We start from the raw sequence: 72089 nt of genomic DNA on the forward strand, positions 1-72089 counted from the left end.
GTGAGCATCTTTTGAGTGGTTTCAAGTCCCAATTTAATTCAAGATAACTAGATAACAATAAATTTATTTCCCTTGGATTGAGCCTTCAAGGAAATTACAAGATTTTGTGATAGCATAAGCTAGAGGAGTCAGAAGGTGTAGAATTTAGTCTTTTATATAACCTTCTTCTAAGTGCATTTCTTATAGGCTAAGTTTGTGTACTTAATATAATTAACCTTGTGCAGCTTCAAGATCTTGTTAACATGTTGACGGAGCTTTGGAATCTAATGGATACACCAGTTGAAGTACAATAATAGTTTCAACATGTCACGTGTAGTATTTCTGCTTTAGAACATGCATGAGATAACTGACTAGCCCCCAACATGTTGTCAGCAGATTTTATTGAATATATGAGTTGCATGCCTCCTGTCTATTTCTTTTTCCTTGAAATTCCTTACAAATAAATTGGTGGTTTACTAATAGTTGATCTCATCTAAAAATCTATGTACTTGTGCATGTCGTGTACTCTTGGCAGAAGTTTCCAGGATAGAAGAGAAAATAAAGTAAGATGAAAGAGCGTGCCTCAAAGAATAAGGTAGATCTAGATGAAATTTGTCAAAAGATACATGATACATGATTCATGCAACAGATTGTGGAAGAGAACTTCTTATTGAAGCAATTTAAATAGGTAACTTGCTATCAGCATTTAATTACTAGTTTCCATTGTGTGCTTATTTGTTTTCCAACAATGCTTAATTTTCTTTATTGAGGAGCTTTGGACCCTACTTTTTCCCCAGAACAAATGGAACAAAAATTTTCTAAGGTCAAAGAAGAAGTTGTTAGCCGCATTCTATCGTCGGTAGGCTGGTATAACAGACAATTTTCATAAAAAATATTTGATTGTTTTTAACGCTATGCAAGGATTTGGAGGCTTTGGCTACAAAATGTGAACTTAGGGAAAAAGAGAGAGGTTCCTGTATAGTGGTATACTGCTATACGTATATATTCTCCAAAGTCTAAAAGGTTAATGGCTTTTTTTTCCTCTTTGGATTGCAAGTCTGAGCATTTTGTCAAAATTTGAACTTTGTTTTTCTCCCTCTTGGAAGCAGATTAAGAAACCATAATTGTGGCTTTTGACGACTAGACGTGTAACGAGAATAGTCAAGAAGAAAAAAGGTACTTCACCATCCTCTCTTTTTTATCTTAGCTCTCCATATTCACCTATTATTTATATTCATTGCAAAAATTGTAACTTAAGAATTTTGATAATACTGGCAAATGATGTCTTGTCTTCTAAGTGTATAGGTGTCTGGATACTTTTGGTAAGTTCGTTACTCCATAATTAGCTATGAACGTTGGTTGTGATTTTTGTTTGCTTAAATTATTAGGTGGAAAGTATTTTTCAGAAATTGTATTCTCTGTGTTTTTTGGTAGATGGCTTCCTAATGTTAGTAGTTTTGATCTAATATTTTGTTTAGATTCACTTGTTGATGTATTGATTGATGCATATGCTTTAATGTGTTGCAGGATCAAAATATTATGTAGACATCCATGTATGAATACCGAGAAACGGTAAAAAAAAGGCTAACAACTAACACTGCAATATTTCAAGGACGGAAGAAAGATATATTTAAGCTCTTTAAAGATTTCAATTAGTGATTCGGAATTTGTTCCACTACAACTAGTCACGAATGAATTCTAAGTTTCAATTATAATTGTTGTAATAGAAACTCATTACTATGAGATATTGTATATATGCTAGAAATCATTGTCAGTGAATGAAATATTTTATTTTAGTATTTTTGATTTTTTTTAAAAAGAATATGGACAAGTTAAAGCGTCCCCAAATTAGAAAATGTGGACAGGAAAAAGCATCGCCAAAATGCTAGGCAACAAATGTATGAAAATCTGGACATAGAAAGCGTCACTAATCCTAAGATTCTTGAATACAAAAAGCGTCGCCAAAGTTAAGAAAGTGCGCCAACTGTTGCAAGTTGTGACACTTCGTATAACAATTTAGACACAATAAAGCGTCGAGATTCGCAACGCTTTTTTATGTCCAACAAAATTCTCGACTCACTTATTCTCGACGCTTTTTAGAAGCGTTGAGAGAAGATTTTGCGACGCTTTTTAGTGTCGAAAATAAGGCTAAAAAGCATCTAAAAACACGCCTTTTGTAGTATTGATCGCACTGCGAAGAGACTATCGCGTCGCAATAGCTCTATCGCATCGCGATAGAGGCTGTTTTATTTTGAGTTAAATTCTGACTCTTTTCTAAGCGTTCCAGATGTTTTCTCTATAAATAGGGGCATTATTTCCTCGTTTTCAATCATCAACAATCATTTAATTCCATTCCCTTCTCTCTTTAAGCTAGAAGCTTGTTCTTTCTCCCTCTTTCTAAGCCTTCCCTTTTCAAGATACAATACCGCATTCACGAGTCTTAGACGCACCTAACTGTAGGGAATATTTCAAGCATCCCACACTTGAGCCCCACTGTGATCATACACTTAAGCATGGTGGCGTCCAAATGGAAGGAAGCTAGAGTAAAAGAGTCGCCAACAAGTTTTAGGAACTTGTAAACCATTCACAGGGTGAAGGTTACACCCCTTCACGATCCATGAGATCGCTAACTCCATAGTGGTCTGGAACCATGACTGGATATTCAGGGATGAAGGTACAAATCCAACCTAAAAGAGATTGAACCTGCCCTAAAAATAGGTCTCTACTTTATTCTTCTCATATTCATGTGCGCTTTCTAACTAACATACAATCAATAGGTTAACCCTAAACCTGTTTAATCTATGTTGGTTGAATATTAATGCACAAACAAATCTATTATTGGCGATCACTTGAATTATAATCATATTAGCCTAAACAAGATTATTAATTATCTTATTAAACGTGATTACAAGTACAAATTCCCTTTAAACATGCATAAAAGGTGTGATCAAGCAATAAAAATAATAATATATATCAAGCAACAATAATAACAATCATCATTATAACCATGTTCTCAATAAAGCATAATATTAATAGCAAGATCCTAGGCATGATACTAACAAGATTAATAACAAATCCTAGCATGTCACTAAACATTAAGGATCAAAGCTTTATTCATAACATGATACTAACATGATATTAGAAAAAATAGGAAGCAACCTAAACATGATACTAGAAACATACATGATATTAGAAATTTTAGTTATTACCCTAAATATGATACTAGGAAGGAATAAAAACATCCTAATATGATACTAGGAATCAACAAAATAATCAAAGCATGCTTTCTATATCAAAATAATAACAATTAAATTACTTACTTCGATGCCTCATATCTCTTTCTAATAACAAAATACACGCGTTAGTAACTTCAAGGAAAATAATAAACAATTAAATCAAATAATTGAAATAGAGATTTGGGACCAAACCCTAAAAAATTATCAACCTTTCACGTCTAGGGCGAAGGCAACTTCGAACTTGGCTAGGTGTATCTAGAACTTGTGAATGTGGAATTTTGTAAAAGGGGAATTTTAGAAAAAGAATAGAGGGAGAATAAGCTTCTAGCTTTAGAGAGAAAGAAGAGATGATTGTTATGAGTCCTTGAAAACGGGGAGATATGACCCCTATTTGTAGAAAAATAGTCCGAAAACGATAGAAAATACTTCTAATTCTATATGGAATAAAACTGGCATCTGTCGCCAGGCGACAGGATTAGTGCCAGGCGACAGACATTAGCGCCAGGCGACAGACTCTGTCGTTTGGCGCTAACTAAAAGATAAGATGCGCTTTGTACAAAATCCTTTTCCTAATATAATTAAGTAATTAGAATCCACGTTAAACAGTTTTAAGATCAAATTTATCATAAAACACTTATTTTATTCCAAATAAAACTCTTAAAATATAATTATCAATCCTAATCTCATTAGAATTTAAAAGAACCTTCTAGATTATTCTAGAAGATTAAAGTCAATCCTAATAACTTTAGAAATAATAATTAATAGGCCCTCCTCTAGATCTTTGGGCCACATATAAAATTCATTTCGGGCCACTACAACAAATTGACTCTTGTGCCACGAATTATGCCACGGGAATACAAAATTTGTGGCATAATTTGAGCTAGCCACGGGAAAAATAAGTTCAATTATAAACTTGATATGATAACAAATATTATGCCACGGGAACAATTAATTTCATGGCTAATTGAAACTAGTGCCACGACTAAATTTTTTTCCCGTGGCAAATAAACACTTTTGCCACACGTAATTATGTTCCTGTTGCAAATGGACATTGTTGCCATAACAAATATTTTTCTTGTGGCAAACAAACACTTGTGTCACGGATTGATTTTTTTTTTTTTTTTTTACACCGTGACAATCATTCTAACATTTGTGCCACATTAATATTTATTTCCGTGGCAATATGTTAATACCAACGAATCATATTTCTTGTAAGGAAAATAAACTTAGACTAATGTTATCAATCTTTGAATTAGTTGTAACCATGAGATACAAACTACTATGTAAAAATAGAAAATAAACTTAGACTAATGTTATCAATCTTTGAATTAGTTGTAACCATGAGATACAAACTACTATGTAAAAATATTTATTTATAAATTCTTACAAGTAAAATTGAAGGAAACTTGATTATGCACCATTATAAATTTATAATTGTATGACATTTACCCAAATAAAATGCAAATTAATGCATTTTTTTTTTAACAACTTTATTAATTATTAATTTTGGGATTTTTTTTTATTTTTTTGCATCAAGTTATTAAGAAACTATTCTCATATGAACTTTTGTAAATTGCGCTAAGCTGGTAAGTCTTAATAATTAAGGAGTGCAACACATTTTCCTAAAAGATTGTACATGAGCATAATGACCTATAAAACTTCCTATTATAAAATTTTAAGACAGGACTTCGTATAGATTTCTCAAAATACCAATTAAAAAGTATCTTAAAATCAAGAATATCTGAAGAACAATTGCTACCAAGAAAGCCAGATAAAAGGTCCATGTTTTATTTCTTACATGACATACCTGCATTTCTCTCGAGATTTTTTTTTTTTTTTTTTTTTTTTTTTTGGCAAATGAGGTACAGGTACCAAAAGAAACAAAAACAAGAAGGCAACAAACCAACTAAAAAAAACTAGAATGGTACGGCACTAGCAAGGCACTAAGGGGGAACCAGTCATGGAATATCCACGCCTTGGATATCCTCCTTTAGGATCCTAGCTAGTTCTAAAGGAACATCTAACACTAAACTAAAATTATTTGATTGAGCTACACCAACATTAGCAAGCTAGTCCGCCGCGCGATTGCCTTCACGATACCCATGGCATACCAGGACTTCCCAATCTTCCTTTCGTATCAAATCTTTACAGAAATATTGATTAAGTGGGGACATTCACCCACATCATTTTTGCTTGTTTAATTTGAAAGCACTTGGAACACAAGCCTTGTTATTTAACTGCACCACAAGTCTGTCAATACAGAGATACCTAGCTAAGATCTGACCCTTCTTAAGTGCCGGAGTTTCAGCTTGAAAAGCTGAGCAATGCCCAAAGTTGGCAGAACACCCCAAAACTAACTTAATTGTCTCATCCCTAATAATATCCCTTCCCCATCTAGCCCAAGAGCGCCCTTTGCTGCTCCATCCGTGTTAAGCGTGCACCAGCCCACTGGCTCATGGGAAAGGGATGGGCTCTGGCTGCATGCCTTCTGCAGAAGCTCGGTCTGTCCTTTGCAACGAATTGAAATAAAACCAGTGGCAGTTGCAGCAGATGGAAGGTGCCCAACATACTCAATGTCATCAGCACTTCCTGTCTAAGGATTTCATAGCTGGACATAAACGAGGTGCAATATAGCTGTAAGCGCCATGTTCATTGGCTCTTCCTTCCATGTGCCAAAGAAATCCACAAAGTAATATGAGAAGAGGATCAAATTTCCATGTGGAACCATTTTTCGAATATAGCTGTACAATAAATCCACAAAGAAATAAGAAAGGAGGATCAAATTTCTAAGATACAAGTATGAAAGTACGAGACAGCCACTATATGGCACATCTTTTACATACGATTTTAACATGAAACTTAGCTAAGCATCATTTAATTGGGCCAATTATCAGTGTTTGTGCAACTTTAAGTAAGTCAACAAAAAAAACTAAGTCCACAACTCAAGCAACAACACACAATTGCGAAGCCCTGTCTTTTACTAAAGAAACCTAGTTCATTTCACATAATAGTGAACAGGGCACTTTTACATCAAATAAACAGTTCACTTGGATGAGATAAATAATGTAAATTGGACATTTTGCGAGCTGAAATCAACATGCATCATGTATTCATGTAATACCCCCTCCTATTCACCCCGTCAGTTTCACAATACATGTATGTAAAACCGAAGTAGTTATATGCAGCCAGCTACACAGAGTGATGATAGATAACTAGAGCAATTACTTGAAAATAGACCAAGAGCAATACAGGACAATAAAATTAAAAGAAGGGAGTATGCATATATATAAACATCAATCCCAGCAATACCCTTGAACATTTGAAGCAAAGTAATACCCTTGCATATATATATCTATTATTGATGCAACCAGAGCTACTAATAATAGTTCAGAATATATGTCAGACCATTTTTTCTAAATCCAAATGTTTAAAGTCATAGCTATTAAATTGAATATAGAAATAGTACTCGTAATTGGAGATGGTTGAAAGTTTTTAGGTGTACATTGCCATTATTCTAGACACTAATTATGTGTGATAAATCACTAGATTACATGAATATTATCTCTCCTCACCTACTGTAAAACCAACCCAAAACTTCCATTATCCCGTGATCCGCCATTGATCAACCTTTCCTACCTCTCATCTTCTCCAACATCTAAAGATAAATTATTTGTTATTTAAAAAATAATCAATTTTCTCAATTATGTGTTAACAGCCTGATTAAGGTCAAACAGATAGAAACAAAATTCAGGTGCAATTGTTCAATTTCATTCCCCATTTTCTTAGGTCCTAAAACATGATAAAACAATACTCCATAATTATAATGATGATGTACTATGTATATGTTGATTGTTATATTGTACGGAGTAAATAAATAGACTTTACAAATACTTGAAAATTTTCCATGTTTTGGAATTGGATTTAAATTATGAGTATCCAAACGCAACATAAAGCAATTGCAAATTTATACTCTCAAATCAACTGAATGAATTTAAATGATAAAATGAATAAACGAAGGAGTGTTACCGAATAATGCTTTTACAAAGATGATGAATGGATGGCGCAGATATGAGATCTTGTCTAGCTTCAAGAGAACGGACTACTTTGAGCTTGAAATCGGTGATACTATTCGACCGCAACATGCCGGAAAGACGCTATGTGGTGGCGTCAGTGGCGGCGTCATCTGAAAAGAAGAAAAGGAAGAGAGTTGGAGCTCAAGTTTTGTTATTATTTCGGGGATTCGTCTTCGAATTCATTCTAATTCTCCATGTCCACTTGATCTATGGGAAATGGTGATAGATTAAAAAAAATTCACAATCCATGGAAACCCCAAATTGATATCAATTATGTTAAAAAAATTAAACAGATAGAAACCCCAAATTGATTTGAAGAAACCTAATTTTAGAGTAATATTAAATTTTAGATCTTGGAGAGGAAATAATTAACTATGATTTGAGATTTCCTACTTGAGTAGAGAAGAGAGCAGATGATTGTAAGAGAATGGAACATGAAGAGAAGAACTGAAGAACACAGGAGGGAGTAGGCTTTCCTTCCTCTTTTTTTTTTTTTAATAAATTACATGCATTTGGAGGAAGTTTTTCCGCCAAAGACTTCTTTTAGAGGGAAGAATTTCCCTAAAATTTTAACCAGGTTATATGGTTTTATTGATTATGGAGGTAATTTTCCCTCCTAAATTTCACCTGTATTTTTTGTAAAATTGCAATATTGATAAATTTTTTTTTTATTGATTAACAACTTTATTTATAAAACTGTAATTTTGTATACGACTTTCTCGCTATATTTTTTATTTTTATTATTTTTTTTAGTATAAAACAATAACATAGCACTCGATCACTAGGCAAGAATAACTCTAAATTCATTATTTTATAAATATAAATTTAACATGGTATAATTGAGTAGTAGATATATGAGCATAGTTGCAAATCTGCATTACATATATGATGGAAATTTTTATTTAAGTAAACCTAAATTTATTACATTATTAGTTTAGTTGTGTGGTCTTCTAAAATATAAATGATGTAATTTAATATTATTGAAAAACTGCATATGAAGTGAGCTAGCTAGACCAAAGACTAAACTATTACATAGCATGACTAGGTTTACTCTAATAGATCAAGTTTTAATTCGAGATAGTTCATTTCGAATTGAAAACCCTTACGAGTATATGAGTTTGGCTAGATAAAAATATTTGGAATCAAGTTGTTAAAACGTGTTTTAACAACCAGCTATTGTTACTCAGCTCTAATAATGTTGTTAGTCAACTTTTATTAGATTATTTTTTTGGTTTTTAAAGAGCCACAAGGGCGGGATGAGAATCGATCCCAGGATTTCCTGGAGCTGAGAGGGAAGCTCTAACCACTTGAGCTATCCCTCACTCTCACTTTTATTGGATTATTAATATAGTATTTGGAGTATTAACTAGTAAGTTACTCTCTGGCTATTTTTTTATTTGACCTTAGTTAAATAGGTAAAATGATAAAACTGATGTAATAACCTCATTAAATATTCAAATCTTAGTTGTAAGAAAAAATGATAATGTTTTTCATTACTTGACATTATAGCAATGTTTTGTGTTGTTTTCAACACTAATGTTTAAGTGCTTGAATACACGGAATTTCACAAGCAGTTTAGTTATTGACCCGATCCAAACTCATCCCGAATACCCAATTTGCCAAATCTAGTTATTACATGATGATGTGGTAATCTTGTTATTCACCTAAACCATTTTTAGTTTTTGACCCATTAATCAATAATAATTATATATACTACGAATATAGGAAACAACATAGTAGTGTGTGTACTTGTCAGAAATCAACATTATGAATCTTTTATTAATAATCAATTGTTATAATTGAAAGTACTTGATATTTACTCAACTTTTCTTACAAATGATTGGGTTTTATAGACTTGTTCTCTTTAACTTGTTTCAGATAATTATTATTTATTCCTTAATAAATCCAGATCAGAACTTTTAATTATTATCACTTACTTATTGCTAAATATCATTAATTGTGTATTTTGTTTTGATAATTATTAATTCAAATTAAATCAGACTAGACCAGATAATAAAAGTTTAGATCATGTCAGATTAGACACTAAAAACACCATACTATATCTCCTTGTCTTAGGTGACACTGCAACAAATTGACACTTGTGCCACATCAAAATATATAGTTTGGGACATACATAATTTAACCCAAAGTCCAGTAACATTCATTCAAGGAAAAAAAAAACTTTGACTAATTTCGATATATTAGGAAATAATTATTATATTCACGACTAATTACTTTTAATCATGACTCATGAGATACATATTATATAAAGATATATGGATGTGGGTATGAGGTGGGGATGGGGCGGGTACAACTTAAAATCCACCCTCGTCCCATCACCCATGACGGGTATGGTTTTTATCCCCATCTCCTCCCCACCACCCGCCAAACCGAGACCCATCCCCGCCCTACTGGGGCGGGTTTTCTACTTGACCTGCTCCACTGACATCCCTAATCATGAGATACATATTATATAAAATTTTCTATAAAATCTCTGTATGTAGTAGTACCTTTAATAAATATTTCCTCTGTTTTTTTAGATGACACCTTTCTATGACCACGCTTGCCAACACATGTTTTTAACGATTAATATATCTAATTATCAACATTGTAAAATTATAAAAAGTGGATATTAATAAAATATACACTGAAACGATTCAAACAAGATCTCATATGAATATGTTTTATCGTATCTATAAACCACAAAAGTGAGTTAAAGCGTGTTGTGTGAATAGTGTAAAAGACAAACGGTGTCAACTACAAAAGAAAAACGGAGGAAGTATATAAGTATATTAGAATTGATGAGTAGTATGGTACTTAATGTAATATAATTGATGTTCTTTTTTTCAACGAAAACATTGATGGAATATGGTAATGTAATACTATGAGCAAATGATTAAAGTTATTGTAAATTATAATTATAAAGTATAGATTAAAAAGGCTATACATCGTAGTATATATATATTTATTTCGAATACGTTATACTTGTGTAAAGTATCACTTGAGCTTAGTTTGTACGATATTTTATATATGTTACATTATAAGATCATGTTTCCTTCCTTAAATAAAATAAAAAAAGAAGAGTATAACCACTGATTGTTAGATTTTTTTTTTTTTTTTTTTTTTTTTTTTTTTTATAAAAAAAAAAAACCTACTGATTTGCTGATTAGGCAGCTGATTAGCCAAAACAAAAACATCACACAAATCCCAAAATTGATTAGGCGCTTAATTCCCTTTCATTAGCTGCCAACTTATTAAAAAAATTAGCAAAACCACAAAATTCCCCTCAAAAATTAGAATCCTCCCGTAAAAAAAAAAAAAAAAAAGAAAGAAAAGAAATCATAAAACTTGTTTGCTGAACAATCAAAACCGTTCGAACTACCCCTAATTCGAAGATTCGACTAATCCTCGCAAGATCAATTCTTGGACAAAATTTCAAGGTTAGATCTATAACTTGTTCGGTTTTCTCATATGTAGTGTTTTACTATGTGAATCAATGGTGATTTTAATTTATTTTTTCCAATACCTATGTGGTAGCAATTGAAATACTTTGGACTCTAGTTCCTATGCTCGAATAGAATTGTTCTCGAATTTTGATTTTATTTTTGCAATTTCAGCTTCAATTTGGTGTGGCTCAACTGATTTTGCTCTCGCTTTCCTATTTTCATTTAATTAATTCGATTTTTTTTGTAAAAAGTAATTTCTTTGATTATACCTTTTTTTTTTTTTTGTTTTTTTTTTTGTATAATCTGTTCAATCTTCTGATAATTTGTTTGCATGTGCTGCTATTCAGTTTTTTTGGGCTAAAAAATCAATTATAACAATTTTCCGTGAATATGATTATATGACTCAATGTTAATAGATTATCAAATATGTGCAATTCAACTCTTCAATTTACTCTTTGAAAAAGCTCTTTGCCAAGTGTGTGTGCAAGGGAGGGGGAAGGTATGTAGTTAGGGCAAGGGGGCAGTGTGCAGGGAGCACTAGTAGGGAAAATTCATATAGCGTTGTCCGAATATCCAACAACTGAAGACTGAAGAAACAATTAACAGATCACCATTTACTTCTAGACTCTCTTTCTATTCCCATCAAATGATTGAATTGAAAAATGATAACTTATAACTCTTAAAATAATAGATACCAACTCTTACTATAACTTTACTGCAATATGAAAGTTTAAGAAACAAACTACGGAGTAATAATGCATGAAGTATATAAAATAGTAGAATGTAAGAAATAGTACATTTGCAATTATTTTGGCTTCCCTAATTAAAGTCATTCATATTTAGTGGGGGATCATATATGAAGTGGGGTAAGCCATAGAAAACGAAAGATACACAGAGTCACATAATAACAAAACCAATAGTCCAACAAAACAAAAGTAAATGATGATTTAAATAATGTCAGGTCCACTTAGATAAGTAAGACTATTTATCAAACCAAACCCACAAAAATTAGAACAAAAGCTTAATCTTGAACTACTACGGGATAATACTAGCTCTAAGTACAAATCTATTGCAACATAAACTGACATAAGCTCACTAATGCAAGTTACTTATAAAATAGTATAATGTAAGACAGAGAGGATATTTCACTAGATAGTATAGTGTGCAGGAAAGGGGGCGGAAAGAGAGGGGATAAGTGTGTGCGGGAAGGGGGCAGAGAGGTGATGAGTTCAGTGTGCAGGTAGGGGATGAGTGGGATGAGTTCAGTGTGCAAGCAAGGAAGAATTGTGTAGGCTGGAGGAGGGAAGTTGTGCAACAAGGGGAGGGGGTATAGTGTGCAGGAAAGGGGGCGGAAAGAGAGGGGATTAGTGTGTGCGGGAAGGGGGCAGAGAGGTGATGAGTTCAGTGTGTAGGTAGGGGATGAGTGGGATGAGTTCAGTGTGCAAGCAAGGGAGAATTGTGTAGGCTGGGGGAGGGAAGTTGTGCAACAAGGGGAGGGGGTAGGTTTGTAGGCAGGGGAAGCGAAGGTGTACACTCGGGGAGGAAGCAACCATTAAATGAACATGTTGATTATTACTTTACGGAAGGAACATGTTGATTATTACTTCAAAGAAGTAATTGTTGAGTATTTGCTTATAAGGAATTTTTCTATATTGTTTTCCTTTCAAGTTAGAGCACAACTTAATTCATTTTTTTTTTTGAACTTTTTATGTATTTATAGCCCTTCTTTACACATGGATACTTTGGATGTTCAAGAGAGGTTAGAGTGGATGAGGTGTGCTAATAGGATAGATAACTTATACATAAAAGGAGTTCATTCATTTCTTGAGTTTGCTTTTTGTGACTTAGCATCAAATAGTGATATAGGAGAGGAGGATAAGAAGGTACCTTGCCCTTGTAATCGTTGCAACAATGTTCAACATAAAACAAGGGATGAAATATATAGTGACTTGTTGGTGAATGGAATTGTGCAAGGGTATGTTCGCTGGATCTATCATGGAGAATACAAACCCCCACAAAAAAAAAAAGTAGAAATGATTTGGGAGAAAGTGCTAATGATGATATACTAAGGATGATCCATGATAGGTTTAATCCTGGAGTCTCAAATGATGAGATAGATGACATGTGCGATGAGGAGAGTTTGATTATCCTAGATATACTAAGCATACAAATGAGCCAAACATGTTTGAAAATTTGATGAGAGATGCTCAACAAACTTTATACCCTGGTTGTGACAAATTCTCTAAATTGTCATTCATTCTAAAGCTATTCCAAATCAAATGTATGGATGACATGACTAACAAAGCTTTTATTAATATACTTCAATTGTTCAAGAATGCTTTGCCCGAAGGTGCTGATTTGCCTTCAAATTATTATGAAGCACGTAAGATGATTACTGATCTTGGTTTCGACTATAAGAAAATAGAAGCATGTGAAAATGATTGTATGTTATTTTGAAAAGAAAATGCTAACCTTGAAAAGTGTTCCATATGTGATACTAAGCGCAATAGAGCTTCTCCAAAAGTACTACGCTATTTCCCACTAATTCCAAGGTTGCAAAGGTTGTTTATGTCATCTAAAACAGCAAGTGAGATGAGATGGCATTTGATAAACGCGAAGATGATGGAGTCCTTAAACACCCGGTAGACAGTCAAGCTTGGAAGCATTTTGATAAAGAACATCCTTCTTTTTCTGCAGAGATATGTAATGTAAGGCTGGGTTTAGCAAGGGATGGATTCAATCCATTTGGCGGGCTTAGAAGTGACTATAGTATATGGCCAGTAGTTCTTGTTGTGTACAATCATCCTCCATGGATGTGTATGAAACAACCTTACACAATACTATCTTTGTTAATTCCAGGGAAAAGTGGAGCTGGAAATAACATTGATATATACTTGCAACCATTAATTGAGGAGTTAAAAGAATTGTGGGAAACTGGAGCCAAGATTTATGATGCTTCAAAGGATGCGCACTTTCAAATGCGTGCTGCATTATTATGGACCATAAATGATTTTCCAGCATACGCTAACTTATCTGGGTGGTCTACCAAAGGCTATAAAGCATGTCTATATTGTATAAAGGAAACTAGCTCTGCTGGACTACCAAATCAGGGAAAATGTTGTTACATGGATAATCGTCGATTTCTTCCTACAGATCATAAATGGAGAGATAACAAATCTTTTAATGGAAAAGTAGAAATAAGAGGTCCTCCTAAACATTTATCTTCGAATGAGATTTTAGAGCAACTTAGAGATCTTGAAAACATGAAATTAGGAAAAACAATGAAATTGCCAAAGAGAGATGATAATTGGAAGAAGAAAAGTATTTTTTTTGAATTGCCTTATTGGAGTACCCTTTTGCTTCGACACAATCTTGATGTCATGCATATTGAAAAAAATGTACTTGATAATATTCTTGGTACTTTGCTGGATATTGATGGGAAGTCAAAAGATAATTTAAAGGCTAGACATGATCTAAAGTATTTGAAGGTTATGAAACATCTAGCTCCCGTATTAAAAAATGGAAAGTGGCATATTCCTCCAGCACTTTACACCTTGTCTAAGGCACATAAAGAAAAGGTGTGCAAGTTTTTAGAGACTTTAAAGGTTCCTGATGGATATTCTTCTAACATTTCAAAATGCATAAACCTTGACAAGCGTAAAATATATGGTCTTCAAACTCATGATTGCCATGTGCTTATGGAACAATTATTGCCACTTGCTATTCATGGGGTATCCTTACCCAAAGTGTATGATGTGGTAGTGAAGTTGAGTACATTTTTCAAGGACTTGTGCTCTAAAACATTAAAAGTGAAAGATTTAGAAAATCTTGAACATGAAATTATGCTCACTTTGTGTGAAATGGAGAAGATTTTTCTTCCATCTTTTTTCACTATCATGGTTCACTTATGTGTCCATCTAGCTACAGAAGCAAAATTGGTGGACCTGTACAATATCGTTGGATGTATCCAATAGAAAGGTATTCCTTATATATGAATTTTTTTGTTATGTTTCTTTATTTAACTATTTCAACATATTTTTAAATATTTATTATTTTGTAGGCTCCTACGTAGGTTTAAATGTTATGTTCGAAATAAGAGTAGGCCAGATGGTTCCATCGCAGAAGGTTACATCATTGAGGAGTGCATGTACTTTTGTTCAAAGTACTTGCATGAAATTGAGACCAAAGTTAATCAACCCGAGAGGAATGATGATGCGGGAAATAATGACTACAAAGGTCTATCGATTTTTGCATCATCGGGTATTCCTTTGGGTAAGGCTAAAAGTAGGTCTCTCAATGAAGAAGAGTTAGCTAAAGTTCGAGAATATGTACTTAAGAATTGTGATGAAGCACAACCTTATTTAGAGTATCAGATCTTACTTTTATTTTTAATAAACTACTAAATATACTTTCTCATGAATATCGTATAATATATATTTATTTGAATTCAGTGAATATGAAGAGAGAACATCTGACAAAAATTTAGTGGATTGGTTTCGTGATCGGGTATTTTATATAATCAAAAGTACCTTTATTTTTTTTTTATTATCAGTTCATGTTAGTCTCATTTTTTTTTTTTTTTTTTTTTTTTTTTTTTTTTTTATCTTTTTTATTTTTCATATTTAGGTTATGGATCTGCCTAATGAAGGCAATGATCAAGTGGAGAAAGATTTGAAAACTTTGGCTTTAGGTCCTTTAAAAGGTGTGTTATGTTTTATGGGATTCATGCAAATGGATTTAGATTTCACACAAGGGATATTGAAATGAAAAGGGTACATCAAAATAGTGGTGTTATGGTCAAGGGCATTGTTGGGAATACAGAAAAATATTACTATGGGATTTTCACTGATATACTTGAGATACAATATGTGGATGGAAAACGTGTGGTGTTGTTTCGTTGTGATTGGTGGGATGTTCATTGGGTTGGAAGAGGTGTTAAGGTTGACAAACATGGCAATTTGAGTGTCAATAGTCATTGTTCCTTGCATACCAAAGAAGCCTTTGTGCTCATGTCTCAAGCTCAACAAGTATTCTATGTTGGTGACGGACTTGACCCTGATTGGCTTGTTATTGTGAAGACCCATCCAAGGCATCACTACAATGTTCAAGAAAAGGAAGTGATTGAAAGTGATGAGGATGCATTACAACAACTACAACCCAATATCGATGAAGGCGCTCATGTCTTTAGCACAACTAATTTGGAGGAGACTCATGATCCACCTGTTGATACAAGAGACGATGTGGGCGAAATCTTCATAGATGCCACCGAGGAAAATCAGCCCAAAGATTTCAGTGTTGATGAATATGAACAGTTTCATGATGACGATTTACTAGAGGATGATGAGGATGATTGTGAGACTGACCAAGAGAGTGATGATGATGATATTGATCTTGCTTGATTTAATTTTTTTTTTGTATTTTTTAAATAGGAATTGCACGTATTAATACATATAGTTAAGGATTCTGAATTAACTTTTATTCTTATGTTTGCTTCTTTATTATTTTTTTGAATAAATATAAGTAAGAATGCCTTTGTTTTTGTAAATCGTGACTGATAAATGGCTTTAATTGACTAAGAATAGCTTTGCAGTAGCTTATAACACTTTTGTAGTTTTGGCAGCATCTTTACAGCAACTATACAGTAGCTGGCAGCATCTCTACCACATGGATGCGTGGCTGGCAGTAGAATAGTTTAGGCCTTACTACTACTTGTATTTGTTGGCGATTTCTGATTTTTATTGTTTATGTAAATACAGATGAATGATTACGAAAAAAAGAGGTTGCTTACAATCGAAGCCGACAAAAAAGGCTCAATTTGTTGGGCGTAAAACAAATTGCTTCCTCTTTGACAAGTTTGGTTGAAAGTTCCAAAAAGAAGAAAAGAAAAGAAAAAACCAAATCTAGCAAGGAAGATGATGAATATGTTCCCTGTAATGATGAGCTTGAGATGCAAGAACTTGAAAATGTTCCTGAAATTAGAGTTACAAAAAAGGTATGTTGGGCGTACAATGATTTAAGTAGTCTTTCCATTCATGTCAATAGTTCTTGTAATTTGTTTGTTATTTTGTATCAGGCAAACATAAGAAAGCTGAGAGCAGGGAACAAAAAAAGCAATTTCATTCCACCAATGTCAGTGGCGAAGTTTCTAAAGACGAACAAGAGAACAAAAGAAGCTATGGCCATGGACATTTTAGAAAAAGGTGTCTGTATACTTTAATCTTTTTAATTTTTTATTTGTGTAGCTTTTATTAGGGAGGGCAATGTGTTGTAAATATATAGAGTGATGTTTCGTAGCATGCTAGGAGGGTGTAGTACAGGTAGGGGGCATGCATAGAGGGGTACATGTGCAAGGAGGGGGTGCAAGGGATAAGTGTAGTTGTGTAGGCAGGGGGTGCAGGGAAGTGGGGGAAAGTGCAGGCAGGGGTTTAGGGGATCGGTAGGGGCAGAGAGGTAGGGGTAGGTTTAGGGGTTGGGAAATGGGTTGTAAATGAGGGATGCAGTGCAGGGAGGGGGCATAAGAGATGGGAGAGGGATTGTAAAGGGAGAGGGTAGGGATAGGGATAGGGAGGCAGGAGGCAGGATGGGGGTACAGGGGGTCAAACACATTTAGACAAATATTGCCATAAATAGATGTATGTGTACAAAAACTAAATCAACACCTTAAACTTGGCATGTAAGTTGTTTTTCTCTTCCTCTATGGCATTTATCTTCACTTCAACTTTCATTTGAACAAATGGAGTTAATAAGAGACCAATTGCAATCACAGTTTATAATAAAAGCTCATAAGTTGTTGTCTTATATGCTATCTTTGCTTTAACTCTCATATTGAACAAATGGAGTTAATAAGGAACATACACTCTACAAAAGTTCCTTTCTACTTTCAGAAATAGGACTCATGTTAATGATGATGGTCGTGCTTTTGTGTTGTTTAAGTGCAATCAAATTGTATGACCGATTTTTTTTTTCCCCGCATCCATATGCACAGAAAATGATGAAACTGGAGAGACAAGGGATAATAGTAACACAGAGGGATGCCATGATTTGCAATTACAGATTGGTCAAGACCTTGAACGTGAAGATGCGTGTTCGTATAGTGAACCATTGAACGGTGACACACTCATGAATGTAGCAGAGGAAGAGGAACTTGACATTTCCATAGGTATTATTTATCCCTTTATACATATATGATGCACAATAGATATCCAATTCTATGCCTACTGAGCTTTTGCATGATCTAGGTAAAGTTGGAAAAAAAAGAGGGACAGTTTATTGCAGAAAGCTTACCCTATTACCTCCTGGTGAAAAACTAAATGTGGAGTTTGATGAGGATGGTGTTGCCATTGGTGACAATGCCTCATTATTTTCTTTCTTCTTGGGTCAACAAGTTCGTAATAAATCTGTTTGTCCAATACAAGTCAAAGGTCGGCATGAGTATACATCTGAAGTCTTAGACCATTTGTGGGCATGCATCCAGAATATCGTATCATAATACACATGTTCATGAGGTTTTTTTTATTTCTCTTACTAAATAAGTAAGCATTAGAATGTCAGTTAATTAGTTCAATTTATTAAAAAGCAATTACTCTGATTATATTTTTTGTGTATAATTGTTCGATTTTCTGGTAGTAATTTTGCATGCGCTGCTAATTACTTTTTTTGGTGGCATAATTCATAATTACTGTTGTGTTTGATTATGTATTAGTTTGACTCACTATGGTATCTGATGTCTGTTGGATGGAGATTTTTAGAAAGCTTTTTCTAGATTGATTCAGTGTCTGATGTGGTAAAATGGAGGAGGAAAGTTGTGAAGCTAGGGGAGGGCATTGTGTGTAGGCAAGGAGCACGAAGGGAAGCAGTGTGCAGGGAAGGGGGCAGGGAGGGGAACAATGTGCTAGCTGGGGAAGGGGCAGTGTGCTGGGCAAGGGGAAGGTCGGGGAGAAGTGAGCAGGGAAGGGGAAGGGATGGAGGGGATCAGTGTGCAGGGTGGGGAGTAGTGAGCAGGGAAAGGGAAGGGAGGGGATCTGTTCTTTGGGTTCATTAGGCTCTCGGCTCTCACTGTAATCCACTACTAAGTAGGTTAAATGATGAATTAAATCCTGGTAGTTAAAGATAAGTACAGATTATATAATTTTTTCTATGGTATTGAAGTATTAGTAGAAAAAACCTCATTAGTAACTGGCTTAAATTACGTAAGTTACCACAAGGATATTAGTAATTGGTATAATTAGTGCAAGTTATAAATAAATTAGCTTAGTAACTGACATAATCAAGGCTAGTTACAAGTATCAGGTCAAAGATAGGCTTTTCAAACATTATTAATGGGCATAAAAGAGTATTTACAAATAGCTTGTCAAGATTGTATTAGAAAAAAAGTATGATTTTGGTCATTTTTCTCTTTTCTGAACTGCTTTGTTCATGTGGGAAAATACCATTATTCATTATATTTTTATAAAAACCTGGCCCTACGATTATGATAATAAATATAGTTAAGCTTTAGAGGTATTAATGAACTTATTTTTTGTATATTTCAGAAGAAGTGGTCATTTGATGACCCTGAACAAAGGAGGGAGTGTGTCCTGAAACACGCACAGCGTATAAATTGAAAAGGGAGTACTTTAGTAAGCTAAACACAAAAGAAGAACGTGTCAAAAATAAGCCAAGTCACATGACTAAAGTTGAATGGAAGTTCTTGGTCGACTATTGGAGTAGTGACCCAGTTATGGTAATATACTCCGATACTACATATATTTATTTTTACATAAATTACATATGTAAATGTTTAAATTCTTATTATTGTAGGAGAAGAGCAAAAAAGCAAGTGAAAGTAGGGCTCATCAAAAGATGCCTCACTACAATGGTACTAAAAGCTTCGGTCGCACTACACAAGAAATTGTACGTAAATAAATGCATTACTTATTATTGATACATGATAGAGTACATTTAATGAGTATAATATGAATTTAAAATCTCTGCGATGTAGAGGAAGAAGAATGGTGGGAAGTGTTCTCGAGTTGATCTACTACTTGCATCTCGTAAAAGAAAGTCTCAGAAATCTGTGAATGCAACAACTTTAGAAAATAACACCCTTGCAGTAGTAAGTAGTAAGTTATGAATTGTTGATTTCATATAACATTTTTTAAATCTTAGCTTCTGACTTGACAACTTTCTGGATGTATAGAATGAGATAAACAAACTGAAGGAGCAAAGAGATCAAGGTCTCAATGAGAAAACGGATGAGCAAATCACTCGAGATGTGCTTGGCAAAGATACACATGGATACTTGAAAGCTTATGGACCTGGTAGAAGCACTACACAACATTTCAAAGTAAAGCCTTCTAGATTAGATCTTTCTAAAGAGGTGAATGAAGTTAAAAAGCAAGCAAATCAAGCAGTTGAAGAAGCAAGAAAAGATGCTGAAAATGCTAGAGCAGAAGCAGAACAAGCTAAAATAGAAGCTGTGCAAGCCAAAAAAGAAGCTGAAGCCGTTAGGAATGACGTGGACAAAAAAATTGCAGAGAACAATGCAGTTTGGGAGAAGAAATTTAGTCAACTTCTGGATTTTCTTGGAGCTTGAGATTCTTTGAATAATGATGATTCAGGAAGTGAAGATCCATTCGAATGAAGTACAACTTGATCTCTCTAAATTACTGTTTCTCTCCCTTTATCTGTAATTTGCTTTGATTTGAGAGTTGGTCTTTCTTGCTATAATTAACTTAGACAAAAATCTGTTGTCTAACCTTGACATAATAATGAGCAATGTATTCAGGTAATTCTGAATTGTTGTGTTTGTGATAAAATCAAAATGATAAATTTTATAAAGTAACAAGATAAAGCTCAAAAGTCGTGACTTTGACATTGTAGGGAATATTTCAAGCATTACCCCTAAGCTTGAACCCTACTGTGATCATACACTTAAGTATGGTGGCGTCCAAAGGGAAGGAAGTTAGAGCAAAAGAGTCGCCAACAAGTTTTAGGAACTTGTAAACCGTTCACCGGGGTGAAGGTTACACCCCTTAACGATCCATGAGATCGTCAACTCCAAAAGGTCTTGAACCCAATAGGGTTCGGGGATGAAGGTACAAATCCAACCTAAAAGAGATTGAACCTGCCCTAAAAATAAGCCTCTACTTCATTCTTCTAGTATTCATGTGCACTTTCTGACTAACATGCAATCAATAGGTTTACCCTAAACCTGTTTAATCTATGTTGTTTGAATTTAATGCACAACCAAAACTATTATTGGCGATCACTTGAATTATAACCATATTATCCCTAAACAAGATTATTAATTATCTTATTAAGCGTGATTACAAGTACAAATTCCCTTTAAACATGCATAAAAGGCGTGATCAAGCAATAACAGTAATAATCAATATCAAGCAACATAATAATAATCATCATAATTAAAATAATCATATTAAAAATAAAACATAATAATAGCAAGATCCTAGGCATGATACTAACAAGATTAATAACAAACCCTAACATGTCATTAAACAATAAAAATCAAAGCTTTAGCCCTAACATGATACTAACATACTATTAGGAAAGAAAATAGGAAGCATCCTAGAAATCATAATGGATATAAGCAAATCACCCTAAATATCATACTAAGGTAAGCATCCTAACATGATACTACTAACCAAAATAACAATCTTAACATGATTTCTATATCATAAGACCAATTAAACAATTAAAGTACTTATTTCGATGCCTCGTATTTCTTTCTAATAACAAAATACACACGTTAGTAACTTCAAGGAAAAGTATAAAACAAACAATTAAATTAAATAATTGAAAGAGAGATTTGGGACCAAACCCTCGGAAATTATAACCTTTCACGTCTAGGGCGAAGACAACTTCGAACTTGGCTAGGTGTGTCTAGTGCTAATGTATGAGGAATTGTGTTAGAGGGAAGGTTAAGAAAAAGAATAGAGAGAAGGAAAGCTTCTAGCTTTAGAGAGAGAAAGATGATTGTTGTAGATTGTAGATGAGAATTGATGATTGATTGTGGATTGTAGATGAATAAAAACGGAGGTTCAGGACCCTATTTATAAGAAAACAGTCCGGAAATAGGTAGAATTTGATAAGGAATAAAACTCCACTCTGTCGCTGCAAAACCGACCTTGTCGCGTGGCGACAGGCCTGTCGTTTGGCGATAGCCTGGATTCCTACGCGCTTTCAAACACGGAGTCCACTTATCAATCAAAATTGACTCGTAAAGTCCGTATGAAAACTGAAATCGTATTTTTCATAAAATAATATTTTATTTCAAGTAAAACTTATCAAAATATCTAATTATTAATTCTAATTCTATTAGGATTTAAAAGAACCTTCTAGAGAATTCTAGAAGACCGTAATTAATTCTAATAACTTTAGGAATAATAATTAACATTGGGCCCTCCCCTAGATCATTGGGCCACATGTAAATATCAAACCGGACCCAGTTTTGTATTTTGGCCATAACTTCCTCATTATTCATCGGAATTGGGCTTATAATATATCGTTGGAAAGGTCTTTGCAAGCCCCATCCAACTACACTATTATTGGACCCATATCATGGACCAAACTAAACTGGATTGACTATTTTCATAAAATAGAGTTGTTTTTCGAAAACAGAAAGAAAGAATTTTTAATAAAAACTAACCGCAACATCTGACCTTTCACACCTTCACCTCGTTCGATTATCATTCGACGCAAAAGGTATTCAGCACTGGGTTTGGTTTTGGGGAGACACATTTGGGTGTCTACAGACATACTGTGAGAAACTCAACACTCAAGCACAGAAATTCATATTACAAGCAATAAAACAGAACGCAAGAAAAGAAACAACAGCCAAGGAGGATCTTTAGATTAATTGATAGGGTAGTATCTTGAGATATATACAAATCAAATACAAAAAGTATTATTATTTAATTGTGGACCTGTCAAACAACTCAACAACCTGTTGTTGATTTTTTGGGTTTTGTGCTGGAATTTGGTGTTGCTTGCCCAATTTGTTGAATTGTCATTTTTTTTACCAGTTGATTTTGCTATCTGTTGTTGAAATTTGCAATCATTTTTGATGGTCATTGATTGGGTAAAAGGGGGTAAGAAGTAGTATATGGAAATGGTAGATTTAGTCTTGTGAGATGAAATTTTTTGTAGAAGAATTAGTACAATTGTGGTGGGATTTTAGAAGATGAAAATAGTCTTCTTATGTTGCATATGGTTTAAATATAGCTGCTACCTTAGGTATAATGAAAGCAACATCCTAAAAAAAGGGGGGTTTTACCCTTTAGGTAAGCTATCACTATTGGAAGAATTTGAGTTGTGCTTGAGCTAATGCAGTTTGGAACAGTAGTATCTGCATTGTGACAGAAGAATGGTTTCGTGGCATGGATTTTACATATTTGATCAAATTTCATATTATACCTGATGTATACATTAACTGAGAACTTGAAGCAAATAAGCAAAGATTAATCTTTGGCATGATTGGGAAGTAAACTTCAAATAGGGGGGTTAGCTATAATAATCTATTAAATATCTTAAAAATGAAATTTTATCAAATACGAAGTATTTATTAGGAATGTATGGAGTATCTTTTATATATCTTGGCTGTGCTGGTGGGTTGCAGATATAGTGTTGTTTTTAGGGGTGCAGGCATAGTGATGCAGGAATTTAAAAACTGAAGAGGTGAAGCCGTAATTGAAACTTAATTATGATGTTCTCCAATAGTTAACCAACTGGTGATGGGTTTCCATTAGTAGTCTTTTTGTTTCTTGGCCACCAAAAATTGGGTTGAGTAAACCCTTTCCCCCTTTTTTAACTCCTTAAGTAGAGCACTTTTCTCAAAATGAAAGCTTTGGAAACAAGACTTGTCAGTTTCTTGTGAACCCAAGAATGGGTTGGTTGAAGTAGAACGTTTTTAGGGTAAATAAAGAATATGCCAACAGTTTTTTTGGTTGCACGGCTTGCACCTATACAAATGCACACTCTATTATGACTGTCTTCGGTGATGTGATCTTGTTGGGCCGATAAAAGTGCTAATATATGTACCTTGTTTGCAGTGACATCACATAAAATAGTTGGGCCAATAACATTACCCTGCTTATTTCTTGTACCCTGAATCATTACAATAATATATCGGTCCTTTATGCGTAAAAAAAACATATATAGAAGTATATAATCAACTTCTAAAGAAAGCTGCAAGGAAAGCATAGAGGTTTCTTTCACGTGTTGGTTAAATTGTTTATAATCTATAGTTTATTAGGCTTTTATAATGACTTTTATAACTAATTCTTTTTGTTTTTTTTATTCTTGTAGGTAAACAGGAGAATGCAAAGCACAAGATTTACTACTATGTATTTTTATCAAATTACCTATAATGTAGTAAATTTATTTTTCTTTAGCAGAAGGTTCTAGGGAACGACTTTTTTATTCCTCTTTTTCGTGTGTGTATGTGAATAGTGATGAATCATACTAATTTCAAGTATTTTTGTTTGTATGAATATTGAACATCAATTTGATATTTTGTTTCTCCAAATTTATTATGTGTTATGAAATTTATATTTTTGTCTAAAAAAAATACCAAATGTGACTTATTTGATAGAAAAATGTCAATTAAAACCTTAAGCCACGTGCTGATCAAGCAACGAGCCCAAGACAAAGATCATCGATAGTAAATTTGGTAGCCACGGTAAAAATTCGTGACAATCAACTTGTTTAACCACGATAGTATTTGTGGCAGTGGATATTATTTGCCACGGTAGTATTTGTGGCAAACAAACATTTTAGCAACGGTAATATTTGTGACTACCAAGTTTATTAGCCACGTTATAATTTGTGGCAAATTGGTTGTTAGCCTCGTTAGTATTTGTGGCAAAATAATTTGTTTGCCACGTGAATACCCATGGCATAAAATTCAAAATTTGCCTTGACATCCTTTTTCCCGTGGCAAATTTCTTGCCACGACCTCTTGTGCCTCGGGAGTAAATTTTAAATTCTCGTGGCTAAAATGCATAGCCACGGGAATTTTAAACTTGTGCCACAATTTTTCCCGTAGCACAAAGGTCAATTTGTTGTAGTGCGCCCAATTTAGTATTTTGGCCATAACTTCCTCATTATTCATCGGAATTGGGCTTATAATATATCGTTGGAAAGCTCTTTTCGAGCCCAATCCAACTACACTATTATTGGACCTTTATAATGGACCAAACTAAATTGGACTGGCTATTTTCATAAATAGAGTAAGAAAAGGAATATTTTTGAAAACAGAAAGAGATATATTTTAATAAAAAACATCCACATCACTAGACTTTCCACGCTTTCACTTCGTTCGATAATCAAATGACGTGAAAGGTATTCATCACTGGATTTGGTTTTAGGGAGACACATTTGGGTGTCTATACTAACCAAACTCGAAGTTGCCTTCGCCCTAGACAGGAAAGGTGGATAATTTCTGAGGGTTTGGTCCCAAATCTCTATTTCAATTATTTAAATTAATTGTTTGATTTAATATTTTTCTTGAAGTTCCTAACGCGTGTATTGTTTTGATAGAAAGAGATACGAGGCAACAAAGTAAGTTGTTTTATTGCTCTATTTCTTTAGAAAGCATGTTTAGATTATTTTAATTTCTAGTGTCATGTTAGGATGTCTTTTATTGCTTTACAGTATCATGCTTAGGTTGCTTTCTATTTCTTCTATCATGCTAGTATCATGTTAGGGTTAAAGCTTTGATCTTTAGTGTTTAGTAACATGCTAGGATTTGTTATTAATCTTGTTAGTATCATGCCTAGGATCTTGCTAATATTATTATGCTTTATTGAGATTATGGCGATGATGATTTGTCAATATTATTATGTTGCTTGATATTATTGTTATTGCTTGATCACGCTCTCTCTTGCAGGATTAGAGGGAATTTGTACTTGAAATCACGCTTATTAAGATAATTTATAATTTTGTTTAGGCGAATGTGATTTTAATTCAAGTGATCGCAAATAATAGTTTTGTTAGTGCATTAATATTCAACCAACATAGATTAAACATGTTTAAGGTTAATATATTGATTGTATGTTAGTCAGAAAGCGCACATGAATATGAGATGAATAAAGTAGAGGCCTATCTTTAGGGCAGGTTAAATTTTTTTTAGGTTGGATTTGTACCTTCATCCCCGAATATCCAGTCATGGTTCCAGACCACTATGGAGTTAGCGATCTCATGGATTGTGAAGGGGGTGTAACCTTTACCCTGTGAACGGTTTACAAGTTCCTAAAACTTGTTGGCGACTCTTTTGCTCTAGCTTCCTTCCCTTTGGACGCTACCATACTTAAGTGTATGATCACCGTGGGGCTCAACTGTGGGATGCTTTAAATATTCCCTACAGTTTTTTGGCGACTCCACTGGGGAGGATTTCTATTTTAATTCCTAAAATTTATTTTGGCAATAATTTAGAATAAGTGGATGAGACTTGAAAAGTTCTAGGTATTCATGTGCGTAATTTTGATTGACATTATTGGCATAAGCATAAAAAAGGTCCGCATTGGATAAGACCATCCGTAATGCGTCAAAAACATAGGCTTTTTACACGAAGGATATTTGGGAAATATCTTTCACAACTAGAATTGAAAAAACGCTGCGAAAACTGGAAAATTCTAATAACAAAGAGAGTTGCTAAGGCATGTAGGAATTGGCGCTAAGAAAACAGTGCCCATCGCAGCGCGATGGCTTTGTCGCGGTGCGATAGCAATATCGTGGCGCGATAGGGCTATCGTCTCGCGATGGTCCCTGTTGTCTCGAGCTAAGTTCTTCCAATACCAAGCCAGAAATCTGCGTTCTTGCTTTGACCGATTCTAGTATTGTTTGCTCGGTTTTAATTCCTGATTGAGTTTTTCTCACTTTTCTGAACCCATATGTGTTCTACATATGGCCATAATCCTCTGGGAATTCACGCTCCATTTACCCAATCGAACGCTCTTTGCAACGAAGGGTACATCCGAGTTTGTGAATTCACCAAACCATGGAAACAAGTTTAACTTGTGGCGTCCCATCCATACGCGCCAACCCTTCCAAAGGTAAGGCTTCCGCGCGATGCATCCGGACTCATAACTATGGACCCTCTTTGACTAACCCTTATCCTTGAACTTTAATGAACTAGAGCCATGGTTAGGTTGCAAACTCATTGCATCATATTGTGCTTACTTGACTATTTGTGCATTCTTCCTTATGCATAATCTATATGTGTTTACACTAACCGTTCGTTTGACTTATGTATAAGTCTAAATAAACTAATTAATGAATATATAAGACTTTGCTTAATTAATTAATTAAAACGGTTAATTAAAGCCTAATAAATTGACTAAATCTGACTTAGTATGACTATAGGCTTGTCCTTTTAAGGTAGAATACTAGAAACAGGTTAAGACTGTCGTTTCAGTAATGACGCGAAGGTTTGACCTGTGGCGCGACACGAAAGTGTCCATCGCGACGCGATAACATCATCACGCCACGATGGCCCTGGCGTATCGCGACAGTTCCGTTGCTTCGTCGATGGTTCAGTTTTCTACCTGAGTCCTCACGCCGATGCTAATTAATCAGTTTATTAATAAATAAAGCTTTATTTAGTCCTTATTTATGTCTAGGCGCATACTCCCATGGTCTTACACAAGTGTCAAAGCATGCCACTTTCACTCACTTTTTAAGCACACACTTTGTATATATGTTCACCATGACCATGTCTAGAGATTCTTGTGTGCGCGTGTTTTCCGTCATTTTTTTAGGGGGGTAAGTCGGATATCAATCCTCCCAACATAACCATGTTGTTCGAACCCATACACGATTCCCAAACCCAATGACCCTATTTTTGCTTTTGCTTTTCAAACCCAATAAGTCAAAGTCAATTTGAGTCAAGTCATTAAGTCAAAGTGGTTTAATATTTACAGCACTTGGTCAAGAAAGGAAGGGAGACTAATCAAAGACAACACTTTCGTCCAAGTCTTACTTTTTGACAAACCGTTTTGACAGAGAAGAAACGCTAAGAAGAAAATGGCAACCTAGGAAGAAGTTAATGAGCTAAGACAGAACATGGCTAGTTTGACCGAGATGTTCAACACTCTCGCTCTCCAAGTCAATGACCCTGCGAAACAACAACAACTTGAGCGAAAGGAAGAGAGCTTAAGCAAAATCTCCAATGACTACAAGTTCCAAAGGATTAGCTCACAAGGGGTCTCTGTGGACAAGGAACTTCTTCCGCAAAAGTTCAATGCCAACAACATCCCTAAGTTCAAGCCAACTGATAACCCTTACACTAGTAGAAAAAAGAAGATTGGCACCGGTTCAAAACCCCTCAATGCCACCAGTTTTGAACCGTTGAGCATTTAAGGGATGCCAATACTTCTATGGATAGCCACCAGTTCAAAACCGGTGGCAATAACACACATTAGCACCGGTTAACCGGTGCTAATAATAGGCATCCACTTTTAAAAAAATAATAATTCATTACTTTTGGCATCGGTTAACCGGTGCCAATAGTGCCCAAAAAATCAAAAACAAATTTTTTTTTTTTTTTTTTTTTTACTTTTTTCACTTAAAATTAGTAGACAATGATATATATATTTTTTTTGATGGAAAGTTAAGAAATTTTATTAAGCAGCAACATCACTTACATCAGCCATAACAGAAGCAATTACATCAACTAGAAAATCCTCCATCCAAAACATAATACAAGTATATTTAATAATCACATATGTATATTCATCAAATAAATTATTATTTTACAATTTCAAAAAAAAAAAGAAAAAAAAGAAACTGCAACATCGAATTAAAACACCAAAATCATATTCTAAAATCAACATCTTGAATCCTTTTGCTATGTGAAGTGTAAAATCTGCATCAAATTTGGACACCAAAATTAATAAAAACCCACAATAAACTAACATTCTGAAATCCAAAAACATTATAGAACAAAAAAAAATCTAGTAATATAGAACAAAAAAAACAAGCAGCAACAAATAAAAAACTGTTCGAATTCCTAAAAAGAAAAAACCCAGTTTGAAATTACAGATCTTGATATTTAATCTTGATATTTGTTAAAAAAAAATAATCTTGATATTTAATCCTTAAAACTCAAAACAAAGAAAAAAAAAACCTAAATTAGATCTACAAGACAAGCAACAATTTTGAAATTACAGATCTAATTTGGAACAACCCACCACAACCACCAGCAATAAAATTAAACCGCATAGACCACCAGCAACCAAATTAAACCACAACCACCAGCAACCAAATTAAACCACAACCACCAGCAACCAAATTAAAGTAAAAGTTTCAAAACTACATATCTAATATGAATAATTGAACCAAAACGCAAAGCTAAAGAACCCAGAAACACTAACCTTAAAAGGGCTTGATTAACAAACAACGACGAGGAAGGATGACCGATGACGAGGAACAACGATCGGCCGACGACGAGGAAAAACAACTGACGACGCTTCAATGGAGATAACGGATCTACGCTTCAATGGAGAGAGAATGAAGGCCGAGGGAGAAGAAGGAAATGGCGATGGAGAAGAAAGGAGTTCGAGGGAGAAGAAAGGGCTGAGGGTTAGGGTTTGGTTGAGGAGAGAGAGGGGAGAGAGTAGGAGAGACGTACATATGAGGAGAGAGAATGAAAATGATAAAAGAAAAGGAAAGAGAATGAATAGGGGAAAGAGGAAACAAAGGGCCGGATTTGTTTTAAATGCCACCGGTTTAAACTGGTGCCCTTTAAGGAATTTGGCACCGGTTTGTTTTGAACAGGTGCCAATTTCCTTTAACCCAATCCCGCCAATTTTTTTCCCCACCGGTTTTTAAAAACCGGTGGGCATTACTCGGTGCCTAATTCTTATTTTCTACTAGTGTTACTTTCATTTAAGAGCTTTTGAGACAATAATGAACATTAAGGGGATTGATAAGAAAGCTTTCCATTCGTTGTTCTAATTATCTTTAGAAACCGTTTCTCAACAATGGTTCTTCTCCCTTGATAAGGAAAAAATCTCCTCTTGAGATTCTCTAACAAACGCTTTCATTGATAGATACAAATGCAACGTTCAAGTTGAAACTGACCATAGAGAACTTGAGATGTTGAAACAAAGAGAGAACGAAGGATTCACTTCCTTTTTCAATAAATGGAGGGAAACTTCTGCTAAAATGGTAGATGTTCCTAGTGAAAAGGAATCTGTGAGGTTGTTTATCAAGAATCTCCAAGAAAAGTATTCAAAGCATCTAAAATACCAAAGCAACTTGAGTACTTTCAAGGCCGTCTATGACATAGGAATTGATATTGAAGACGACCTTGTGAAATAAAAAACTGCTAGCAACTCTAACAGTGGCTGGAAAGGAAAGAAGAACGACAATCCTCCTTCTTCCAAAACCACCCACTCAAACAATGTTAGCATCGTTATCTTAAACGAGGTCCTAGCCATGAACAATCAAGGACAAAAGAAGCCATTTAGGAGAAACTTCACACCTATTGGCATGAGTTATGACACAACATTCAACCGTCTTCACGCTAAAGGTCTCATAACTCCTATTGGACCATTCAGAGATCCACCAGTCGAAAAGAGGACGGCTAGTTGGAACCCCAACGCAAATTGCAAGTACCATGAAGGCAAGGGCCATCTCATTGAGAACTGTTGGAAGTTGAAAGAACCTATTCAAGATTTAATTGATAGCAATAAAATCCCATTGCCTCCTGCAAGTAAGAAGCCAAGTATTAATAGTGCTCCACTTTCAGACTCCTTGGCGATTTCTAATGAGGAAGGCCATGCTGATTTATCCCTCCTCATTAAACCGGTTGAAGATACTCATGCCATCGAAGAAGAGGAAGAAACCTTTTTCGATGCCATGAGCAATTTTCCCACAAGAGAACAACCGGCCACTAAAGTGGAGGTATGGCTTCTCATAAACACATGAGGGAAGCAATAGACATATGTCGCGAGGCCCTCGACCATGCAACGTTGGTACAAAGTAAGCGTGCCACTAAAAAAATGATGCCTACAAAGACTACTGAGAGAAAACCATTTACTCTCAAAGTAGTTGAAACACCCAAAAGGAGTTACAAGGTATATACACATATTGAGACTTCTTATGCGAACATGTTTCAAATGCTCTTCGAGAATGGGAAGATCAAACCTCTTGTGCCAAGACCATTTGAATCGTTGAAAAGGACAGATAGGTTCCATTGTCCGTACCATCAATCAGGAGGACATACCATAGAGCACTGTTTTAAATTCAAGGACCTAGTCCAAGGATTAATTAACAATAAGAAATTGGTTCAAATTCAACCAGAAAAAGATGTTAGCATCAATGGAGTGTGGGACAGTGATGATGAGGACGTCTACCTCAAAGACATAAAAGAAACTCCACTCTCCTCAATTTATCCAGTTGATGATATTTGGGATGAAGAGGATTCCCCTATCGATGTCCTTACAAGATTAGGGAGAATGCAACCTCCCATCACAACGCAACCTATTCCTACCACTCAACAAGTTCCCATACCAATCATAGAAGACAACGATGTTGTCAAAAAACTAAAAAAGACTAAGGTCGAGATGAACGTATGGAAACTATTAGCTACATCCCACGAACATAGGCTCGTAGTAATGGATGCTTTAGCTAACGTATGAATAGACTCAGAAACCACTCCTTAGGGGTTGGCTAATATCCTTACAAGTGATCTTCCTAGCCCTATCAATCTAATCACCTTTTCTAACAAGGATTTACCTCCTAAAGGTGATAAACATAATAAAGCCTTGAATCTCACAGTAGTGTGCAAACGAATGAACGTTCCAATGACCCTTATAGATAACGGATCGACAATTAATGTTTGCCCACTTAGAACTGCGAGGATGCTAGGAATAAGGGATAAAGACTTGTCTCCATCAACACAAGGCATAATAGCATATGACAGCACTCGTCGCCAAGCTCTTGGAACTATTACTATGAATGTCACGACGGGGGTTATTGAGCTTCAAGTGGTAGATATTAAAGCCTCCTTCAACCTATTATTGGGACGCCCTTGGCTTCACGACCTTAAGGCCATCCTTTCATCCCTCCATCAGCAAGTTAAGGCAATAGTTGGAGGACTTCCTGTCATAATCGACGCTTCTCCTATGAGGATCAAGGAAATTGATAAGCCTCTCATAAATGTGGAGCATGATGAGAACGATGAAGACTTATGGGGCTTCAATGATGAAGAGGTCTCTTTCATCGAGGAAGATGAGAAGACCCCTCTTCACTACGACCTCCTTCGAACATGATAGTCAATGGAATTCTCAGAAATTAAAGGCACTTTCCTATAATGACTATAGGAAAGAAGAAGGGAGTAGCAACACAAATGGGATTGCCTGGCCTTCCTAAATTAGATACTTTTGGACTTGGTTTTGAACCAACTCCAAAGGACTATAAGCAAGCTCGAGAAAAGATCAAAGCGTGGAGAAATGCTCGTATCCAAAAGAAAGAAATCCTAATGGATCATTACCCTCTCACTCTAAACGGACAATTCTTAAAAGAGGGTGAAGATTATCCGTGCTATGAATTTCCCGAACCCTTTGTCAAGGATGGGGTAAGACAACCACGATTCGAAATCTTTTTGGGTTGCAACTTCCTAGATGAAATCCCAACTCCCATTCACAAGGAGAAAACACCTCCATACTTTGACTTTAATGTCATGGGACTACTCTTTGGATACGAGAAGAATGAGCCTAAGCGCATCGACGATGATTCTACGCTTATCCAAACGGTCTGACAAAGCGAAAACTTTGATCCTATAAAGCTCATTACCCCGTCAGAAGGATTAGTTCGAGGATGGAGAAAGACTGTGAAGGTGACTACACCAAGTGGAAGAAAGATCTCCATAACAACAAGACAAGGACCAATGTTCGATGAGTCTGAGTCGTCTGGATCTGAGTCTGAGTCTGAGTCTGAATTCAAGTCTTCTGCAGTCAAGTCTTCTAAACCTCCATAGTTGCTTCTCCTTCTGTCCTTTCTAGTTTAAAATCTACTCCTAGGATAGTTAGTAGTCAGGTCCCAACGGACATTTCTTTATTTGATGTAATGGTTTCCGAGTTCAATAACATGTCTTCATTTGCTTACTCCTTGTGTCATTTTCTTACTCACGATGACGAGCATTGCTTAACCAACAATAAAAGTGACAAGGAAATAATAAAGTAGTAGAAACGATTGAAAATAAAACACCAGTAATTGAAGACACCGAAACGGTTGATATCTCAAAAGATCCCACTATTAAAAGAGAGGTTAAAATTAGTTTAACTCTTAATAAAGAAGAAAGAACCAATTTAATTAATCTACCAAAAGAATTCATTGATGTGTTTGCTTGGTCATACGAAGATATGCCATGAATAAATAGAGAAATAGCCCAACATACAATAACAATATTAGGAAGCAATTGCTAATATTGTCATTCATAACATCTTGTAAAATGGTAAGACACTTTACAATCAATCATACATTTCGGCATATTGTAATATTATCAATGCAATATCCTTTTGAGTTCTCATAAAGTCCTTTAATAGATATCATGTATTCATAATCTTTTTGGTGAACATGCTAGTCACTGGACAGTATGACATGGCAGAGGGTCTTCCGCGATGGGCCGGTGCCCATAACATAGAGCAGGTGCTCAACATAGTTGGGCTGGTGCCCCATGGGTACATGCATTGCATGACCGAAACAGACTAGGTCTTTCACTTTCATTTATCATGTTTTGTAACTTTTAATAAGTTACTCATAGATTATTAACATACTTTTGTGAGATCCAAAGATCAATAAAACATTGTATATTCATAAAATCATTCGTACAAATTCTCATGACTGAAGTACATCAATAACCACATTATCATCCCGCAAATCATTTAAAATATATTCAAAGATATAAAAGAGCATATCATGTTATTTGCACATAACATGCTTTTAAATCAATAAATGCCCAGCATATCATACGAGCATACATATGATACAATAACATGACATTAAAATTACACATGTGCACTCATAATTACCAGACTTAGTTGTCACATGTACGGGTCTAAACACAGTTGCTAGACATAATAGTTACAAAAACGGGAATAAGCACAATTGCTAGACATAAGGATTATCTCATACGGAACACATTTACTATACATAATAGTTACTCATACGGAATAAAACACATTTGCTACACATACAAGAATAAACATAATTGCTGGACATAATAATTACCTCATTAGATCATCCTTAATCATCTCACTTAGCTTATTCTCCCATAGTCATCATCCAAACTCTCAACCTCTGTCATTAGTTTCTCATTGTCATGACTCATTCGATCATACCCATTATAATAAATACTCATTAGTAACTTCTTAATTCAAAACCTTTGATAAAGTAAAGTATAAAATTATTTTTATATAATGAAACAAGTATTAGCTCATGTAAGCACTACTTTGAAAATAGATACTACTATTATTCATACTAGTAGAAAAAGAATAAAACCAGGCCATATACCTTAGTTATTATTATTTAGCATTGAATTTATATATATATATGATGAAACTTGCTAAAGTGATAAGCATGGGTATTGAGGAACCAATTATAAAGGAGCAAAAATTAGACTTTGTAACATGAATTTCTTAACCGTGAAGAATAACGAAGAGGTGTAATTTGTCTTTTTGTTGGAAGGGGATAAGCTCATGGTTAGGCTAAGGGCCTTTTCATATTTACTGAATTGAACTGATTGGAGCTGAACTGAACTAAACTGAATTGATTGGAGCTGAACTGAACTGAACTGAATTGAACTGAGCTGAAATGAATATTTTATGAGAGAGGGAAATTAAGAGCTGAACTGAACTGAAATGAACTAAACTGATTGGAGCTGAACTGAACTGAACTGAAATAAAGTAAATGTGAACAGACCCTAAGTTTCATGAATCAAACTTTTATTTTGTTTGAGCATGTAAAATTAAGCAATAAGTAAAAGAATCAAGCTAAACCGATTCGGCTTTCAATACTTAGCCATGAAGCAGAATAGGTAAATGGAAGAGGTGGGTTTTGTTTCTTATGGTTAATGAATTGAACAAATGAAAGAAAAGAAAATGGATTTCAATCCCCATTTCTTAACCGTGAAGGAGGAGAAGAAATAAGAGGGGGTATTTGTCCTTTTTTATGAATAAGGGTATTTTGGTCATTTTACAATCTCGGGTAAACATACAGATTTTTAATGAAAGTCACTGGAAAAAAAATATTACTTGACCCGAACTACATTTTAAAATAAATAACTTTCCTTCGTAAAATTAGCATCCGAAATGAACTAATCTTATAATAAAATTTAAGACTAAAACATTCGTATTGAATAAATAGAGATTAAAAATCAATTAAGCTAATAATATAAAATTAGAGTATAATAAATTAAGTTTTAAAATCTCGAGTATTACACGCCACCTGAACCCAACCAGCCTACGACCGACGGGGAGGTCCACACGGACCAAGATTCAAATAACGATTGTGAGGTCGAAACTTATGTGGCCCCTAATAGGTCACTCATCTCAAAGCGCCTCCGTCCTAGAGATAGGCTAGAACGGGGCAACAACGAAGCTGGTACCAGCAGGTCTGCTAGACCACCGCCTGAGAACACCCAAGCGGCGCAGGGTCAGGCTCCAGTCACCCGAGACAAACTCATGGAAGTCATGACAAGTTTCAAGGGTGAAATCAAGGACCTGATCAACAAGAGGACTGCTAGCTCTAGCAAGGGTCAGTCAGCCAAAAAGTCTCCTCAAGCTGAGAGGAGAAAGTCAGTCTGAGACAGGCAGCCTACTCCACACCCAAAGGAGAATACTATGCCTGCCATTAACTGGTCCAAGATCCTTCTGCCCCAGACGGGAAAAAGGAAGGTCATCCGTGCTGTTCAGCCGGATGGCAGCGAGAAAACCTTCTCCGATGCTCGACACATCATCGAGCACAACCGGAGCCAGCAGTTGTCTGAGTCAGCCTCTACATTAAGCTTTCTAGACAGCTTCAAAAATACATCCGCAAGGAATTTTCAATCCTTTCATGAGAGCCATACAGGCAGCAAGTCCGTCCATACTGGCCCTCAGATGATTGGGGCAGTCCTGTATATGCCTCAAATGCCATACGGGCAGTATGTCCCACCATTCATGCAGCCGGCCCTCTTCGGAGGTCAGGCGACACACAATGTCTAGCCCCTGGACTAGCAGCTCCATCTGCTCAGACTTGGTGAACAAACCTCTGTGTTCACCAAGGAAATAACCGAGGCGGCACAGCCAGCCAAGGTTAAGAATGTCTTGGTTGGTGCTTATGATGGTACCACCAACCCTGAGGACCACCTCATGGCCTGCACCAACCATATGCACATGCAAGGGTTGGAGGACGCTATGTGGTGCCAATTCTTCCTGGCTATCTTGAAAGTCATAGCCCAACAATGGTTTGGCAACCTGCCAGCCAGATGCATTGATAGCTTCAAGAGGCCTGCCTTCCTGTTTGCCTCCAATTTCTCAATGAACATCCCTGCCAAGAAAACAAGTCTCGACTTGAGCACCATACGACAGGGAGAGAAAGAAGGACTCCGCTACTATGTCAGGCGGTTCAATCTGGTGAGAATCCAGATTCAAGGGTTGTTTGACGAGGTATCCTACATAGACTTCTTTAAGGGTCTGAAGGATGGGTCAACCTTTAAGTCTAACCTCGTCCGAAAGAGTGTCTTCACCCTCCAAGAGGCGTTGATAGAGGCGGAGAGCTTTATTCAAGCCACCGACCTCTGCTCGTCTAGCCATCAGTCAGACTCCAAGAAGTCAGACAAACAAAAAGAGAGCCAGTCTGCTCAGCCGGCTCAGAAAGCTGAAGAGAGCAAAAAGAGAAAAGAAGTTTGGGCGGTTGATGAATCTGATCAGCCGACCCAGAAGAAAAAGGAAGAATTCAAACCGTACGTCCCAAAGTACGAGTTTAATAAAGACTGCAACTCCATTCTCATGGAGATAAGGAACCAGATGACCATTGAGAAGCTAAACCCCATGAAGAGTTCCGTCCAGTCGCGGAACAAAAATAAATACTGCCACTTCCATGAGGAAGTTGGCCATGACACCAACGACTGCTATAGCCTCAAGCGGACGTTGGACCGTCTGGCTGACAATGGGTGTTGAAATCTTACATCTTGAAGCCCAAAGTGACTGTCAAGACGAATCCTGGACAGTCGTCCAAGACTGCCCGGTCTGCTAGTAGCTCGAACACTGACAAAGAGCCGGTCTACACCATAGCAGGAGGCTTCGCAAGCGGTGGTCCGGCCATTCAGGGCACCAAGGATCATCGGAAAAAGATGATTTATGCTGTTGATGAGGGGTAGGCATCCGCCAGCGGAACCTTCCCAGACGTCCTCATTACTGAGAAGGATCGGGGCAATGTCCGTCGGCCGCATGACGACCCGGTCATCATTGAATGTAAGGTCGCCAACCAACTGGTTGGTCAGATCCTTATAGACACCGATAGCTCCTCTGACCTCATCAGCTACAAGTGCATGTCCAAGCTAAAGTACAAGTTGGACAACCTACGCGAGGAGAGAAGTCAGGCGGAAGCTACCGAGGTCAAAAAGCTGTTAGACGCTGGGTTCATTTAGCTATGTAACTTCCCTGATTGGGTTGCATACGTTGTACTTGTAAAGAAGCCGAATGGTACCTGGTGCATGTGTGTAGATTACACTAACTTGAACAAGGCATGTCCAAAGGATAGTTACCCGCTTACAAAGATCGACAGCCTGGTCGACTCTACAGCCGAGTATGCCTTGATGAGTTTTATGGATGCCTACTCGGGCTTCCACTAGATACCCCTGTGGAAAAAAGATCAAGAGAAGACGGCTTTCGTCACTGATCAGGGGTTCTTCTGCTATATTGTGATGCCATTTGGCTGAAGAATGCGCCCGCTACTTTCCAACGGATGATTAATATTGTCTTCATTTATCATATTGGGAGAAATGTATAGGCGTACATTAATGACATGATAGTCAAATCCAAGCAACAGACAGATCATCTTGTTGACCTCCGAGAAACCTTCACCACACTCAGGTGGCACAAGGTCATGCTCAATCCCAAGAAATGTGTCTTTGGTGTTGAGCCTGGAAAGTTTCTCGGATTCCTAATTGATCAAAGGGGGATAGAGGCCAACCCGGAGAAGATACAGGCGGTGATAGACATGAAGTCACCTCGTACTATAAAGGAAGTCCATAAACTTACCGGTTGTCTGGCGGCTTTGGGGAGATTCCTCAACCGGTCAGGTGACAAGTGCATCTATTTCTTCCAAGAAATCAGAAAGAAGACAAGGTTTGAATAGGGGGATGATGCTGAGGCGGCCTTTCAAAAATTGAAAGAACATTTACACTCTTTGTCAAGGCTTGTTAGCCCTCTGCCCAAAGAAAAGCTTTACATGTACTTAGCCGTCTCAAATCATGCCCTCAGTCCCATTCTCCTTGCTGAGAGAGACGGCATTCAGCTCCTGGTCTATTACATAAGCCATGTACTCAGAAATGCTGAACTGCGGTACCCCATGGTTGAAAAATTTGGCCTTGCTCTTTACATGGCTGTCAAGAAGTTGAAACCTTACTTCTTGGCACATCCGGTTGTGGTCTACACAGACCAACCTCTTAAGAGACCAATGACAACCTTGGAGTCATCCGGTAGAATGCTCAAATGGGCTATTGAAATGCAAAGTCTTGAAATCACTTTCGAACCAAGAAAGACAGTGAAGGTTTAGGAGTTTAACGACTTCATTGTCGAAATGACAAGGCCGGTTTCTCTGGACAATTTTGATCAGGTTTGGAAGGTGTATGTAGACGGGAGCTTTACTATGAACGGCTGTGGTGCAGGCATAATTTATCAGTCTCCTAAGGGGGACAAATATGAGTATGCATACGGTTCAAGTTCCAGGCCTCAAACAACGAGGCAGAATATGAAGCCCTACTAGCCGGTACCCGCATGTGTAAGGCGGCAGGGGCAACAAAAATTGACGCCTACTCTGATTCACAGTTGGTCATAAGCCAATACCATGGTGACTATGAAGCCACCCACCCGGCTATGATCAAGTATCTTCAGGCAGTCAAAGCTGAAGATGGGACACTTGAAGAATTCCATTTGAGTCAAGTGCCCAAGTCTCAAAACAATCGGGCGGATGCACTGTCAAAATTGGCATCCTCCGCCTCCTGTGATACGCCTCGGTCAGTCTTCTGGGAAGTTATGGAAAAACAAAGTATTACTGAAGAAGAGCCCATTGGAGTACTTGACCAAAGCTCTACCTGGATGGATGGCATCCGGGCTTACCTTCAAGACGGCACGCTGCCTGACTCACCACAGGAAGCGGCTGTCTTGAAAAAACGAGCTGCAAACTTTGAGATTAAAAACGGAGAACTTTTCAAGGCAGGTTTCTTAAAGAGCCTGTTGAAGTGTGTTACCCGGGAAAAAGGGCAGGAAGTTCTCGAAGAGTTGCATGCGGGATACTGCGCCTCTCACATAGGAGGCAGATCCTTGGCTGTCAAGGCCAAGCAGTAGGGTTACTTCTGGCCCACTCTTGAGTCAGACGCCATGGAGATGGTCAAAAAATGTGACAAGTGCCAAAGGTTTGGAAAGCTCATCCATCAGCCGGCCACTGACCTGACAACAATCCATAGCCTAGTCCCGTTTGCTAAATGGGGCATGGACATCTTGGGATCGTATACGCCTGCACCAGGAGGAAAACAGTACATACTGGTGGCTTTGGATTATTTCACCAAGTGGATTGAGGCAGAGGCGATCAAGAACATCAAGACAAAGGATGTCATCTCTTTCATTTGGAAAAACATCATCACCCGGTTTGGGGTACCTATGTCTATGGTGTTGTATAATGGCCCTTAGTTTGAAACGCCTCAGCTCAAGACTTGGTTGGGAGATCAAAGGATCTCACATTGTTTTGCATCAGTCGGCCGACCCCAAGCAAACGGCCAAGTTGAAATCTTCAACAAACTCATCTCAAACGGCATCAAAAAGAAAATAAAAGAGCCGGGGGTTTATGGACTGAAGAATTAATACACGTCCTATGGGCCATCCGGACAACTGAAAAAGGGGCAATCAGTGAAACCCTATTCCTCATGGTATACGGTGCTGAAGTCGTCTTGCCTATCGAACATTATGAACCGACTCTACGAGTGATGTTATATGATGAAGAGGCAAACTGGGAGGCCATGCGGCTAGCATTGGAATCACTCCCAGAACGCAGGGGCAATGAGCCTTGCGTCATGAGATTTACCGTCTCAGAATGAACGGAGCATACAACAAGAAAGTACACAAACGGCCCTTGAAAGTTGGGGACTTTGCGCTACAAAAAATGGAAGCAACTGGTAGGGCCAATAAGCAAGGAAAGTTGACTCCCAATTGGGAAGGCCCCTACCGGATCTATGAAGAAGTAAAAGACGGAACCTACCGCTTGGAAAATTCAGACGGTAGGCGGCTGCCCAGAACTTGGAATGTAGACAACTTAAAAAAGTACTACTTCTAAGAATTGTAAATTTTTGTAAATGAAACAATGAAAAAGTTGCTTTTTGTTTTCAATACTGTTATAAAAAAAAACATTCTTTAATATACATGTGCATTGTTTTAAGCACCCGCTGTACAATGTATAGACAGTCAACCTTCACGTACCGAAGTTAAACTAAGTTAAAAACTTAGTAGCTAGACAGACGTCTAAGAGGCGTGATCATACACTTAAGCCCCACTGTGATCATACACTTAAGCATGGTGGAGTCCAAAGGAAAGGAAGCTAGAGTAAAAGAGTCGCCAACAAGTTTTAGGAACTTGTAAACCGTTCACAGGGTGAAGGTTACACCCCTTAACGATCCAGGAGATCGTTAACTCCAATAGGTCTGGAACCATGACTGGAAGTTCGGGGATGAAGGTACAAATCCAACCTAAAGGAGATTGAACCTGCCCTAAAAAATAGGCCTCTACTTTATTCTTCTCGTATTCATGTGCGCTTTCTGACTAACATACAATCAATAGGTTAACCCTAAACCTGTTTAATCTATGTTGGTTGAATATTAATGCACAAACAAACCTATTATTAGCTATCACTTGAATTATAATCATATTAACCCTAAACAAGATTATTAATTATCTTATTAAGCGTGATTACAAGTACAAATTCCCTTTAGTCCTACAAGAGAGGGTGTGATCAAGCAATAAAAATAAATATCAAGCAACATAATAACAATCATCATCATCAATAATAATATTATCAATAAAGCTTAATAATAATAGCAAGATCCTAGGCATGATACTAACAAGATTAATAACAAACCCTAGCATGTCACTAAACAATAAAGATCAAAGCTTTATTCCTAGCATGATACTAACATGATATTAGAAGGAAATAGGAAGCATCATAACAACCATACATGATATTAGAAATCAATAAAAGCATCCTAAACATGATACTAGGAAATAATAAGACATCCTAACATGATACTAGGAAATAACTAAAGCATGATGTCTATATTAAAGCAATTAAAGCAAGTAAAGTACTTACTTCGATGCCTCGTATCTCTTTCTAATAACAAAATACACGCGTTAGTAACTTCAAGGAAAATATTAAAACAAATTGAGCGTCCGATGCCTCGTATCTCTTTTCCACGCGTAATTACCTTCAACATCGGTTGCAGGTAATTAAGCGTCCGAGCAGTTTTCAAAATCAGTTTTAATATATTTTATTCTAAATAAAACATCCTTTTTAAAATAATAGTTAATAGGCCCTCCTCTAGATCATTAGGCCACATTTGAAAATCATTGGGCTTAATCTAATTTAATCCATAACTTCCTCGTAAGTCATCGGAATTGGGCCTATAATATATCATTGGAAAGCTCTTTTCGAGCCCAATCCAATTACACTATTAGTGGACCTTTATTATGGACCAAACCAAATTGGACTGGCTATTTTCCATAAAATAGGAGTAAGAAAAGAAATATTTTTAGAAAACAAAAAGAGAAATATTTTAATAAAAACATCCTCATCATTAAACTTTCCACACCTTCACCTCGTTCGATAATCAAATAATGCGAAAGGTATTCATCACTGGGTTTGGTTTTGGGAAGACACATTTGGGTGTCTACAGCCAGCGTTACTTCATCAGATGGTACCTCCAATGTACCGTCTCTTCTTCGCCGTCTAGTGGTTGTTTGTTTGGTCCGAGCCATTGTGTCCTGCACGGACACAAAGACAATCGGTTTTGGGGATGTACAAGGCTGCTCCATACACCTAGAGCCGACACCCCTAGTGCTAGACTCAGCCGTACCAGGAGACCGGCTGACTACTGCTTTAGGCTGTGCCGTGTGTGATGGTGATGAATTCATTTATTTGAATGTAAATGTACAAACGGAAAAATCAAGAATGAGTTGAAGGGGGTAGAGACGGTACCTTAAAATCTGACTCTGAAGAGGGTCAGGCGTTGACCAGCTGCAGCAAGCAGGTTGTGAGTGATTCTGCTTGTAGATAACACAAGAGGATGTAACCGGCTGGGAAGGCGGACGAAAAAGGGGATTGTTTGTGTATAACACAGCGGGTCTCAAACTCTCTCTCTCTAAAAGCTTGACTTTCTCTCTCTAGACTTTTTTTTGAAACATCCAAAATGAGAGGGATAAAACTTGTATTTATAGAGGGGTAATTTCAGGGGCATCCCCGTAATTTCACCCGAATGTGAAAAGTTAAATTTCACAGTTAAAATCATTCAACCAGTGGTAGAGTGACATGTGTCACAGATGCCACGTGGTATGCCACGTCACATCTATGATGGGGCAAATGTTTTGGGTAAAAATTACCCATTTCGCGTGGACCAGCCAGAAGACAACACGTGTCAACCCAAGATAGGGACAAAGTGGGCCTATCCCTATTTGACACGTGGCGTTCCCAGAATTCAGGAGAAAAGACGGCCTTCAGGGCCCAAATCCCGATAAAGCCGTAATTCGACGCTGCCCATCAGAATTAGATCAGACTGACCTAATCAGGGGCACATTTACCAATGACCCTATAAATAGGGAGATTACCCCCATTTTGGGGACATCTATAGTTCATCTATTACAACCAACCCTACATTCTCTCACATCAGAGAAACACCTGATCTCGGAATCCGAGAAGATCTCACTTTTACCTTTCTGCACTTTTTACATTCTCCAACACGTTCTAACTTGATCGTCAGAGGCGGAGCTCCTACCAACCTGAGTCTCCGTGTTTTGCAGGTACAGAGCGCGTCGGACCAATCTTCAAGCTGTAACTCTCCCAAGGGTCAAAAACACCCAAAATAAATACAAATTAGAAATTCCTAAATTCCTTGCGAAAGGACGAAAGAAGATTCTTAGTGTATGAAGATGAATATTATTATAAAATTTAGAAGTTGCAAAATTCATATTTGTAAGAATGTCTCATGAATTGTACTTATTAAACCCCTTCCATGACCAAAGTATGAGAGTCATACTAAGGTGCTTGGATTGAGGCAAGTTATATAATTTAAGTTGTATATGTTTTGAGAAAACGTATCACATAAGTAATACTTTAACTTGCAGAATTATGTTTATCAATTGAAACAAAGTTTCAATCTTATTTAATCATGGTTATGATATTAAATAAAATGTTCAAAATAATTATGGATTGATGGGCTCATCAGGTTGATGACCTGGTGAATGAAACCCCACAGTTGAATAAAATCCATATATTATTTAAGTTCCAAGTTCAAAATCATTAAAATGGACATAAATGATTTCAATAAATGGACAGCATGTAAGATTGATTGGATAGCGCAGTTTCATGGGTTATAGGGGCATAGTGATGATGCTCGGTCACATGGATATGCATGAATGATTCATATCGAACTGTAGACCTACTTCAAAGTTCAAGTATAGAGCTTCCGGATATATTAGTGGATTCCTTTGACAAGAGTGGAACATTGATTCCATTCAATGATTGATTTAAATGTGGTACATTCAAACGTCTGCCCGTAACTGTAAATTATAAAGGATGTTTCCTGGTTGCTTCAAGAGTTGAGTGGGAGCTTTGGTTGCCACAAGATTGGATTGAGTTTACCTATTTAATTAGGAATGTGTCTTGGCCCCTTGAAGAGGGAGAATTCAGAAAATTCATGGTCGTGCTTAAATGGATTACATAGTAATCATTTGTTTTGTAATTCTAACTCAGATTTCAAGAACAGATTTGTAGATTAATATGATCATGACATGAGATGCAATCATATTATCAAATCGACGCACATTGACTTAAGGAATTTGAATGTTGCGCACTTGTCTCAGACAAGTGGGAGTTTGAAGGAATTATGTCTTCGATAAGTGCAATTACTAGATATATCAAGGATCACTATTATGGAGATAATAAGTTCATTCTTTTGGGTCATCATTGTTTGGTGCTAGATATGACAAATAATCTTTAGGCTAGTTAAGTAGTCCAAAGCCCAATAGAATGGATCTTATGAGGTCACACAACAAGGGTATTGGGTTAAACAATTGCAAGTAAGAGGCCCATTAATGGACCTCATGAGATCATGACATACCACATGGAGTGTTGGGCTAGAGTAGTTTCATTAGGGTTAGGACTTTAGGCTTGACATGGACTCTTATTTAGAGATATTATCTATAAATAAGATCCATGCCTAGGGTTGAATTAAGTCACAATGAACAGTCAGTGAATTGTGAAACAAGGCAACTAGTTTTCCCAAAACCCTAAACTCCCTTTTCTCTCTCCTCACTCATTGCCCTCCCCTCTCTCCTTACGTTCGTACGGCCGGCGCACCCTCGTGGCGGCTCGTGGTGTTTGTTGTGGTGGTTCATGGTTAGTTCGTGTCTCTCTTCTCCGTTGAAGGTTGATTGAAGCGTTCAATCACGACTAACTAGCATTAGTGGAGGTTTAACTTGTGCTCGTGGACCAAGTAGATGAATCACGCTTGGTGTTCTTTATCTCCCATTGTTCTTGCTCGATCGCACGTGGAATCACGCTTCAAAGGTACAATTATATGTTCTTTATGTGTTGTGCAATTATCTTTGTTATTAGATGCTTATGAATACGATTCATGAAATTCCGCTTAGAGTATCTAAAGTCCTACATAAACGAGGCTAAAGCCATCCTCCACCCCGAATCAGAAAACCTTCACTAGAATTGAGACAATATATTATCTATGTGAGAGTAAATAGAATCCGGTAGACTGGCAAAATATGATTAAAAGAAGCAATCAACACCGAGTTGATAACAATAAGCATTGCCGCCACAGAAAGATGCAATGTTGAAAAAACAGCCAGCTTGAACGCCACCTTATCCAGAAGAAACCCAAACTCTGCACATTTACTGCGTCCCAAATATAATGGAAGTCTCAAATATGAACTCAAACGGGATTGGGACTTAAGATTCAAACAACGAACTAGATAGTCCCAATAATCCTCTGATAGAGAGTATTAGGGTTGAACTTAACATTGAATTCCTAGAAATTGTTCATTTAGCTTGAGATATCACAAAACTCGAAAACCTCCTATATCACATGATCACAGGATGAATGAGAGACCTGAAAGGATAACAGAGTGTTATCTGCAAAAAAAAAGAGTGAGAAATAGCTGGAGCACGCCGAGCAATCTTGATTCCTTTGAAAAGACCGGAACTCTCACCCCGTAGAAGCATAGCTGAAAAGAGCTCCATACATGAGATGAACAAGTAAGGGGAAAGAGGGTTTCCCTGCTTGAGACCACATTGTGGTTGGAAAGAATTGGTAGGCGAACCATTAACTAGCACCTGATAAGAGACAGTAGAAATAAATTGCATGATCAAATGGACCCAATAGGGAGGAAAACCAACCACCTCAAGAACCTTGGTCAAGAAATCCCAACGAACTCTGTCATAAGCTTTATTCATATCAAGCTTAAGAGTTGTATAAATTCGTTTTCGAGCACTAGAGGCATTCATGAAAGAAAGCAATTCATGTGCCATTAAACAGTTATCCGACATCAATAGACACAGAATAAAGGCATTCTGGAAATCCAAGACCAAAACCGGCAAAACACAACTGTAGGGAATATTTCAAGCATCCCACACTTGAGCCCCACTGTGATAATACATTTAAGTATGGTGGCGTCCAAAGGGAAGGAAGTTAGAGCAAAAGAGTCGCCAACAAGTTTTAGGAACTTGTAAACCGTTCATAGGGTGAAGATTACACCCCTTCACGATCATTGAGATCGCTAACTTCATAGTGGTCTGGAACCATGACTGGATATTCGGGGATGAAGGTGCAAATCCAACCTGAACGAGATTGAACCTGCCCTAAATAGGCCTCTACTTTATTCTTCTCATATTCATATGCGCTTTTTGACTAACATGCAATCAATATATTAATCCTAAACCTGTTTAATCTATGTTGGTTGAATATTAATGCAAAAACAAAGCTTTTATTGGTGATCACTTGAATTAAAATCATATTAGCCTAAATAAAATTATTAATTATCTTATTAAGCGTGATTTTAAGTACAAATTCCCTTTAAACCTGCAAGAGAGGACGTGATCAAGTAATAACAATAAAAATATATCAAGCATCATGTGATAATATTGATAAAACAAATCATCATCATAATAACAATATTCTCAAAGCATAATAATATTAGCAAGATCCTAGACATGATACTAATATGATTAATAACAAATCCTAGCATGTCACTAAACAATAAAGATCAAAGCTTTAGCCCTAACATGATACTAACATAATATAAGAAATAGGAAGCAACCTAATCATGATACTAGAAAGCAATAAAGAACATCCTAGCATGATACTAGGAATTAAAGTAATCTAAGCATGCTTTCTAAAAGAATAGAGCAATTAAATTACTCACTTTGTTGCCTCGTATCTTTTTCCATCAAAACAATACACATGTTAGTAAGTTCAATAAAAATATTAAATCAAACAATTAAATTAAATAATTGAAATAGATATTTGGATTGTTTTTTTGGGAGACACAATCAGGTGTCTACAACAGTGAAGACGATTAGCAAAGCATTTAGCTATGCATTTGCAAATAACATTGCAAAGACCAATAGGATGGTATGGTATTGCGACACCTATTTCGGATGATCCACTTTTGGGAAGTAAAACCAAAAAAGTCCTATTCCAATCCTTTAACAAATAAACATGCATAAAGAAGAACTGAACTGCCCGAATAACATGATCTCCCACTATAGGCCAATGAGTTTTAAAGAAAGCTGCCAAAATTCCATCCAGACCAGGAGACTTATCATCATCCATGCTAAACATAGCATGTTTAATATCCTCTAGAGAAAAAGGGAGCAACAAAATTTTACGATTACACTCCGAAAGAGAAGGAAGGGAAAGAGAATCCCCAGAAGCATAAGAAATCAAAGGACTATCCATAGGACTACTATACAAAGACTTATAGAAATCCAAGATAAGAGATCAAACACCCCCATCATAAAAAATCCAAGAACCATGATCATCCTTTAAACTTAGAATAGTATTTTGACGCTTACTAGCCTATACCAACGAAAAAAGGAAGACAAGTATGAGAATTACCACAAGCATCCCGTTTTGTTTTAGCCCGTTGCTTCCAGAAAACAAGGGTCACCTGAGCCTTAGCTATCCTCTCATGCTGAAAAGTAGTGAATAAGCAGTGGTTGCCCCGAGTCTGAAGATTAGATGAGGCCTGGGAGATATCCATTATCAAACCCTTCCAATCAATACCCTAAGTCTGTTTATGAGAAACTCATCAGGCAAGTATCCTATGCCGAAGCACACACAATTTCCTTAATAGGCCAAACATAAGAGAACCCGCAACATTCGAGCCAAAAATAGAACTAACTAAAGCCGCAACCTCTGAGGACTACAAACAACAATTCTCAACTCTATAATGTCGTTTAAGAGAACCAGAATTAGCAGTCACAAAGGATTATAGCAGCATGATCCGGGAAAAGGATCAGGTTGATGTTGAACACAAGTTGTTGGTTGATCAGTAATCCGAGGAGATGTAACATATGCCCTAGACATTCAAAAGCGGGGTCCAAAACAGTTCTACCATTAGTCCAAATGAAAGATGGTCTAGAAAATGGGACTTCAAGTAACCCATTATTCAATCTCCATAGCATGAATACGACCAGGCACATTAGAATCGCCACCAACTTTATCATTCAAAAACTCAACCGGATTAAGGTCACTAATCCAACAAAAGATTCAGATACTCTTGAAGAATATCACTAATTTCCAACCAAAAAGCAAAACGGTCAGAGACGTGAGGCGCACGATACACAAAGAAAACATGTTAATAACTTGATTGTCCGCTATTTTACACAAAATTACATGGGAAGTAACCAAAAGAGGAAAAACCTCTACAGGGGAAAACCATAACAACAAAAAAGATAAATAAAATAAAATAAAGTCCACCACTATGCCCCAAAGAGTCTGTACCCACAGAACCAGGAAAAGGTAAGGAAGACAACTTATTCACTACTATATTCACGAAAACCATAGTTTCGGCTAAGAAAATAATATTTACACCCCAAAAGCTAACTTATTAAGAGGTGATATATGGAACTTCAGGGGAGTCCGCTTGACCCAAGCCCCTACGGTTCCAAGAAACAACCTTCATCTACCCCCTGGTGGCTCGGAACAGGGAGCCACCGAACCCTCAGAAGTTAAACTAGATCGAGAACCAAAAATAGGTGAAGAAAGACTAACTCCTTTATGTTTCTTGAATGGAGGACAGGGAAAACAGTAAGAAGACACAAATAAAAGGTGAACAAATTTAAAATTATGTTCATCTTATTTTTGACGAACTAAAATATTTTTGCTTAAATTATATTTTTAACTTATTTTTACTGATCCTTTATTATATTTCTCTTTAAAGAAACTGATTTATAATGATGTAAACTTATTTTTACTGATTGTTTTTATTAAGTATTATTTGAATCAGGTGAATAGAACAAGGTTTTTAGTCTACAAAATGAAAATGGGCCATATTTACTAGAAACTAGTGGAAGCTAGGAAAATATTTTCATAATCAATTCAATAAACACCAATATTTTAATTTCTTATAAAAGATTGAAATATAAACCGATCTTAGACTTCAATAATCACCTTATTTTTTTGTTGAGTTGATCATTTAACTTAGTATCAGACACAAAGATCACGAGTTCAAATCTCATCCACCCTTCCTTTCAAAGCGGAGCTTACTTAGCACTGGTTCAAATCTCAGGCTTCAACAAATAGTAACAGTTTTTTCCAGGTGGACTTATTAATATGCCTATATGTACTATTTAAATGTTTGCTTTGGAAATATCTTAGTTTTTTTCTAATTTACATGTCTATTGGAAGAAAAGGTTGTTTAGTCCACAACCTAGGGACCCTAAGAATCCTACAAGCTTCAAGTAAGGAGAGAAGAGCTTGGATATCTTGAATCAACCAACATAAAGAAACATCCCTCTGTTGTCGGCAGCCTAGAATCAAGCACAAGGTTTCACAGTCCAAGTAAATAAGGATCCTACGTTAACCCCTACCATAGGCACTAGGCAAACCCCAAAACTGGGCCTGGAAATCAAAATGTAAAGCGGGCGACGAAAGAGAAGCGTAAGTGCCCCCACCAAGCACCATATGGGAAGCACCCAATCACGAAAAATCTAACCAACTCCCGCCTAGTTGTCGGAATACCAAGAGCCATCACAAAGCAAACAAATATCCAAAATCAAAAGAGGGTCTCCACAAAGGCAGGCAGAAAAGGCCGAGACACATGGCCTAGGTCAAAGAGACAAACCAGAGGACTTGAGGTGAAAGGCTTGAACTTGGAAACCCCGATCACACCACTAGGAAGCAAGACTCAACACATCAACAGGAGAAACATCTAAATGCCAAAACTGGACATTATTACGAGAAAACTAAATCGCCCACAAAAAAGAGAAGAAGCTGACAAGACCTACCTAGTCCTTAGTAACACCCAGTAGAGAAACCATAGTAGAAAACCACTTAAGGAACAAAAGGCGATGAAGATCGGACCTATGAAAACCCAAAGAATTACCACCCTAGAGAAGGCTAACAAAATCACTATCCCAAAGCAAATGGGCAACCATCTCCGGCTCACGACGACAAAAACAACAAACAAGATCAACTTAAAGCCCTCACACAGAGCTGAAGCAGTGGCGGGGCTGGGCAGTGCAAGGTGGGCGATGACTCAGGGCCCCTAAAGAAAAGGGCCTCGTAAATTAGTATATATATTATTTGTTTCACTAATAATCACATCAAACACTAGTTGGATCAGTGGTAATGTAGTATTTATGATAATCTGAAAACAAGGGTTCGAAACCCATTAGAGTGTATTTTTTTTTTTTTTTTGCCACCAAGAAGGGGATGGGCCCCATAAGAGAAGCCAAAGAGTCCTGCTGAAGAAAAGGCAAATAAGCTGACTTTCTGAAAAATGACCCATCCCTGGTAAATTTCCAATAAATAAAGTCGTCCACTACATCCTACGGACAATCTAGACTAAGAATCTGACTGGCAGTCAGACCTTCAAAAAGCCGATGGACCCTCAAGGAGTCCCACGCGTTTGAACGCGGATCAATAATAGAAGACACATGAGTTGGGAGCTCTGACTCAGATAAACCATCCCTGCAAGAAACTAAGCCCCTTGGAGCCCAATCATCAGCTGTAATATGAACATTCGAACCACTACCCACCTTCGAACGGACTCCTTTAGCCGTAGACGACATGGCCAACTGCAAACCACAACAACCCCACGAGAGACGGGTTATCCGAGTCGCCGGCGAAGCAAAAAGAATGGGGTACTTAAAACCATGAGCTTAGATACAAGCAACTGAAAATTATGCATCATCCTCCACCCAGTACCTGCGAGGAGAGCGAAATTAAAATAGCCAATATTATGAAGACCATGACTTTCTAGCCCCTTTGGTAAATGAATGAGAGAAGCCGATCGCAGAGCTATGATCCTTTCGTGGAACCTAAAGATCTCCACCAAAAATTGTTAAGCATACTATTAAGATAAGAAGCAACAGATGAAGGAATCTTGAAAAAGGACAAGATATGATCAAAACAAGTCACCAACACCAAGTTAATAACAACCAGTTTTGCCGCCATAGAAAACTGTTGAGAGGCAAACGCAGATAAGCGGTTGGCAACTTTGTCAATCAGAAACTTGAAATCCGAAACTTGAAAATTTATGTTGTATGAATTGAAAATGATTTTTGTGAGTGTTATATATATATATATATATATAGAGCGCATTATTCTAGAGGCATAAGTAGATGTTGGCTATCCTAACCGTCTTAGCTTTTCTCAAACATTAAAAATAATAGCGTTTAAGAGTAGTAGGTAGCGTTTGTTAAGTTTTGGTTAATATTTTTTACAACAATTTAAATTATTATTAATATATTTAAGTAATGCAACTGCTACTTTTGCCAAATACACTACAGATAACCTTTACCCACTACTATTGACAGCTAGTCGCTACCTTAACAGCTACCCGCTACTCGACCGCTAAAAGCTACCCACTACCGCTAACTTTGCTAAACAAGTCCCTTAAGAGGGGTGAGAAAAATTTCAGAGCATCATGAAAATCGGTTAATTGACCATATTGGTATAAAAGTAAGCACCTTGGTGACATATTGGTATAAAAATTAGCATCGGCGACAAATTGGTATAAAAGTTAACAAACAATGACATATTGGTATAAAAATGAACAAGATGCGACATTTAAACCTTTTAGTTTTAATTTTTGAAAAAAAATTCATTGTTGTTACTCCCTCTGTCCCACTTTACTTGCAACATTTTGACTGGACACACTTGTCGATGCACAAGAGTGACCGTCAATATCTTTTATTATATACTTATATAAGCTTTAAAAAGTTTATATTAAGAAAATATACATTAATATAGATTCAATAATATCTTACATGATTACATTGGTTTTCATATTATAGCTAAAAAAGATGGTCAAAGTGAGATTTGTGAATAGTGCAAAAAATCAAAGGGTTGCAAATAATTTGGGACGGAGGGAGTAATACTCATTATTAACGACAAATAATTCTCTCCTCCACGTCCATGCACCTAAAATTATTGGCAAATTAAAACAAAAAAATTTGTAAAATTAAACAAAAATCTCAAAAACTAATTTAATGCCTCAAAAGTTGAAACTCACATGTAAGTTTAATGATTAAGAAGTTGGGAGAAAATTATTTATATAATGTTGAATATTGCAAAAAATTGAAAGCTCAACGTAATCTCGAATACATGTAATAAAAACTTAATCTTGTAAATTTTCTCGATTAATTTCTATGCATAATCTTAATTATTCCTCTATTCTTATATTTCCTCCCCTTTTTCCTTTTTTCTTTTTTTATTCTTTGGCTTTTTTTTTGCTTATAATATTGTTTAAAAATAATTCAATGAATATTTAAAGCAAGAAAATTACAAAAAAATCATAGTATAAAGTTACAAGAATAAGATTAAATCATGTGTACAATTGTGCTTATTATTCTGGTTAGAAAAAAGATTAAACGTCGTCACTGGCTATCTTTTATATCAATAGTTTGTCATTTGCTAATTTTAATACCAATGTGGTTAATTGGCCCATGAAAATCTCTTTGTCAAGACTTAATATGTGAAGTAGAAGTATTAGAATGAGTTCATTGATCTGCAAAATTGTGAACAAAGAAAGGAAATAATGAGAGATTGTTATATACACCTGAGTGCACGGTGCACTGAGTCATACATGAGTACTTTGTTCTAAATTTGATGATTGTTTTTAATTTAATCACCAAGTGGACCAAAAACTTACCTTGTGTTGGTTAGTTGGGTGCACATGCACCCAAGTGTATATAATAAATTTCCGAGAAGGATGGGTGAGAGGGGGAAAAAGAATAAAATTCAAGTTTATAACAAAGATGTACATTTAGGGTATTGTTTACGTTGTGGGGATATATGTAATAACATTTATCCAGCAAACGTCCGTTTATAGCAGATGGACAAAAAAATGTTTATAGGACTCGTTTGTGTAGGTGTCATTCGAAACGCGCCTACGTAAGCATGTTGTGAATATGCTTGGCGCTCATAGGAAGTGGGAATTGACATATACGATTAGGGATAACGATTAGGGACATAAAAGTAAGGATCCACCAACAAGTTTTTAGGGAACTTGTAAACCGCTCATGGATCATTTATAAGACTACCACGATAAGGGACAACGATAGGTAACAATGATTGACCCGTGAAGGTTACACCTCATTCATAATCCATGAGATTACTAACTCCATACGGTTCGGAACCACGAAAGGAGGATCAGGGATGATGGTACAAAATGAGTCATGGAGTCACATTCGTCCGTATTGGCCTCTACTCGATTCTTATTGCGAAAATTATTTCCTACGATCTCAAATGCATACAAACAAAGATTCAATTTGCTCCAAACTAATATTAAGCTAAATTGGTTGAATATTAATGCAAATATAATTCTAATTATTAGTGATCACTTGATTAAACAACAAGATTAAAAAAGGAACTTAAACCGGTCGTCTAAATTATCTTATTAGGCGTTATGTTCAATTACATATTCACTTTAAACATGTAATATGGTGATCAATAATAAGAATAGAATAAACATCAACGTTGGAAGCAATTTAACCATAATAACGTTAGTTAAATCAAATCATAATAATAACCATAATCATGATACTAGCAACAAGAATAGAATAAACATCAACGTTCCGCACTTCTTTAAATTGCTACATCATGAATAAATTATTAGTAATTTCAATAAATATAAATCAAATTGAAACAATTAAATTGAACGAAAAGTAAAGTTGATGTGGTCCAAGCCCTCAGTTAATTCTACCTTTTTTGCGTTGATTTAAGTATAGAACTTCGGGTCAAGTATGGACTTGTTAAAGTGCCTAGGGGAAGTATTGTGGGAGAATAGCAAAGCTAGTATTTAGGCTAAAGAGAGAGAAGAAAATGATTGTTGGTGCCTGAAACCGAGGAAATCAGCCTCGTATTTATAGAGAAAAAGAGTAGGGTGAAGCACAAAACCCTAAAAGTGAAAAGCACCGCGGAGAAAACCCTTGAAAAATACCGTTTCATGGAATATTTATCGTGCCACGCTGGCATTTGTAGTGTCACGGCAAAAATTGTCGTGGCGCGGCAAATTCCAAATTTTACGCATTTTTAAAACTTTGATAATATTTTATCCGTAACTCGGAATAAGGCATATAATATGTCGTTAGAAAGAATTTCAAGTCTACTCTCCAACCCAATTAGAATCAGGTAAAAATCTTTTATAGATTTAAGATATGCCCGTTTCAGTTAAAGGGTGTCGATTTTAGGTCGCGTTTAGTGTTTTGCTCATACCTTCTTCATTTTAAATCGGAATTGGGCTTAGAGAAACTCCAATGGTTGTAGCTAGGGACTTGCTTGCAATTACAATAATTTCCTAGCTATTAGCTTGACCATTGGAGCTAGAAAACTCAATTAGCTTGGCTAAGCAAATTAGCTTTGCCAAGCTAATTTGCTTGAGAATTAAACTTGCCAAAATGAAAATGCTCATTGCACCAATTAAGCTCTTTTTATGTATTTTCTATCCAACAACTACTAGTCTACTACTAAGCTAAAAGCTAGCCATTGGAGCAAAAAGTAGCTCAAAGGATAATTATCTTAAAAGCTTATGTGGCATGACTAGGTAATTGTCAAATTAGCTTGCCATTGAAGTTGCTCTTATGATATACCGTTGGAAAGCTTATTTCAAGGCCTATCCAACCAAATAATATTTGGATCAAAATTATAGGACTACAAAATCAGATAAGCTCGATTTTGTAATGTGGACACGAAAAGAGGAAGATTAGTTATGGCTTGGGGAAATGGGCTAAAAATTGGGTTGGTTTATGAAATGTATTGGATTGAATATGGATTTAAACACTCCAAACATTAAATACTCAACTCAAACAATAATGGCAGTAAGGTTTTTCATCATCGGGTTTGGCTTTGGAGAGACATTTTTAGGTGTCTACAGTTTGGTATCGTTGTGGTTTTGATTTTTTTTTTTTTTTTTTTTTTTGAAATTATATAATATGTCATAGAATGAATTAAAAATTAGTCAAACTTATTAAAATCATACTTCCTCCGTTCTATTAATAACAAGGATGAAATTGAAACATTCCAAAGCACATTTTATATGCTAAATATCTATAATTGTGTAAGAGTAAAAATTGTAAAAAGTTGATATTGAAAAGTATTTATGAGACGAATCTAACAAGATCTCACATGACTATATTTTGTTTAATGTATGAATCATATTACATATATGGTCAAACAAGAATGATGAATAGTGCAAAAAGTCCATTGTTGCAATATTAATAAAACGGAGGAAGTAATACTTTTGAAAACTGACAACTAAAAATTAAAAACACATTTTTCTTGTTTCCTACTTTTATTGTTTTGCTTTTTAAAATCAGAAAACTAAAATCAATAAACAATACCAAACAAGATAGTGTTATCATTCGAAGTCATGGAGCTATGGTATTTATGTATCAACCTTTGTTCAAAAAACTTCCACCTAAGCAAAATCTGAAAGACTTTCGCAAACAGTAGCCAAACGGTAGCAAACATTGAATAATCTAATTCCTACATACTCGATACTCCCTCCGTCCCTTTATTACATGCCTATTTCTTATTTTGCACGGGAATTAAGAAAGTTAAAAATTCCTTAAAACTAATAATTGGGAGTATAAATATGCATGTGGGGTTAGAGAGATATAGAGAGAAAGAAAAGGTGGTTGGGAATTAGGAGAGAGAAAGTATTGGGAATTGATGTTAAAGTACAAAAAAGAAAAAAAAAAGGATGACAAATCATCAAAAAAAGAACAATATTGTAGAAAAGTATAACCTATAAATAGAGACAGGCACTTAATTTTGGTCACCCCAAAAAGGAATACAGGCATGTAATAAAGGGACGAAGGGTATACTATTTTCTTAAACAACGTATCGTCGCAAACTTTTTGCTGGACTCGCGACAAGCCATAGCAGGCTAGTCCCATTAAACAAAAATAAACAATTACTAAAAAAAAATTTAAAAAAACAAAATTACTATAAAAAAAATGAATATTTAATAATTGAACATTGCAATATATAGAAAATGAACATTTATAGTATTAAGAGTAAAATAAAGAGACTATGAAACTGAAAGGAAAAAAAAAAGTTGTACATCTAATATTATATAACTGAACATTTCAGTAGCAAATAAAAATGAACATATTATGTTGTTGCTTATTCATCAATATTTTTTAAGCTTCAAATAAAACCTTGATTTGTTCAATTCTCTTGAATAAATATCTTGCAATTTGCTGAAATATATAACACCAATAAAATTAAATCAACAATATGTTTTTTAATGATGAACAAAATGCTAACCTCAACACTATTAATGCTAATGTTAATTGAACATCCTTTACTATAAAAACGAACATTTTATACAACTGAAAAAACACAAAAATTTGTATAAATTATAAAAAAAATGAACATTTATTTTAGAAGAATGAACATCATACTGCATGAAAATAAACATTTTACTTAATAAAAATGAACATCATACTACTTGAAAATGAACATTTAATTATTGAAAAATGCAAAATTATTGTAAAATATGCTCAGTTAGAAAATGTTCATTTTTGTTATAGTAAATGCTCATTTCTCAATGAGGGACAAGCCATAGTGAACAAAAGAATATAACAGAGTAGCAGTTTTTTTGCCCAAAAAAATAAAAAAAGAATATAATAGTTTTCATTTGATGTACTTGATCAATATATTTAAAATCTTTTTCTTAAGATGAAAATTAATTTATCTAGTTTGGCTTATACTTCTAGGTGCTTTTATTTCTCTTAAACATCCTAATTAATTAGAAAACTCCAAATTACAAAATTGCACCTGAATTGGATTAATGAAAATGTATTATCATCACTCATTAATGGAGGGAGTCATTTTACATTAGTTGTTCTTTCTTTAACCAAAAAAAAAATATAATATATAGATAAAACTTAAAAAATAAATAAAATAAAAAATAAAAAAAAAAACTACAACAAAAACCCTTACATCTTAATATTTGTAACCTAGCAAAAAAGGATGCACCTGGAGAGTATGATATCTCAGAATATATCTTTCCAGGGACCATGATATTACTCTTCAACATGAACCTCATCCTTAACTTTCTTCACTTTCTTGGATTTTTTCTTCTTGGCCTCACTTTTTTCTTTGGAAGCCTTTTTCCTCTTTACTGGCAGTGCATCTTCTTCATTTTGATATTGCTGCTCATTGCTAACTTGAATCTCATCTTTATGTGGATCTGTAGCAATTGTCGTTTCTGTCCAAATATTGATCATTCCATCAATACTAGTTTATTTCAACAAATACAAACTACTAATTAAGTTCTTTCACACACACACACACACACACACACTACAATTACAGATGAAGAAGTATGTAAGTTTGTGAGAGAAATAATGTGAACATCAGTATTTCAACTTTGCTCTGGAATAATTGTGTTTTTCTTCTTGAATTTCCCAAAGCATACCAAAACCTTCAAATGTGTCATGGACTAGAGATGACATTTATGAGATACACAAAATTGAAATTGTATTACCAATTTACCATAGACTTTGCCAAGAGGTTTTCTTTAGAAGCCTTTTTTCTCTTTATTGTCTATCAAACAGACCATTATTGCACATAAAATAATCCTTTCACTTCATTACTAATCGGCTTACCAATATTGAAAATAGAATTAAAGGAATTTTTTAGTTGAGGCAATAGCAAATTAGCAATGCAAGAAATGGAATAATTTATGCATCCTTATGTGAATCAAATCACTACCTCAGTATCTAGAATTGTACACGTACAATTCTGTTATAAAACTACATAATAGAATAGATCTCTTCTCTAATAGGTCAGGGAATTCGGACTAGGACTAGGATTAAGACTGAGACTGGTTCATGACTCTTATGAAAACACTGGCTCTGACAACTGTAAAACGGTTCAAAGATTCATAGCAAAGGGAGAAAGAAATGCACTGTAACTGGTTTAAGTGAATACTGTGTCAAAGTTGCATTGAAAATCTATGTAATGAGTGTATGACCATTAAAAATTTAATTGATATCCCATGCACAGTTGAAGGTCAAAGAATAGAAGAACAACAGGTAAGAAAGACATAATAATAAATATGGAAAAATAGAGAAAGTAACCTTGTAACATTTTCTTTATTTATTTATTTATATATATATATATATATATATATATATATATATATATATATATATATATATATATATATATATATATATATATATATATATATATTTTTTTTTTTTTTGTGAATAACATTTTCTTTATTTAGATGTTGAAATCAATCCTCCCATAGAAAAAATCAAGGTAGCAACAAAAATAACAATCGCTTAAATACATGTAAAATAATCATATCACTTTCATAGTTTCATGTAACGAGTTTCTCTCAAGTTCATGAAAATTTCTATAATATATACTAATCCATATTGAGAGGCATCAAAAGGTGCCATTGAAGAAATGAACTAACCTTCATCGGAAAAATTTGAATCAAACACCACATTTGTCAAATGTTGCTTTAAAAACACCTGCACCAGCATTACAAATGAAAAACAATGTTTCAGATATGTGGCAAATATAGAAGTTAAAAAAGAATCATCGCAATGCAATACAATCAACCTGGTAAAGGTGCTAGATAAGTACTTTCTCCATTTCCCAATTTACTAGGACACGATGTGCAGTATAGCGCAGAGAAACAACTGCATAGCTAGAAACAATCATAATTGCAACTGATATATTTACACTTTCTTGAAAGCTAAACATTCTGATGGAGGACACTTGTGTAATGTTTGCTACGTAATTATTTTCATAAGAGGCAGCAAGAGTTGCAAATTATGCAAAGAACAAGCACCAGCTTATGAATCCACTTATGAACTTGATAAACAAATATACTAGTCTTCTTTACATCATCACAACAAAAATTAAGAAGCCCATTTGAACATTTAAGGTGCAATTATATTAGAATTTTGATGCCAAAACTGAACTACAGTTTATAATAGGAAACATTTGATCACCATGATAAGATAGTCATACTTTTTCAGTCACAAATCAATCCAACCAACCAACTTATGAATCCACTTATGAACTATATACACTCTACTACAGTACAAGTGGAAAATAATGCTATTCTGATGTTGCATTTTAATTGACCACAACAAGAATATCAATTTTTAATCTCTGCTTATATAAGTACAAACTAAGACAATCCATACAGGCACAAAGTAAACAGAAATTGGTTTTCTTAACTGCTCAAGTTGCAGTTGATCTAAAACAAGAAGCCTCTTCAGCATATTAGCACAGTCCTTTCAGAAGAACCAAATCAAGTTACAGCTTCAGAGGGCCCCCAGCCAATTTGTTTTTACACAACTATTTCCCCAGAAATCACATGAATGACCAACATTTTCATTGTATCCTTGTATATATTAGGCTACACAAGATGAAAAAAACATAATTTAACTTCAATAATAAGAGCATCTTTAATGCAAAACTGCTTGAGTAGCTAAAAAGCAGCCGTTGTGCAAGTAAATACAAATCTAATGAGCAAAAACATCAACACTTATACTTTGAGCTTAGTTCCCCAATTTTCCCTCCAAAACACAACACATCACAAATCTTGCATTTTTGTAGGGAGACATCAACTTGTATGCATAGATTCAGGGAAATCAGATTGGAATACGAAGAACATTTAATAATTTAATGAACCCATTGGGAGCAATAGTTAGAAACGTCATACAGTGTTGAAAATCTGTGATGTGTGAAATTAGTCACAGAAGCTCCTAAAGACAATCATTTAATTGGCAACAAAGAATTACCGCAGAAAGAAGCTGCCTAGAATTAATATCCCAAAAGCGCACGTAACTGTCCAACCCTGATTCAGAAAGGAAAGTATTAATATAAGAGTTCTACAAACAGCAATCAAAGGTCATCTTAGATCCGAAATGAGAAGGCACCTCATCCTTCGCTTTTAGCTAATTTGTAGTTATATATACATGAAAAGAAAAACAGTTAACCCCACCTCTTTCACATCTAAAAGAAAATTATTAATGATAAAAAAATATAGCTAGATAAGACATAATTTGATCAATAAATGAACAAAAATAATTCATCAAGTAATTACCACATGATGCTATGACAGAGTGCTCAGGGTGTCTGGTTATGGAACGAATACTACCAGAACACTTTCCCAAGAAGCATCCCAGTAACTTCCCTGTTACAATTCAACATAAAAAATACATAATTAAATAAAGGAAACAGTTTAGTCTCCAATGAAAGCCTGTTACACTGACCAAATTTCATGGTAGTAAGAAATTAGCATCAGCGTCAAAAATTTGAAGTCATAGACTCATAGATTCAAAACAAAAAACAAAAAAGTTAAAGGAAAATCATATACTTCAATTGAATACAATTAACACTACTTTTTCCCCTAGAATAAGAACTAGATAAAAGGGAAACAAAGCAAGAAGACTGCACATCTTAAGGAGAAACTTCAATACATAAAGCTCAGAAATGACATTCTTTTCCCATCATGTATCCCTACAATCCAGATTCCTAGTATTTTTAAGTGATTTGATAAATTTCATATCCCAGAAGTTTGTGGCTGGCTTAAGGTTAGAAGGGTATGTAAACACAACATTGCTACTTACTAGAGTCTACTGTGGGTAAGGTTTGAAGACAAGAAGCTTTGGAGCATTAAAAGTGCTTAGATAACTGCAACAGTGTAAAAAATTTGAGGGTCAGAGAACAGAGCTTTTGAAATCAAACTCTATGTCATCCAAGGAATTGGTAAGTGTATCCATGCTGTGATGGAAGTGAGTAAGGCTTCTTGTCCTGTTAACTATCAAGTATGCTGTATCTTGGATGGAGACACTACAGGGTGGGTGTTCTGTTTGGTCTTCATATATATGAAAACAAAACCTATACTGGGGAGCTGTTCCACCCTGAACCCCCCCCCCCCCCTCTTCCTTCTCTTAAGAAGATGCCTTTCTTTTCACTTGAAGCTTATTTATGTAGAAGCTGCTCAACACACTATCACTAGAACCCCCTTCTGCTCGATGTCTATTCCACATAAGTTGGGAGTTCACTCATATCAGAACCATGCCATTTTCTGCTCCCATCTTCTCTTAACCACTATACCCAGCCTCAATTAACAGCTTCAAAAGGGAAAACATCATCTCTAACAACAGCATCAAACTAAGTTTATTCCCTTTATCAGCAAAAGAAACATGTAGGAATTTAGTTCAACAAGTCCTCAGCATTGTTGCTCACTTGTTCTGTGCTCATAAAGTTAGAAAAAAAAAATTAGAATAAGTTGGGCCATTGACATGTCCTACAAACCTATAAGCTGCTTATATCTCTGGCCAACATCATTTCATATTAGCAGACAAGTTACCAGCCCAAAGAAACCGAAAGGAACAAAAATCTGTATACCATCATCATTTAAGGTGAACCAGTTGGTTGTTTATCATCAGAGCAAGTGGCAGGTAATCCAAGACTGGAAAGGGAATCAACTCAAATGTATTTCAAAAATGATAACAGACCCTTAAATTGCCCATATTTCGTTGAGTAAAAGCACTACAACCTCCTGGTGATATGCCATATAAATGAGAACATGCTCACAGATTTCTCTAAGTGCTTCAAAATGCCTAAACACAAACCCAGGCACAAGTTCACAAGCACTTCAATGTGCATGTGATCATGCTTTAACTTTTTCCACCCAAAAACCAGCTCAAGACTGATTTGAGCGCTCACGAAAGTCGAGCCACAAACAGCTACAACATGTTTGTCCATTAACTCGGCAGTTGCCAAGTTTTTGTAAATCAAATTGTGGCATAACCCTCCCAAGGTGCATGCAGATCAAGAATTCTGGGGAGGAAAGGTAAAGTTCAGTAGTTTTTGGCCAGGCACCACCTTCACTTCGCAAAGCCAAGGCCCCTCTCATCATCACATAACAGATTGCAGTGCAACTTAATAAAGTAAGGTTTTTTATTTAACAATCTACACCCAATTGAAAACCAGAACTTTATAAATCTGCCTCCAGTGAACACTAACTTTTGCACACTCTAGAACTCTTCCACTATCTTCTTGTCACATCTTTTTCAAACCAAATGAGCACTTAACACTATCTATTGGATCTTCTAGCACTCCCTTTAAATAAAATAAATAAAAACTTCACTTTTAAGCTGATTGAATGAAAACTCTTCACAGGTTGAGAAGCATGCGTCAGCTTTAAAGTGAGCACGCAAAAAGGAGAAAGGAAGCAGAATATTAAAAGTTTAAAACCAAGAGATATGGAGAAAGGGCAGATCCATGCTTTCAAACCATGCACATCTGTTACATTAAAAAATGTAGGAAGTAGGAACCCACTCAGCTGTTTCCAGCAATGTGCTTATACTAAAGATTTACATCAAGTTGCATTCGAACTGAAGATAAATACTCCGTACTTGATAGTTTAATTTAAACCAAGCCAATTCAACATTTTTACCCCCGCATCCAAAATTTCCACCTTAGGTGCCAAACTTCAAAGTAATGGCTCAAAAACCAGATTCACTTCACACAAATTGAAACTGAGTGTTACTGATGTAACTTCAGTGGTGTAAAGCCAGGAATTATCACTAATCTGTTTTTAGCTTTACACTTCAGTTTAGCCCTGAGAACGGCAATTTTGCAACTATTGAAGTTTAACAGAGATGTTCTCACATTAGACGAAAAGATTGATATTGAAATTAAGTTCTGCAAAAAGATAATTCCAATTTTCCAGCTCTATGGCATTTTTGTTTTTGTTAAACATGTTCATATCATTTCAGAATCACAGGTATGAGCAAAGAATTAACACTCAAAGAAAATATCGGCCAGCTTTCTATTGGGAATGCATTAGGGTTGTGTACCGTATCAATGATTTATAGGCAGCTTCTTATTGTGTAGGATGATTTTTCAATATTGACAGCTGTATTGGTGTTTATAATGTGTATTGCTCTCTAGCAAGTGAGGAGTCTCGTATTCCACTCTTTCTCAACAGTACAATAAATGTTAAACTAATGCTATATGAGATTGCTTGGGTGCTTTGGTTTTTGTGCTATAGATTATTTATATCATAATATCCTTTTGAATATTAACCAAAACTTCAATATGCCAAAAAAAATTAATGAATAATTAATAATGTGGTATTCAGGATTGGCAATTATGCACTAGAATTTGCCAACTTAGCCCAGACCCAACTATGTATAAGCATCACAAAGAAAGATAAGCCTTTTCAAATAGGAATAAAAGCTCAACTATGTACTACAAAAAGAGATAAACCAACATTAAGAGAAGTTTCTTAAGGATAAAACACTAGTGATGTGATTGACTGAATTAATGAAATTGCAATGCTATGAACAATAACCATATGATCTACTTATCCAAATATACAATCAATCAACCAAACACTGGCATGCGAATATGTTACGCCAAAAAGACAAGATAATTATATTTCAATATGTTCAAATTCACTACCTGTACGAATGTCAAAAGAACCCAGATCACCAGAACCATTCCCTACATATATAGTATGTCCATCTAAATCTTCTGCAACTGATTTAATAGGTGTCTCCCTGAAATCAATTGATAACACAGGCCTTCTCTGAGCTGATGTATCGTAGAGGCGAACCTATCCAGACAAAGGTGCATAAGCTAAAATTTAGTAAAACAAAAATAACGCAAATAAAAGGTAAACTCGCTATTACACTTCCCTAAAATCTTCAAAATATAATTGTATCTCTTTAGTCACTGATTAAAACTAACAGCTCTCAAATATGACAAAGAAGATGAAGAGAAAGAATAGAATGTTTTAATGGCTATTTGTACTTTCTGTTTAAATAGATGAAGGGAATATTAACATCTTTCTAGTTTCTAATGAAGCATTTTAGTAAATATGACTTATTTAACTTCCTTGTGGACTAAGGCAGATGGGTTTATAACAATTTCTCAGTTAATTCAAAAAACTGGGCTAGTTTATTATCTATTATTCCGTATTATTTTTCGAATACATAAAAAATGTGTAAAAAAAAAAAAATTAAAACTTCTATCACGTAAGGTAACCAGAGGCAAATATCTTATTGAGTTGAATAACCATCTGAAAAAGGAAAATTTAACACTTAGATCAACTTCTGAAAAAAGGCTAAATTAAGTGGATTTGATTTGCAGATTCCTGAATAAGGCCTTGTTTAGTTCACCTTATTTTTACTTATTTCAGAAAAAATAAGTTCACATCAGAAAAAAAAAGTTCACGTCAAAAAAAATAATTTCAGATCAGATCATCGTTTTATGTGCAGTTTTTTATCGCTAAATATCTTTAATTTCGTAATGAAAAAAATTATGAAAATCACATATTAATAAAATACACATTATTACGAATCTAACAAGAGCCCACTTGATATATTTTTTCCGTATAGATTATCGTATATTTAAGGTCAAAGTTTGGTCAACTTTGACATTCAAATCAGATCAGATCAGACTAGATCAGATAACTTCAGATAAGCAAAAATAAGGTGAACCAAACAAGCCCTAAGCCCTGGGATTTGATGGGTCACATTCGGGAAGGTCCACAACAAGAATAGGTAGTCTCCGCAGGGTACAAACACTTTAGATAAATAATGGTATATAAAAATATCCATGAAGTAATGCAGTGACCAAGGCCAAGAGTAAACCACTAGTGGCTGATAGAAAGCGACACTCACACAAGCAAAGACAGTTTCACTCATTTCGATTGTTGAGTCTATGAAAAAGTTCTTGCATCCCTAGATGGGAATTACTAAAGCTACTCTCCATCAGCTCAAATACGCACCCAGATTGATCTTAGGAAAGGATATGGAGCATTGCTCATGCATCTTTACCCAGAGTAATAGAAGTTGAGACATTTCAGACCCTAAGTCAACAAAGAGAAAACCTTTTTTGAAGAAATAGTGCAGATTAAACATACATCATTTGTCAACACACTTAACAGCAATCTGTAGTTTAGGTACGTACAAATGTGCTCAGACATGATACCCCCTTCCCCCCCCCCCCCCCCCACTACTCATAGGAAACTGGGTATATACTATATAAGATTATAAGGATCTCCCAGATCTAAGGAAAATAATAAAACAAAGCATGGTCTTAAAAAGGACCACATTTGCCTCCAAAAAACTGACAACAAAAATCTCCAACAGCTAATATTACCTGGTGGTTTTTGGTACCAGCCACAACCTTGCGATGATCATCATTGCTTAGGAAGGTCAAAGATGTAAAGCAGGTTGGCGTAAAAATTCCAAGATTATTTGCTTGGGGCTGCAAAAGAATAACAACAATAATTAGAATTTATGTCTGCTTGACAAAAGTGAAAAACAAGGTCACATTGCAGTTCAGGAAGGAATTAATTAGTAAAATTATTTAGCTTACAGATTTTGCACTCCAAATCTTACTAGTCTTCTCCAGGTCCCACATGTTAATTTCAATGCCTTTCCTAAAAAAATCATAATAATAGAAATTAAAGCATATCACTCAAAAAAAAATCAGCATTATTTAAATGAAATGAAACAGCATAAAGATCTTAGTTTCTATATTTTCTAAGAAATATAGTTCTGAATACACAAGGCTTACCCTCCAAACACAGAGTAGCCTTCATCAGCATGTACTTTAGAGCAGCAAATCTCACCAGAACCGCACACATTCCACATTTCTGGAGTAGCAGAAGAAACAGAACCAGTTTGTGAATCAAAATCTTCAATTCTCCTCAAGATTGCTTTCCCTTTAGTTGTACAAGAAAGCAAGGTGCACAACCTAGTTACACATAAAACATATAGAGATTAATTTAACACCACCATAGTGACCCCATTGTATCCTGTACTAACTCAGGTCAAAATTTAAAAACCAAAAAGAAACTTTTATTTTCTGATCTTATCTCTGTCATACACAGAGAGTTAAAATGACCTACCTTGATGATGACTCTACCATCCGCTTTTTAAATAAATGCAATCCAGCGAACGGGTCATCTAATGGAGGAGTGTCATCACCATCATCAGAGATTGAAAAACGCAACTCTCCAGTAACCGGACTCAAAACTTCAATCTGAATAGTACAATACCGTGTACACATTTCAGCAAAAAACTATGAGCTTAAAACAGGATATGCATGATACCATTTACATTGGTGTTGACATGGGTAGCAAGTAACTTACTGCGCCATTTTTTCTGGCAACTGCTAGCAACTGCAGCAATCAATAACAATATTTAGAAGATTTTTCAATTGAATGGATACAATGCAGTAGGCCAATAGCGTAATATATACAATATCAACAACTTTTCCTGTGAAATTAAGGCATACGACCATACGAGACAAGAAAGTATATGACACGCCACACCCTTAGAATAAAGCTTTATCCATCCAGAATTAATTGTCAAACTGATGATATAATTTAAACTCATAGTCTAACAGCGAAGGCCTCTTCATGTTCACATTATTTCCACTTATATAAATAGAACAAACTCTAAACCCAGACAGGGATAGTTAAACTACAATCCCAAACATGCACTGTGAGTCTAAAACTCCATTTCATCAAGAAATATAGCCAATGAAACAAATATACAGTCCTCAAACGCATTAAGAAGGCGTTGTCAAGCAATAACACAAAATATTAGACTTAAGCAAACACAGTACAAAAACCAAAAGAACAAGCTCATCACAATACATTAACTTTACAAACACACACACACTCAAAAGTAAGAACATAAGCAAAAATATAAACAAACATAGGAATAGAAAACTCATACATACAGGGTTGGTTTTTCGGTCATTGATAGAAGCGGCGAGGATAGTTTTAGAGGAATCAGGGTCACCCCACCTCTCTACAACCTTAGGAACTCCGTCTTGCTTACTCCGAGCTTCAATTACTGAACAACAATGGCAACAATTTTGTAAGGAAATTATTCAACAAAAATAAAAATACAAAAACACCCATGAAATGAATAAATTGTATGGTAATAATAAACGTGAATTAAGATTAAAGTTAGTACCTTTAACAAGGCCAAGTACGTCGAAAGTTAGGGCTCTTAATGGTGGGCAACCTGGGCATTCGATTGTGGTTGTTCGCGGCATTTCTGTATATAGGCAGAGGACTGCAACACATTTAGCAAACAAATTTGACTTGAGTATACAAATCTTAAATTCTTCAACTAATTATATAGAATAGTTCAATCATCTGAACCCTAAATTGAGTATACTGAAAATTAAAATAACGAAAGTGTGAAATTAAGCAATTGATTGTGAAATTGATATTTGATGATTAAAATGAAGGTAACTTGCCTCAGAAGCTGTTTCAATGGAGGAGAGAAAGCTCAGAAGCCGCTTTAATGGAGAATTTCAGAGTATGCTTCAATGGAGGAGAAAGAGAGGGAAGGCTGCAGCCAGGAGCGTATTTAGGGTGGGTTCAAGTGCGAACCCGATTTTTTGAAAATAAAATAAATAAATAACAAAAAAAAAAAAAAAAAAAAAAAAAATTGTATAAATACAATTTGTTTGCATAACTAAGGAGTATCTGTACGGCCTGTTCTCATTAACTGAACTGAACTGAACTTATTAGAGCTGAATTGAACTTATTAATTAGTGATTTTTAACTACCGATTAATGATCTTTGATTATTTATTATTATATATATGTGTATATACAAATATACATATTAAAATATTTAATAAAAATAACCTATATAATTAAAATATTTATGAAAAATATATTAAAAATATGGAACCCGAAAACATTTTAAAACATATACTATATAATTAAAAAATAAAATATTAAAATGACAGAAGAACACAAAACACTTTTTAAAAAATTATCAAAATTAAAAAAAATAATAATAAAAAAACAATAAAAAAACTAGAACAAAAGCAATAGAGCCAATGGTCATCCCTTCTCTTTTATTCCCATTAATACAAGGCTTAACCCCAAACCAACTTTCTCTCTCTTCGTCCCTTTCTCCTTCCTCCAATAATCCTCTAAATCCGGCCACAACTATTGATTATCGTTGTGGTTTGTTGAAATTGTCGATCTCAGCTCTAGTCCTCTGCTTGTCTGCTCAGCGTCGAGTGTAGGAACGAGGGTGTTCTTCTCGAATCCTTTTGCCGGCCACAGCTATTTATTATTATTATTATTATTATTATTATTATTATTATTATTATTATTATTATTATTATTGTCGTTGTTGTAATATAAGCTTAAAAGTATGAAATTTTGCTTTATATCATTAGCAATATCATTAGACATAAACTGAACTTATTAGAGCTGAATTGAACTGAAAATAATCTGATGAGAACAAGGCTTACGTGACTTCTTTGTACGCCTTAGGGCTTAGGCTACCAACTTAAGAGATCAATTCCAAGTACATCAGTTTTAACTTTTAAGCCTTTTAAATATTTTTGAAAAAATTGAAAAGAATAATCCCACATTTGCTCAACCTGCTCAAAACAAGCTAAGCTTTGGAAATTCTGGGAACAAGCCAACCTTTGCCCCCTATTTTCTCAAAACACTTCTTTTACCGGTTTTTAAAATTATTAACTGGTTTTAGAAGGTGACTTGCCACATGTCACCTTATAATTGGTTTTTTTATCTTAAATTAATTATTTGGAAAAAAAAAACAGCCCTCTGCTATCCTTTCTCATTCCCCTTCCCTGCGCTTCCCCGATCCCACTAAACCAGCTTCTTCTCACCGCCACTTTCTCCTCTCTCTTGCAAATTTTTTAAGATCCGGTTATTTGGGTTGTTTTTGGTGATGGGTTGATTTTCGTATGGTAAAGATTGTTTATGGGGATGAATAAAGAGGTTTTGGGGGTGGATGAAGATTTCAAGCTTTCATTGCTTCCTTATTCTTTTAAATCATATTTTGTAGGAATTTCAATTAATTGAATTGCATTAGCATGAAAAATTGAATGATTTTGGTCCCTTTGTTAGGTTGGATTTTTTTAATCAGATTTGTTTTTGTTTTCATTCTTTAGACTGTGTTTTTGGGTGGGTTTCAATTGGGTGATTTCGGTAATGGGGTTTTTGGTTTTACGGTGGTTTCGAAGGTTGGGGTTTTGGGTTTTAGGGAAGTTTTGAGGTGGGGGATTAGGAAAGGGTGGTTTTCTGGGGTGGGGGAAGTGAAGGGTGGTGGTTTGGGTCGGGCGTAGGTGGTTTCGGGTCGAGCATGGGTCAGTTTGGTTCTTGGGTAGTGCTGGTGGTGTTTATCAAGGTGGTTTCCATGGAGGAGGGTGGCGAGTGGGAGGAGAAAGATTAACAGTATGTTTGGATAAAAAGAAAGGGGAAGGAAAACAAGGGGAGGGAGGATAAGAGGAGGGGAGAGAAGAATGGTGAGTTTTCCTTCCAAATCTCTCCATTGTTGGAGGGATCAATTTCCTACAATTTTATCCCTCCATTTCTCTCCCCTCCAATTCCATTCACTCCTCATTTATTATCCAAATGAAAGATACCCCATCTCTCCATTTCCCTTCCCTTCCTTTCCCTCCATTTCATTCAATCCAAACACTCTGTAAAGGCAAAAAAAAAATTTAAAAGAAAAAAAATTAACCTGTTAAACAGGTAGTGGGTAAAAAGGCTTGTTTTGAGAAAATAAGGGGCAAAGGTTGGCTTGTTCACAGAATTTCCAAAGCTTGACTTGTTTTGAGCAGGTTGAACAAAGGTGGGATTATTCTTTTTAATTTTTCCAATATTTTTTCCCTAATTATTTATTGTCCCTAACTTTCTTCTCCAAAGTACATGAAAATAGGAAAATAGGACTCGTAAAAGTTGACCTGGCCCGAAAACACAACCTAAACTTGACCTGAAAATAGCGGGTTAGAGTTGAGATTTTGAACCCGAAATCTTAAATGGGTCAACATGAACCTGACCTGAAATTAAATGGGTTAGGTTAGGTTGAGAATTTCAACCCAAAATAACCCACATAACCCGAAATATATATAAAGGGCCACCAACCAACTACACAACTTATAAGGCAAGTGTGCTTTAGACCCAACTACACCAGCCCAAATATTCCTAACCCTTTGCACGCCTAACTCTAAGTATAAATAATAGTCTCTTCCAGTCGTTTTTTATTTTTCAATCTTTCATCCTCTCTCTCTTCATCCCTTTCTCTCTGATTACTCTTATCAAAGATAGTGATTTACCTCAACCATTAATTTCAACTCAGCATTTCTCCACCACCTTCAATTGTTGCTCTCTTTTTGCTTCACCAGATTCACCTCATCGTTGCTTCACTATCCCTCAACTGATCTAGCAACGAGAATCGTAAATTATTTATATTCTTTTGTGTTTGTAATTTTATACTACCTCCGTTTTTTTAGTTGACACGTTTTGACTTTAGCACTATTCACACACTCCTCTTTAACCGTGTTTTTTGCTTTATACGTGATAAAAATATGTGGGATCTTGTTAGATTCGTCACGATTATATTTTCAAAATATCAACTTTTCATAATTTTTTCTTATCGGTATTAAAGATATGAATGGTTAAAGTTGTGCATTGGCTAATGTAATACTCCGTATTTTTATAATATTTTTTTATATATAAATTATTTATTTTATTTATTAAAATGATTTATTTCATTTTAAAAGAAATTAATTATTTAAATAATATGTCAGTGTGTATAAATTAATTGAGTTATGAATTGAGGAATAAAAGCATTTTGTATTGGGTCAATTTTATTTAAATGATTGGACCAACTTATTGGGAAGTTAAGGAAACTTAGGAGCCCAATAAGTTGGCCCTAAAGGAAAAGTTAAGTGGGAGTAGGATGTAGTAATTGCAGTTTTGTAATTATGAGTTTATGTTTTAAAAAGGAAGTATAAATACTTTAAAACCTCAAGATTTTTCCACTCAAAATTCATTATTGTCAAATTTCACACAAAAAACCCAAAAATTCTGTCTTTATTTTCTTTCTTCTTTTTCCCTTATTTTTCCTCTTTTTATCTTTCTTCTCCCACGCCACTCCCTCTCTTCTCCCCCTCACTCATGCCGGCAGCCACCGGCGCCACCACTAGCCACTGGCTGCCAACAGCAGCAGCCGACGACCACTGTCGACCACCTTCTCTCTCCCCTCCTTTTTCAGTTCGGTATTATAAAAAAAAAATTAAAAAAAAAAGACACTCTTTCTCTTCCTAATTTAATTCTAGTGTTTTATTATTTCTAAAGCATGATTTTAATTATGTTATATGGTATTGATTTTGGGTATATGATGTTGTTAAATTATTTATATAAATTTCAGATTTTTATTTAATCAAGAACCCTAATTTATAAACCCCTAGAAATTGGGGATTTTATGTAATTGGTTAGGGATTGATGCTAGGTTGTTGTTATTGATTAATTCATGGTTTAAACATGTTTTTAATGAGTTTAAAGCCCTCATTTTAATGCTGTAATTTAATTATGCACACTACTTTTCAATTATTGAGTTAGGGTTTAATTACCCATAAAAAGGAAAAAGGTTTTAATGATTTAAATATAATTCCCTTGTCTAAAAGTGATGTTTAATATTAAATAAGTATGCTGGAATTTTATTTAAGTCATAAAAATTAAGTCTTTTCGAAAGGATTTAAAGTACCCACTTAAATAAAAGGTTTTATGGTTTTTTTGTCATTAAATTGGGTTGATTAGTAAGGTTTAAAGAGTATTATAGTTGCCGGAAATTTGTGAGAATAGTGGACTAATTATAGTTATGTATTTTTTATTTGTAAGAAGCTTCAAGCTAGGTGATTTCTAGCGAGTGTGGCCAATTTTATGCAATATTCAAGGTACGTATGTGCACAAGTATCACGTTAGGATTGTGAATTATGATTTAAGTGATGTAGTAGCATGTTTGGTTGATTATATGCTTGGAATTGATGTTGGATGAACATGAATTATTATGCAAGCATGTAAGTATGTTATTTGAAGCATGATACAAGTTGAATATATGTGAATCATGGAAGTATGTTTTATTTTCAAGTATCAAGGAAGTATGAAATTTATAAGCAAGACTTATGTATGTTTAAAAGAGCTATAATTAGAATTATTGAGCATGATTCACGAATTTAGTTCTCACCTATTTATTATTGGTGTTGAGTCAAGAAGTTAGTTTATTTATTTACTCACTCAAGTAAGTTGAGATTGAATCAAGGAAGTTTATTAGTGCATTTTATGC

General features: G+C 35.5%; 3 protein-coding genes across 8 annotated transcripts; 2 read left to right on the plus strand and 1 right to left on the minus strand.

The window, feature by feature from the left end:
• Positions 1-10493: 10493 nt before the first annotated feature.
• On the plus strand, positions 10494-16279 carry LOC145567456 (uncharacterized). 3 transcript variants are annotated; one of them, XM_081626731.1, is made up of 4 exons: positions 12114-14712; positions 14795-15006; positions 15186-15240; positions 15361-16279. In XM_081626731.1, exon 1 carries the CDS (start codon positions 13332-13334, stop codon positions 14706-14708), a length of 1377 nt encoding a protein of 458 aa, XP_081482857.1. In that variant the 5' UTR covers positions 12114-13331; the 3' UTR covers positions 14709-14712; positions 14795-15006; positions 15186-15240; positions 15361-16279. The 3 variants fall into 3 exon arrangements, with proteins under 3 accessions (XP_081482858.1, XP_081482859.1, XP_081482857.1); XM_081626732.1 differs by lacking the exons at positions 12114-14712; positions 14795-15006 and adding an exon at positions 10494-10728; XM_081626733.1 differs by lacking the exons at positions 12114-14712; positions 14795-15006; positions 15186-15240 and adding an exon at positions 10494-10728.
• Positions 16280-17753: 1474 nt separating this feature from the next.
• LOC145567457 (uncharacterized) lies at positions 17754-24172 on the plus strand. The gene is made up of 6 exons (XM_081626734.1): positions 17754-17893; positions 19266-19456; positions 19534-19626; positions 19715-19828; positions 19913-20357; positions 24040-24172. Exons 2-5 carry the CDS (start codon positions 19400-19402, stop codon positions 20306-20308), a joined length of 660 nt encoding a protein of 219 aa, XP_081482860.1. The 5' UTR covers positions 17754-17893; positions 19266-19399; the 3' UTR covers positions 20309-20357; positions 24040-24172.
• A 32558-nt stretch (positions 24173-56730) lies between these two features.
• On the minus strand, positions 56731-67364 carry LOC145568673 (uncharacterized). Of its 4 annotated transcripts, XR_014095885.1 has the most exons (14): positions 67226-67364; positions 66937-67038; positions 66698-66813; positions 66102-66131; positions 65859-65992; positions 65525-65704; positions 65324-65387; positions 65105-65212; positions 63401-63554; positions 60027-60116; positions 59722-59777; positions 58529-58608; positions 58380-58437; positions 57088-57158 (listed from the first exon to the last, which is right to left on the minus strand). XR_014095885.1 is itself a non-coding variant. In XM_081628097.1 (13 exons), exons 2-13 carry the CDS (start codon positions 67016-67018, stop codon positions 56974-56976), a joined length of 1257 nt encoding a protein of 418 aa, XP_081484223.1. In that variant the 5' UTR covers positions 67019-67038; positions 67226-67364; the 3' UTR covers positions 56731-56973. The 4 variants fall into 4 exon arrangements, 3 of the variants coding, with proteins under 3 accessions (XP_081484223.1, XP_081484225.1, XP_081484224.1); XM_081628097.1 differs by lacking the exon at positions 58529-58608 and having other exon boundaries at positions 56731-57158; XM_081628099.1 differs by lacking the exons at positions 57088-57158; positions 58529-58608 and having other exon boundaries at positions 58375-58437.
• Between the last annotated feature and the right edge of the window lie 4725 nt (positions 67365-72089).

Source organism: Chenopodium album, chromosome 11 (genome assembly GCF_948465745.1).
Source record: "Chenopodium album chromosome 11, dcCheAlbu1.1, whole genome shotgun sequence".
Taxonomy (NCBI): Eukaryota; Viridiplantae; Streptophyta; class Magnoliopsida; order Caryophyllales; family Amaranthaceae; genus Chenopodium; species Chenopodium album.

Coding starts and splice junctions, on each gene's coding strand:
- LOC145567456 (XM_081626731.1), top strand. CDS start 13,332: ATGGCATTTGATAAACGCGAAGATGATGGAGTCCTTAAACACCCGGTA.
- LOC145567457 (XM_081626734.1), top strand. CDS start 19,400: ATGACTAAAGTTGAATGGAAGTTCTTGGTCGACTATTGGAGTAGTGAC. Junction 19,457..19,533: donor GGAGTAGTGACCCAGTTATG/GTAATATACTCC, acceptor TTATTATTGTAG/GAGAAGAGCAAAAAAGCAAG. Junction 19,829..19,912: donor AAAATAACACCCTTGCAGTA/GTAAGTAGTAAG, acceptor CTGGATGTATAG/AATGAGATAAACAAACTGAA.
- LOC145568673 (XM_081628097.1), bottom strand. CDS start 67,018: ATGCCGCGAACAACCACAATCGAATGCCCAGGTTGCCCACCATTAAGA. Junction 65,993..66,101: donor TTGCCAGAAAAAATGGCGCA/GTAAGTTACTTG, acceptor TGTACTATTCAG/ATTGAAGTTTTGAGTCCGGT. Junction 65,213..65,323: donor AGATTTGGAGTGCAAAATCT/GTAAGCTAAATA, acceptor ATTCTTTTGCAG/CCCCAAGCAAATAATCTTGG.